The sequence below is a fragment of the Macrosteles quadrilineatus genome, unplaced genomic scaffold (assembly GCF_028750875.1).
Source record: "Macrosteles quadrilineatus isolate MER2022 unplaced genomic scaffold, UCM_ALF_1.0 Scaffold_2__2_contigs__length_208266976, whole genome shotgun sequence".
Classification (NCBI taxonomy): Eukaryota; Metazoa; Arthropoda; class Insecta; order Hemiptera; family Cicadellidae; genus Macrosteles; species Macrosteles quadrilineatus.
This window is the reverse complement of record NW_026542595.1, coordinates 86,036,436-86,108,524: the sequence shown is the minus strand read 5'-3', so window position 1 is coordinate 86,108,524 and position 72,089 is coordinate 86,036,436. Positions and strand designations below refer to the sequence as shown.

General features: G+C 34.8%; 2 protein-coding genes across 5 annotated transcripts; one reads left to right on the top strand and one right to left on the bottom strand.

The window, feature by feature from the left end:
* Positions 1-22,065: 22,065 nt before the first annotated feature.
* On the bottom strand, positions 22,066-42,738 carry LOC128987409 (chitooligosaccharidolytic beta-N-acetylglucosaminidase-like). Of its 2 annotated transcripts, none has more exons than XM_054408239.1 (11): positions 42,593-42,738; positions 37,958-38,034; positions 37,234-37,451; positions 32,925-33,136; positions 31,856-32,024; positions 31,092-31,255; positions 30,190-30,418; positions 27,480-27,701; positions 25,649-25,820; positions 24,918-25,101; positions 22,066-22,300 (listed from the first exon to the last, which is right to left on the bottom strand). In XM_054408239.1, the coding sequence occupies exons 2-11, from the start codon at positions 38,023-38,025 to the stop codon at positions 22,109-22,111; spliced, it is 1,830 nt and encodes a 609-aa protein (XP_054264214.1). In that variant the 5' UTR covers positions 38,026-38,034; positions 42,593-42,738; the 3' UTR covers positions 22,066-22,108. The 2 variants fall into 2 exon arrangements, with proteins under 2 accessions (XP_054264214.1, XP_054264215.1); XM_054408240.1 differs by having other exon boundaries at positions 37,234-37,448.
* Positions 42,739-46,964: 4,226 nt separating this feature from the next.
* Positions 46,965-69,291, top strand: LOC128987426 (ectonucleotide pyrophosphatase/phosphodiesterase family member 5-like). 3 transcript variants are annotated; one of them, XM_054408265.1, is made up of 9 exons: positions 46,965-47,508; positions 50,152-50,460; positions 51,635-51,794; positions 52,926-53,108; positions 54,095-54,297; positions 55,111-55,165; positions 60,147-60,261; positions 62,950-62,998; positions 67,272-67,323. In XM_054408265.1, exons 1-8 carry the CDS (start codon positions 47,149-47,151, stop codon positions 62,993-62,995), a joined length of 1,431 nt encoding a protein of 476 aa, XP_054264240.1. In that variant the 5' UTR covers positions 46,965-47,148; the 3' UTR covers positions 62,996-62,998; positions 67,272-67,323. The 3 variants fall into 3 exon arrangements, with proteins under 3 accessions (XP_054264240.1, XP_054264239.1, XP_054264241.1); XM_054408264.1 differs by lacking the exon at positions 62,950-62,998 and having other exon boundaries at positions 67,272-69,291; XM_054408266.1 differs by lacking the exons at positions 46,965-47,508; positions 62,950-62,998 and adding an exon at positions 49,362-49,473 and having other exon boundaries at positions 67,272-69,291.
* The last annotated feature ends 2,798 nt before the right edge of the window (positions 69,292-72,089 follow it).

The following is a 72,089-nucleotide window of genomic DNA, read 5'->3' as shown; positions in this document are numbered from 1 at the left end:
GATCATTTCGATATCTACCTCTACAACATTGAAAGGAGCTGGTTTTGAACGTGACTCCTTGAAAACTGTTATCCAGTCCTGCGGCACTTCGGTTCTGGTTTTCGTTTGAATCAACCCTACATCCTTATCACATTCCATGTATGAATGGCCAACAACTGGGAATGTTAGTTTAAGTGACTTCAGTCTTTTGAGAAAACACACTAAATAGTGACAATATCTGATCAGGGTGTAGTTCTTGTTTTGAGCTCCGCATGAGTCACAAAAGATTTGTAATTCTTGGACCTTTGGGCTAAGAACTTTGTTAACATAGTGGTCCAAAAAAGAAACCACTTCGTTAGATCCTTTATTTCCAGATGTTTCGGGGTAGGCATAGATGTAAACATCGTTGTCCGAGAGCCTATGAATATTGAAGGAGTACATAGAAAGTTGTCGTTTATAATAAACTATGTTGGTCGTTATGTTTGGTGTAGGCAGGTTTTTTTGAAAATCCATTGTCAAACTCTCAACTCCTTCTTTTTCCCTACTTCTCAACTTAGCTTTTTTCTTTCGGTCATAAAAGGTGTTGGCCTTCATTTTGTGTACTCTGTGCTCGGTTTCTATTTTCTTTATCTGATTAGACACTTCTTCTTTATGTTTTTCGTCAGAAATAGAGGAGTTTTTCAATTCACTGTTTAGAGACTTTAGTTTGGCTATAGCTTCATCACAGTAGCCACATGTGTCACTTCTGGGGAACCCAAACCCAATGTTGAAATTTTTATTGAAAATATCTCGATAAGACTCTAAGGACACCGGATTCATGGGGTACGCCTCCTTATATAAACTGTGCATTTTGCACAAGTTTAGGTCCTCTGAAAGGTAGGTTTTCTTGGATTTTTCAAGACTGTAGTGGCACTGACGCCCTTGAAAAGAGCCTATGTGATTTTTAACGCAAGTTATGGTTTCAGTCGAAAGTTTGTGCGGTCGATTTTCGTGTTTACCACGCATATCATTGGGTGCCATACCGGTATCTGTCAAAGCCTTTTGAATATTTTCTAATCTTTTTTTTGATATACCGTGGACGGAGCGAAAAGCCTTTTGACATACAACAATGTCAAGTGGATTGCCATTACGGTTTAATCTCACTTTATAGCCATACATGGCTTTCCTCAAATTAGCCTCGTTCATAGGCTTTCTGGGTTTCCTATGCAATTAATTGTATACTAATCAGTCCAGCTAAATGGTCTGTTTGCTTTTTCCACTCCCCGAGCTCATTAAATTTAGCGATCAACCCGTTTCTTTCATCTAAAGACAAATTATCAAAACATCGTTTAGAGCAAGAACAGTCCTCTCCTAACTCATGAGATTGAGCCCTAATCTTCTTACTAGCATCACTTACTCGACCGAAACGTTTTCTTTTCTTAGGAAAACTGACACACTCATCAACATTCTGATCACTATCCGACATTTTCTAACCTAACACTGCACTGTTAAACCCACTATATTGCGCAAAATTAGGTCGAAACCACACATTCATACGCCAAAATAGGTTATTCACTGACAAGCGTCTAGTCTCACTGACAAACAAGTGGGTACTGGCTTGGCAGTCAGGCGGTGAGTCACTCGTTCTACAAGCAACAAGTAGAGACTTGCATCTTTCTTCCCCACTACGTACTGGACTTGCCTCCTTCTTCCCCACACCCCCATATCTTCCAATGTAAATTACAGCCGTACTAACCTTCTTCTTCCCCTTTTGAGTTTACCATGTGAAAATTTCAACAACAAAGAACCGTTTTTCATCCTTAACTCAAAAACGCAAAATAGTGGACTTACCCCCTTTTTCCCCTGGGGTCTTCGTTTGATATTGATATTGTAATTATATCTATTATCTAGATGACTTACGAGGTATCACATCTTAGAAAATGTAGACTTACGAGGTGTTACGAGGTTTCACTTTTTACCTGGCTCTACTTACGAGGAACCACAATGTAATTCAAAACATTCTTGTATAGCAATATTAAATATTCTAATGGTACAATTTATAATAATAAAGCACAAGTTGATTTAATAGAAAACTTTATTACCGGGTAATGAAACATGTATTATTCATACAAAGATTATAATATACCTAAAGCTACAATGAACAGAATACAGTACAACGTAATGCACAAAAATAGTCAAAGTAGTAGAAATGTTGAAAATTAGAATATTTTATAGTTAATGTAAAATAAGTAAGTTAATTATAAAATAATACAAGGTATAAAGTACCTAACACATTACCATTCGTACTTAAGTTATTGGATTCTAAAGATTCAATTACTAAATTACACATAATTGTAAGTTTTATGGTTGGACAACATAATGCCAAAAATAGTTATGGTTGTAAAAATGTAGAAAATTAGAATATGTTCTACTTAATATAAAATGAAGTACGTAAACTATAAAATAATAATAGGTATAAAGTAATTCATGGACATTTGTACTAAAGCTATTGGGCACTAAACTTTTAAGTAAAAAATTATACACTAATACAAGAGTCATGGTTGATGGACAACACAAAAATAAACCTTAGCTGGTTTATTTTGTTGGTGATGAAAGGCTTAATACAGTAACCTAATAAATTCAACCACTAAACCAAGAGGAAGAATAGTTGAAATGAGAATTCTTCATCTTTCAAATGTTCCCTCATGGGTCTCATGAGTATTTTGTCCAGAGCATCATTCAACCGTTGACCAATTCATTCGTAAGTGATAGAGTCATAAAACGGATGACAGTCCGAGGGTATCACAGACTTGAGTTGCTGCAGATGGGTCCACTTTGTTTTGGATATTTTCAGAGGTGCTTTATGCATTTGTTTGAATTGAGCCAGTAAAGCAACGTTGTTCCTTCGTTTTCTTTGAGGAATAGCAACGAACTCACTATCAAATGATTTGATTTTGACATTTATTTCACCATCTTTGTATCGGATCACTCTTATATCTGTGACCACAGGATCACCAGGCTTCTTACCTGGTCTTATGCTATCATACATCTGAAGATCTGGCTGAGCGAAGTTCTTAACAAAGTCAGAGGTTAGTTCCTTTTGCTCGATTGGACTAGGGTTGGATCTAGCACTTGCTGCCAGCTTTATGTAATCACTTGGTAGGTGGATTGGCTGGTTGTGAATTTTGTTTTCAATGATTGCATGTATAGAGTCCACCTCCATCTGAGTATGACCTTTTTCCAAATACTTTTGCGTTATTTCAACGTCATACTCCTTGCTAAAGGATAAGAGAGCGTTTGCCATGGTGACATTCCTATTTTGGTTTGTACAACCGTCGCTCCTAATAACAATTGGAGTCTTCTCCTCACTGTTCCACTTATCCTTTAAGAAGTCAACAACACAGCTGGCAAAGGTTGGAGCTGTTAAGTCAGCTTGTGTTTCATTAAACCAATAAGTTCTAGCTCAATGAGATCGCATCTAATAAATTGAAAAATTGTGACAGGCTAATTTGGTTTTGAAGTAAAGAGCCGATGCATTCAGGCTTGGACAAACTTTTACTGCTTGGACGTTTTCTCTAATGACGAATAAAGTTCCATCATCGGCTTTTATCTTGTCATTAGTTTTTTCTTCCCTGGCCCTATCTTTCAAGCTCACATGTTTAACGTAATCTTCTTCACTAACAAGGCCTGCATCTTTTGCAACCGCACCTATCCTTCTTGGGCTGTTGGAATGATAGGTTTTTACTATGTATAACCTTGTAAAACGTGCACGTTGAAAAAGGTTTGATAGGTTCAGCCTCATTTTCGCACTGCCTTTTATATTCGGCGTACACATCCGTCATTCGGTTCCCAAATAATGGGTTCAATATATAGTTAGGAAGTGTCCCTTCTACAATAGTGGGCTGGCAGTTTAGGCATGCTGTCCAAAAATTCATTTAATTTTGCTGCAGCTCTTGGGTTAGTCTCACCTAACCCTCTTCTAGGCCGAGTTAGTTTTGGGGGGGGGGGGGTGATTGCATGACCTTGAGTGGCATTAGTGGAATCTGAAGCCCAATTCTTGACTGTCCACTCCCCTAATCCAAAGGTATTAAAAAAAAGGTTTTGCAAACCTTATGCACTTTTCCATTGGTGGTTTTGACAGTGTATGTCAAAGTAGACTTCGGCCTTGAATTTGCTTCTGGATTCTTAACACTTTTCTTTACCTCACAACTCACCAAAGAGGCAATATAGGTCTTTTTTTGATCCCATGATAAATTTTTCCAGAAGTCTCCGAAGATTGTTTTTCTTTCATCGTTAGAAACTTCATTACATGTTCGTCCAGATCTTTGACATCCCCTACCTTGGCATCTTGGTCCTAATTCTCTTGACTTTCTTTCCTTTCTTCGCTTACTTTTTCCACCTTCTTCTTTTTTCCATCCAGTTTATTGTTTCCCTTGTTCACAAAGCTTTTTATTTTTTGAATCAAACCACTCCTCTCGGTTTGCTTGTCCTTTCTTCTTCCTTTTATTGACGATCCTACCCAAAACGTTGTTTTCAATAGCTTCTTCTTGTTGATTATCAGTACCATGTGCATCAAGAGTGTCATCCATAGAACTATGATCCGATTCAATGTAGTCCGGATCATCAACTGCTTCATCGTCACTACCATCGTCTGGCTGTAAATTGATATCAATTCCTGTTGGTGGAGTGGGAGCAATTTGGTCACAGGCAGTTTCAACTTCGTCTATATTTTTTTTCCACGATGACGTTATTTTCATAAAAAACGATTTGATAAAAGCCAGTTTCAGCCGCCTCCATATTTTCTTCAACGATGATGTTATTTTCACAAGTTAGCAGTTCCTTTTCAAATGCTAACTCTTGATTATTATCAATAGGACTTGGTTCTAGAATAACGTCATTGTCATTTGAAGTTGAAGCCATTTGTACATTTATTTTATGAGGGCTTGAGCTGTAACTGTGTTCCATATTAATAGAGCTCATAGATTCCTCAAAAGTACAGTTTTCTTTATCATAATAGCTGGGATGAGAAGACAATGTTGGAGCTAAAGCTGATTTTGAAGGTCCGGCGACAACAACTTCTATTTGAGCAGAAGGAAAGTAATTTTGCAAATCCTGCATCCATTCATCAATATCCGGGTCTTCACTCAGCTGTTGACTCATTTCAAAAGGATCCATTTTCTGAAAAAAACAACCCTTTGATGAGGTTCACACTACTTTAAGATGTGTAGTGAAACCTCGTAACCAACACTCAAATAACAAGTGAAACCTCGTAAGTCAAATTGAAGTTTAAGGTTTTTTTTTTGTTGTTGAAATAATTATCTTAGGCTAGTAGTACTGTACTTTTGTAACAAAGAGACTAATATGGTGACCATTAATGCTCCACTTATAACACTTACCTGACGAATTGGCTTGCAGTGTGACAAAACCCGGACAGCTACACCAGAACACCAAAACGTGCACCATTAGACTGGATCACTGGTGACTTACGAGGTTACTCTATTCATCAGCGGTGCCTTCTTGATACGTCACATACGAGGTGTTTTTTTAATGCTTTTTTTTAGACCAAAACATTTTTCCGACTTACGAGGTTAATCTAGTTCGATGCAGCCGATTTTTCTACAAATTTACACACCAATATCTCAATATTGACAAAAATTCGACTTACGAGGTTTTACTTCTAAGCCATCGAAATAGCACTTGGATTTTTTTCCAGAGAAACCCAGGAACGTTTGTTAAGGGATGACGCATCATTAGACAATATTATTGAATACTGCAAGAGTATTGAGCTTGCTGAAAATAATCTGAAGATTATAAACAAAGAAAACGACCGGGTTCAGTACTGACCAGATAAAGCCAAAATCATATAACATTGTCGTTTCCGAACACCAATGTAGGAAATGTGGAAGGAATCATGATTATAACCAGACCTGTCCTGCATTAGGCAAATGTTGTAATTGGTGCAAGAAACCAAACCATTTCAGCAACGTATGTTTGAAGAAACATGCTCCAGCAACAAGGCAAAACAAAGACAAACCCATTCAACCTTTATATAATATCAATAAAAAACAACAAGTGGCTGAAGAAAACGAGGCTGAATTGATTGACTCTGTACACTTGGTAAACACCGTCAAACAAAAGGTATGGTTCAAAAACTTACTGATAGACAATACCTTACAAAGTCAATTTTAAACTTGATACAGGTGCTGAGGTAAATGTAATACCTTATGATATCATTAAGAACTCTGGTTTATCATGTAAGGAAGTAAGTAATCCTTAAGAAAAAGTAAGGTACGACTAGAAGCATATGGTGGCTTTAAGATAATACCTTTGGGAGAGATTACTGTTCAAGTAGAAACGAATAAGAAATTAGATGTAATGGATTGTATTGTAGTAAAAGGCAGTTCCACGCACCTATCTTAAGGGCTTGAAGCATGCACTAGATTAGGGTTGATACAAAGAATCGATGACCTAGGTAAAGTAAACTTGAATACAAGTGCTTGTAATGGCAAACCAAAAATATGTGATATTTACAAAAATGTATTTAGTGGTTTGGGCTGTTTTCCTGACCAATGTTCTATTAAGTTGACCAAAAATACGGTACCTCAAGCCAATTCTGCTAGGCGTATCCCATTGAAAATCACCAAAAAATTAAAGTCAATAATAAAGTTAATAATAATCCTGCCAATGTTTTAATGAGGCTTTATAATACATTACCCCAGGGTATTGATTTATTCAACTCGACCCTAGCCTCTTACAGAAATCAGTTGAATGATAATTTATTTTAAGAATAATTTCATAGTACCATGGCTATTGTCTCAATTTAATTTGTTGTGTTTCAATTTAATTTAAGTTGGTTATTTTCTGTTGTTGTTGTGCTGTTGTTTATCTAAAGTGTTATTTATTTAATATTGTGTTGTTGCCTACATGATGAAGAAAAGACATTTTGACACGTGTTCACACAAAGTATGTACTGTATTATGAGTATGTGTACTATGCTGCAATGTAATTGGACGTAAGTCTGTATTGTAGCATTTAAATAAATAAATAAATAAATTAATTAATTTAAGTTAATAACAGCCAATGGGAATCAAATGTAACACATGAAATCCCACCCAGTTTTCAACAAGATGTCTTTCTGAAACCTAAGTTTAGTTTTAAGAGTGTTTGTGAGAAGGATGTGGAAAACGTATTAAAATCGCTAAAGAACAAAAAGTCTAGCGGGCATGATGATGTACCTATTAATTTACTTAAGAAAGTAGGTCATAATATCAGTTAAGTTTTGGCTCACCTGATAAACTCTTCCTTCATTTCTGGGTTGTTTCCAGATAAATTAAAGAAGGCAAAAACTATCCCTCTGCATAAAAAAGATGATGAGACAGATGTAATAAACTACAGACCCATTTCACTTCTTCCAACTGTTTCCAAAATTTATGAAAAAATTGTTTACAATCAGTTGAATGATTATCTTGAAAAGTTTAACTTACTTGATGATTACCAGCATGGTTTTAGAGCTGGCAGGTCTGTAGTCACTGCAGCAGTATCATTTTTAGAGTCAGTTATTGAATCCGTTGATAGAGGTGAAACAACAATTGGCATATTCATGGACCTATCTAAAGCTTTTGATAGTGTAAAACATCCAATATTATTGAATAAATTGAAATTGCTTGGAATAACTAAAAATGCATTGCAATGGTTTAATTCCTATCTGAGTAATAGAACACAATATGTTGAAATTACTCAATTAAAAAATAATAAAATTATTCAAACTGCCTCAGAAATTAAAACAATAAAATATGGAGTGCCTCAAGGGTCTATTCTAGGACCATTGCTATTTTTGTGCTATTTAAAGGACATAAGCAGTGTCCTAGTATGTAGACCTAGATGTGAATTGTGCCTGTATGCTGACGATGCTAATTTAATGGTTTCCTCTCCTACACTGGAACAAACGGAAATTTCTGCTTTCCTAGAACTTGGAAATTTGGGCAGTTATCTGGTGTGCCAAAACCTAAAATTAAATATTTAATATAAATAAATAAAATTAAATAATTAAAATTAATAATTAAAAATTAAAATTAAATAAAATTAAATATAAAATTTAAACACCACAAAATAAAAATTCTAATCACCCAATAATAATGTATGACTCACAACTTATTGAGCAAAAGACCAGCACAAACTTTTTGGGTCCAACAATAGATCAAAATTTGAATTGGAATGATCATACAAAAAGAAATAGTTTCAAAAATCAACTCTGGAATTTTTGCCCTTTTAAAAATGTCTGTATACTGTGATATCAAAACTTTGAAAAACATTTACTTTGCATATATCCATTCACATATATTTCCTTTGGTATCTGTCAATATGGAGCAACAACTCAAATCAATCTAGATAAAATATTAAAACATCAAAAAAGAGCAGCGAGAGTAATGCTCAGACTAAATTCTGATGTCTCGACAAAAGAGCACTTTAAACAGCTAAACATACTAACTGTTTATGGGCAATGTATTTATGATTCAATTTTAATTTTTAAAAATAAAACCTCTTCCGATGTATCCAATCTACCGGTTCACCGATATGAAACGAGAAAAAAAATCTGATTTGCAAAGTAGGCACAAATTAAAGTTTTATGAAAAAAGCCATCATTTGCTGGTAAAAGTTTTTTTTAAACATATCCCCGGAGGAATTAGAAATGAAAAAGATCCAAAAAAGTTTAAAACAAAACAAAAAAATGTCTTAATAAACATGGCAATTTATTCTTAAGAATTTTTCCACCTCCCTCAAGAATACTAGATATTAAGAATGCATCTGTATGGGAAGATGTATTTTTTAATTTAAAATTTACTTTAATCTGTATTTTATATTTTAATAATTGTAATCTTTGACACTATTTAAATGCTGTATTTTGTATACTTCTCAATGAATAAAGAAATTGAAAATTTAAAAGACAAGCTTAATGATCTCATAAATAGAGGTATAATTGAACAAGTCAATGAGCCTGTAGAATGGGTGTCAAATGTAGTGGATAGTTGAAAAACCTGATGGCTCATTGAGAATATGCATTGACCCACAAAATTTGAATAAGTACATGGTTAGAGAGAGATACACAATTCCCACCATCGATGAGATTTTTCCAAAATTGGGTAATAAACAATTTTATAGCATCTTAGATATAAAAGATGGCTTCTATCACATCAAACTAGACGAAAAATCTAGTCAACTGTGTAACTTCAGCACAATATATGGTACTTATCGATTTTTGCGTTGCCCATTTGGTTTAAGTAATTTGCCTGAACTATTTCATAAGTGTGTAGCAAGATGTTTTGAGGATATTCCGGGAGTAACTGTCTACTTTGATGATTTATGCATAGCTTCTAACTCTAAAGAAGAAAATAATGAAATACTCAAGAAAGTCCTAGAGCGGGCCAGAAGTCTGAATATTTAATTCAATATAAACAAGTTCTAATACTGTCTACCTGAAATTAAATATTTAGTTGTTATTTTTAGCAAAAATGGTATGCGTCCCGATCCAGAAGCTCTAAAGAACCCTTCTAATAAAAAAGAACTACAAAGTTTATTGGGTATGGTAAACTTCCTTCGATCTTTCATCCCTAACTTATCGCAAATAACTTCGCCACTTAGGAAGCTCTTAAAGAAGAATGTTCATTGGCAGTGGACTGATCTACACTCAAAAGCTATTGATAATATTACACAACTAATATCTAGTGACCAGATTATTGCTCCCATTGATATGACAGCTCCTATCATCATACAGTGTGATGCGTCTCAAGATGCTCTTGGATGCTGTTTGCTACAAAACAACAAACCTGTTTACATGGCGTCTAGGGCTCTTAACTCAGCTGAGGTCGGTTATGCCCAAGTTGAGAAGGAATTGCTAGTAGTATATTTCTCCTGTTCAAAACTACACGCTTATGTATACGGACATGAAGAAATCACTATTCAATCTGATCATATGCCCCTTGTGTCTTTAATGTAAAAACCTATCAATGAAATACAGAATAATAGATCAAAACGACTTAAGCTAAAGTTATTGCACTACAATTTCAAAATACAGTACCGTACTTGGCTGGAAAGTATCTTTTTTCACCTTAAAACAGATTTTTTTAACGTTACTGTTTCTGAGAACCATAGAAATGTTTTGTAAGAAGTTTCAATAATTTTTATCATACAATATAAGGTGTAGGTTTTAGAAAATATGATAGTCAAACATTCAATTTATTATATTTAATAATAATAAAAAATAATTAACCAATGGCCCCAGTTAACCCCAGAAAAAGGGGTAACTGGACCACCATACCTTAGTTTCCATTTAAGATGTCACAATTGTAATTGGGGCATGTGGGCCTATTCACATACAAAAGAGCTTTATAAAAAAAAATACAAACATTAAATTAAATTTTATTGTATTAATTTTATTGATGATGTAAGTCGACCCCGTTAAAACACTTGGGCCAAATCAGGGTAAAATAAAACTCAGATGTTAAGTATAGTTTACTATTAATTATCCAAATAATGTATAAGTGAATAGGATACAAAAAGTAGTTTTATTAACTTAAATTTTACTTTTTTTAAAGTCTTTTTCTTTGTTTAACTTACGTTCAGCTAACTTGTTGAATGTTCTTAGCTTGAACAAAACTAGTGAAAAAGATTCAAAAAGTAGTAAATAAGTTTACTTGAACTTATATTAACTTAAACTTTACTTCTTTAAGTCTTTTTCTTTGATTACTTAACTGAAGTTAACTTGACTCACGTTAAGCTATTGAATGTTCGTCAAATCACTGAGGTCATTTGGAAAGCTTAGCATACCTTTGTATCTGGTTGATTTGATTGTGGAAGGCTTACTTAACTTCCTTACCACATCTTTCTGTCTAACGTAGGATTCTTCTTCTGTTGATATGAATTTCATTGCTTGTGGATGACTTTAAAAAAAACTTACATCATACCCACCCTTTATAGATATAAAATTAAACTTTTTATAATAATACGTTTTCTCATGGCTGATTCTAGGCTTAAAAAATATAAATGAAATATGTTTGCACATTATTTATTCCATTACAATTTTAAAACATGGATTGCAATATAGTAAAAATATGTAATATTACTATACAAAATAAAAATTCCAATGTTTTAAGTGTTGAATGAAAATATCTAAACAAATATACTGTAGTTATAAAATATTTTGTCAAATGAGCCCTTCAAGATTCTTATATTTTTCTTTATGAATAAAATGTTAATGTTCTCAAAGACACTGAATACTAAAATTACACATGTTTCTCATTGAAACACTCAAGGCAGAAAAATGGTTGGTCTGGACAGTCTTTGCAGAAGGTGTTCACTGTTTTGGTTTTCTTGTCAGCCTCTCTTGAAGAGGATGTTTTCCTAAGTTTCTCATAGCATCCTCTGCAATGACACAATTTCTTCTTTCCCTCACCCTCTAATTTGCTGAGAGAATGAGCTGGCCTCTTTCTCTGTGGTGGCGTGTTGCCACGGGCACACTCCGTGTCCTTGAATGAGCCCTCCATAGCTCTTCTTGGCCCGCGTGAAGAGCATTTCTGGTAGGCTACCAACCAAACGAGACTAAAAGGCAATTAGGCAAACATGAGTGAAGACAGAAAAGAAACATCTAACGACCTTGCAGACTGATTGGTGTGATTGTGATAGTATGTATACATACATACTAATCAACTACAAATTGTGAAATATTCTATAATACGTAGAAGATAATGTAATACCGTATTCAATATTGTGGTATTGTGAAACCGTGGGGGGGGGGATGTAGGAAGCCACCTTGGTCAGGTGCGTGGGGGGTAGGTGGGGTATGGCCGGTATCCAGAGATGGTTCTTATAACTAGGAACCATAATTACTACAAAATTTTGTGATAATTTGTGTGTAATAGAAAAAATCAGTTGGAATTCTGCTTTTGCATATTTTGGTGGATTTTAAAAAATACATTCAAATAAAAATACTATTGCTCAGTAACAAATTATTGTACAAACATGTTTGAAATATAGAATTGTAGGAAATTTAACGCTCATGGTACTAGGATTGCACTTATCACAGACTTTAACACCGCGTTTGACACACCATAAGCATCTTTGCTTTTTGACATTTTTAGCTTTGACACCACACTTAACACTTCATCTTGAGAGACAGGCAACTAATGGTTCAGATGTACTTTGTATTTATTTATTGCCATATGTTCTTATGGAAAGTAAATAAAGAGACGTCTTATAACACTTAAAACATATATTTATGCTTACACTGTTACTCACAAGACAGTAAATGGTAAGTGGTGATAGATTTCAATTGGATAGCCTACTCCAATCATCATCAGACCCAATAGGCGAATGATATTGGGTCTGATGATGATTGGAGTATCCAATCGAAATTGATCACCACTTACCATCTTTTTTGTATATTTACCGTCTTGTGAGTAACAGTATAAGCGTAAATATATGTTTTAAGAGTTATAAGACGTCTCTTTATTTACTTTCCGTAAATTTAATAACACGTAGAATGCTGATCAAGAAGTTATTTCATATGTTTTTGTTATTAATTCCAATTATTGTGATTTTGTTTGAGAACTTTTCATTTTGTTTGAGAGCTTGGAAACCGTCTTCGTCTGGCAAAAAAAGGAATAAGAACCATCCTAGGCATGCCACCAGATGCCAGCTGCGGAGATGCATTCATCCAGCTTGGACTCTTGACTGTCCTTTGCATATTCATCTATGAAGCAGTAGTTTACATAAAATCACAACACATCAAATCAAATCAAATCAAATCATCTTTATTCATTTTTTGTATTTACATGAATACATTGAATAGAGTCAAATCTTACAACTAATAAATGTCCTTAATTAAAATATGATGGTTACAAATAAAACTGTTTTTATGTTGTTGTATGACAATGACACTAATACAATTTATTTATTTTACATTCCTTGAATTAAAAAAATCTTTACTTGAAAAGATAGGATGAGTCAATAGGTATTCTTTAAGGCGGGTTTTGAAACTGTTATATTTTTCTTCACAAAGAATATTCTTAGGCAGATTATAAAGAAATTTAGTACCAATAAAAGTTGTTTTATTTTCAAAAATCTGTAATTTATGTGGTTCTACATATCTTTTATTTCTTAAGTTGTATGTATGTGATTTTTGACTGTATTTTTGTGTGTTAAATTTTTTTACATGTAAAATGGTTTCAAATATATATAGGTCATAAACCATCATGATACCTAATTTTGAAAAATATGGTTTTGTAGATTTTCTATTTTTTATATTAAAGATAATTCTTAATGCTTTCTTTTGCTGTTCAGAATTTTTTTAAGGTTTTTATTGCTAGTCCCGCCATATATAGCAATACCGTAAGCCATATGCGAATTGATCAGGGCAAAATAGTATGATTTGAGAGTATCAATATTGCATACATGAGACATTTGTCTCAAAGCGAAAGCATGTATGCCAGTTGACATTTTATTTACAACATGATCAACATGCTTATCCCAACTCAAATTCTCGTCTAGAATCAATCCAAGGAATTTTGTATGGTTTACTTGAATAATTTTTGATCCATCTAGCTGAACGTTTGGTTGTAATTTTAATCTAGCCTGTTTTGTATTGAATGATAAAAAATTTGATTTATTTGAATTAATTAAAAGATTTTTACTGTTTGAAAATTCACTGACTGATACAAGATTTAAAAATGTTTTAAGCTCTATTTCTTCCTGGGATTCCCCTGTAACTATGATACTGGTATCATCAGCATACAGGCATACAGAACCTCCTGCATTTATAGCTTTTGGCAATCCTCTCATGTAACAAAGGAATAATAGAGGGCCTAGGATGGATCCCTGAGGAACCCCGTGTTTTATTGTTTTAAAATCAGAATAATAGTTTTGAGTATAAGTGTATTTACTATTGGGATAATTGAATTTATGTTGAATTTGGACACATAGTTGCCGATTTTTTAAATAAGAAGAAAACCACTTGTGCTCCTTATTATCAATATTCAAACTAGAAAGAACATCAAGCAGCTTATCATGAGTCACACTGTCAAATGCCTTTGAAAAATCAAGGAAGATCCCAATTACTTTTTCATTTTTGTTGATTGAGTTTATAATCGATTCAATAAAGTTTATTCCCGCAGTAATCGTAGATTTACCAGGGCGAAAACCATGTTGTTTATTGTCAAACAACAGATTACTTTCTAAAAAGTTTAGCAGTTGGTTGTACACCACTTTTTCTAAAATCTTTGAAAAAACCGGTAATAATGATACTGGTCTATAGCTCGAAGGTTCGAATGTATCCCCCTTTTTATAGACTGGCACAATTTTAGCAATTTTTAATTTACAAGGAAAATGGCCGGAAATTAAAGAAGAATTAATAATATGGGTTAATGGTTTTGAGATTAGTGGGAAAGCCTGTTTGACTACAGCAACTGGAATTTCATCTATACCTGTTGAAAATTTATTGGTTAAGGACCTTATTATTTTTTCAACATCCCTTTCATCGACCTGCTTGAATTTGAAGTAGCTTGTGGGTTTAGGTGGATCATCAAAGTTCAATTGTTCAAGTTTATTGTTGTTGATGTTTGGAAGAACTAAGTTATCAATTACATTTATAAAATAATCATTTATTACATTTCCAACCAAAACAGGATCCGACTCAGGTTTACCATTTGATCTGATTTGCATGTTACTGTTTGGTTTTGTTTTGTTGTTAATCTCAGAATTGATTATTTTCCAAGTTGATCTAACTATATTTGTAGCTTCTGAAATCTTTTTATCAACATATTTTTTTTTCTCATTTATTAAATCAAACTTTAACTCTTTTTTTTACTGTTTAATTTTGTGTTTAGTGTCATCATTTTTAAATAATCTGTATTGTTTTTCAAGCTCCACAATGTTCAGTTTTTTTCTCTTAATGTCAAGAGATATCCATGGATTGTTGTTGTTAATCTTTTGAGTTTTAAACGTTTTAGGAAAGCTATTTTCAAAGGTGTGTAGAAAAATTGAATGGAAAGTGTCATACTTTGTTTCTACTGTTGCTTGGTAAACTTCATGCCAGTTAACTTTTGCCAATAGTGTAAGGAATATGTTTATATTAGTATCCGAAAAGCTTCTTGTATAAACTTTGTTTACACAGTTCTTACAACTATTTACATTAACTATTTCAAACAACTGTGCATCATGATCAGAAATGCATGTTATAATACCAGATATTTTTAATTTCTTATCCTTAATATTAGTTATAAAGTTGTCTATGGCAGTTTCTGTTTCTGAGGTAATTCTAGTGGGAAAATCTACTTTGTATTCCATATTATAAGATTTTAGAACATTCACAAAGGATTTGTAGGTTTTATCTTTGTTTAAAACATTAATATTAATATCTCCAGCTATAACAATATTTTTGAATTTTTTACTCAACAGATTACACATTAAATCCAGTTTATCTAAGAAAGTGTGAGTGAAGCAAGTAATTGGGGATCTATACAAACAAACTAATACAAATTTATAGGTATTTACAATAATTTCAGATATGCAACACTCAAACTCCTTTTCAACAATAAGATCTTGTATGGCAGGAATTTTTATACTTTTACTTTTTATGCTATCTTTAACTAAAATTAAAACTCCTCCTCCCAGAAACTGTTTTCTCGTGAAATATGAACATTGTTTATAGTTTTGGATATGTAGGGACAAAATTTCGGATTCAATCATCTTGTGTTCTGATATTGCTACTATATCAGGCTGTATTTCTTCCAAATTAATTTTTATTATATTTAAACGAGAGGACAGATGTTGAACATTCTGATGTAGTATTTTTAAAGTTGTTTGAGTGTTGCACTTTTTAGTATTAACTAAAACGCTTTGTTAACATGCAGAATCTTTTTCTTTGTCATGATTATTTAGTTTAAATCACAACTCAGAATGCTCACTCCACTGACACTATATTGCTCATGATTTTGAACACTTACACTTGACACGGATGTTGGTGGTGAAGGTACAGTTGAAGTCTGAAGCTCGAGAGGGACTATTCCCGTGGGTGTACATGGACTTCCTGGACTGTTGCAGATCTTGGCATCAGCTTTATAGGTTTGGCACTTCGCAGGAATTTGCTGTGGAGTGGACCATCCTCTCCAAGGTGAAGTTTCTGAACTGATAGAAATATTCATTGAAGATGATGCTGGGGTCTGATTATTCGGTTGATTAGCTGAAGGAGTTTGTGGATGCTCTACTCTTGATAGTTGAAGATTGGCTGTGTTAGCTGAACGTAAAAGGTTTTGAAGTTTATTTTTGAACTCCCAATGTGAGAGACCATTTCTCAGTGTCTTATTTTTTGTTGCTTCGTTAAACAGAACAATGTAAACTTCAGCACCTGTGGATCTTTGGAACTGTAAGATATTATTAATAAAATGATTAGGTGTGATCTTATCTCTTGTACAACCCATTGGGGTACATATTAATCTTTTTAGTCCTTTTAGTCTGAAATCCTCTATCAGGTGATTGAAGGACATATCATAGTCTTGTAGAGATGGTTTGGAATTGTAGGTGGGTTTTGTCACAAGGCCATATGTCATAGCCCCCCCCATTCAAGCGCTGACATGCCAGATGATCACTAACTAAATCTGCTTCTGAAGGACTTCCAAGATGAACTTTGAAGACTTTAGCTACGCCAGCAGACATGTGTCGATCACTCTCAAAGTCGCGCGAAATACAATGACCAAAAGCATAAGTTCCTTCAGAATGAAATTGTTGTATTATGTCATTCATATTAGCTTCAATAATTTTTATTGGGATGTTGTCCTCTCTAATTGATGTCTTTTCTTGAAGATTGGAATCATCAGTATCTTTCATGATTGACGGTTTGTTGGAATGTATCCTGATGTTTGGCAGAAGATTTTTAATTATTTTTGATACTATTATATTTTTACCAATATTGTTGAAGTGGATTCCGGATTTCTCAAAGCATTTCCTAGGGAAACCTGTCAGGTCCAGGAAATTTACTCCCTTGAGTGTGTGGCAGATTTCATGAACAAATAAGTTATAGTTCATTATGTTTTCATTTATCTGGTCAGAAAGGAGAAGATCGTGCCTAAAAGGAACACTAGCTACAGTCACCTTACAAGGTTTCAAGGATGTTACGAGTGATTTTAATTTTTTGCATAACGACTCAGTCTGTCCATTATAAATATTATTTGCCCCAGCAATAAGTATGACATGGTTGTTTTGTGTACGCACAACATGTTGAGATTCCTCTATGATGCGATCTATCACTGCACCTGGCCTTATAATACTATTAATTTCAATATTTTGATCATACTTGTCTTTCAAAAGCTGGTCAATCCTTCTTCCATGGCTGTCACTTAGAATAGTAATAATTTGTTTTGTTGTTTTTTGTTTGAGACATGTATTTTCTTTTTGCTTCTTCATTAAAGAATCAGTTTTACCTGATGCAACAACTTTGGAGTTATCAATTCCAATAGGTTCTGACACAATGTCTGTTTGCACCGCAGAGTCAATACAGCTAGGTTGTGGTGTTGAATGAAGGTCTGTCTGGAGAACAAGTGACTGAATAATGCTCTTTGGTGTTGAAAAGTTATTGATCACTATGTAAGCAATAATCACTCTCTTTTGTATACATTCCGTTTCAGACAAGTCAGGGATATTTAGAGTTTTGAAGAAATCTTCGCTTTTGTAGTGCTTGAGAATATGCTCAGCAGCATGTAGCATGAAAACACCACAGTCATATGAATTCCTTTGTACTGGCCCTTGAACAGCTAAGATATTAGATTCTTCCGTATTTCGCAAGTACTTCGAGAGCTTACTACATACTAGCTTTGCAGTGTCTAAACTAGAGCTATTTTTTAATTGAGTTGTAGTAGTAGTAATTGTTTGATTGCTTTTCATATGCAATTAAACTCCAGTGTGAGCCTTCTACAGTTTTGTAACTATCTTTATTTGTAGGATCATACTTAGCGTTGTTAATAGGGATAAGTAGGATGTTTTTTTCTTTTAGGAGTAAAGGATCCAATATAACATTGATGTCTTCCAACCCATTAACTGCCTCCACTAGCACTGAATTCATCAGATAGACATCACCATTATTTCCCACAATATTCATTGTCAAAACTTCAAAGTAAGTAGCAATGGTTTCATCCCATAGCCATGTTTGACCCATAATTTCAAGTTTCTTTTTGTTCTTTTCAACACTTTCTTTTAACAACTGATTCAACCTCACTTCATAAATCACAAATACAACACTAGTAACAAAGGAATTCATGCTCAACAACACAGACTAAATTGTTTGAACAAAAACCCCACTATTCCGGTTTAAAGATTTTCCAGGTCTTGCAAAGGCCACACTAAAAAAAAATAAACCTGCCGACTAAGCGAATTTCCATTTGTCTGAATTGATTCTCAATAAAATTTATTTAAATAACATTTTAGGTTTAATGAAGACCTAGGTTTGCTGCTACAAGGAAACTAATAAAGTGTGTATTTTAGTAAAATATTAATAGCTTAGTATAAAATAAATAAATTTGCCAAGTTTGATCAAAATATATCACCAAAACAAGCAAAATATGACAGTTTACAATATTCTCCATAAGAATAACATGGGAATTTTAAATTTACAATTTTTTGAATTTTCTCCATTACCAATAACCGTACAAAAACACTTTGATATACTAAATTATTTGTTTTTTTAAACTCTTTAAAAAGGTCTAGAGAGAAATTGGGAAATTTTGTGTTTTGAGGGTCAAAAATGAGAAAAACCATTTTTTACCCCATAAAACCTCCCGAAGGGGTGGATGAAGAAGGGAGGGGTTAGGTAGGTAATGAGTTGAAGGGTAGGTAGGGAGAAGGGTAGTAGGGAGGTAAGAAAGGCATACTTGAAACAGGAAAGCAGATATATAAGGGAGTTACATTTAGTACTCCCTTAAATAGTAGTAGTAGTACTAGTAGGTAGTAGTAGTAGTAGGTAGCAGTATTAGGAGGGAGTGGTATTGTGTAGTAGGAGGAGTGGTATGAGTTAGGGATTAGGGTAGTAGTAGCAGGGATAGGTATCTGGGATGTAAGGAAGTTGGAAACAATGAAAAAGTCTTCAAACAAAGTAGGGCTAAAAGCGTAACATTTAACTTGATTTTAAAACATACGTGTCATATTGGCAAAATAATTACGCCTCCACTACTAAATTAGCCCTCCGAGTGTTATGTGTCGAAAAATCGACACAATACACACTTTGTGTAGTGTTTTGTGTCGATTTTTCGACTCACAAACACTGGTTACGGCGAAGGCTCTATGACTGACAAAATCGGATTGAACTGGATCGAGTTAGGTATCGTTTTATTTGGCAGATTCTAAGCTTTCTCCCGAGGTCTGTCTCGAAGCGCTTTTTTTTCTCGAGCTGATCATAATTGTAGCAGATAGCTGACGTGCGTATTTGTAAACAGCTTGGTTAACCTCGCACCGATGACTGATGCGTTTTATTACGTTTATCATTGTTTTAGTGTTAAAAATCAAAAGTAGTGATATACGTGGTGCATTATAAGAAGATTTAAGTGATTTTGAAGGGCTGGTTGATGATCCTGAAGAAGTAGGTAGTGATATTGATGTAAATTATCAGCCAGATTCCTAGCTATGGTTAGGCTATGCATTCTTAGCTAAACGCTATGTACCGAAATCTGTTTTTTGCCCATAACTTATTTATTTGCAAATCACTTCCTTATATTATTATATCTTTTGAATCCTCATAAAATTCTGAACAAAGTGGCAATTTTCAAATATTTATAGGCCTATAATTTATACATTGAGCACAAACTTATTTTTTTTTTTAATTATCCAAAATATTTTTTTTTACCTAAAAAAATTTTTTGAAACAAATGTTCCTTATGTTTTATGTATAATATTGAAGCCCATGATTTTCCAAACAAAATGGTATATAGAACAGTATAATTAACATTGTTTTTAAGCTTCTCAGATCCGTTTTAATAAAACCTTGCAAATGCGCAAAAAATAGGCAAACATTAAGGCCAAAACTAGGGACACTCGGAGGGTTAAAGGTGTCTGGTCAACAATTATTTACAATTTTTTATTTAGTTTTGGGAACTACAGGGGTCTAAAGTACCAAAAACCGAAAACTTTATGTCCTTTTTAGTAAGTTTTACCATTGTTTTACCAGTTGTCAGGAGAAATTGCTTAAGAGTCAGCAGGTACGCCGGCCATCTTGGATTTTCTGCCCATAACTTCATTGTTAATGGTTGAAGAATATTTTGGCATTGTTTATTAAGATAAAAAGTTGTAAAACATCTCATTTTAAAGCTATTGAAACTGTGGATGTGATTTTCTATCTACTTTTTAGTTTTAATTGTTATTATTTTGTCAAACTACAGAAATATATTTACTTAAACTGTGATTTTTTTCAACCTCTAAAACAAAAGTTTTAAAAATCCAAAAAGCAATTCACACAGAAAATATATTTTAGACTCACATAACATTTTTTGCTCGGTAATCAAGCTTACGGTGCATAATTAATATGCTTCAACGTTAACGCATGTTTTTGCTGATCGGCGGCTAGGACAACCATTGTTTAGCCTGGTATCTGACGGTCAACAAAAATGCGAAATTATTGACTCCTGTCGACTCTTAAACTACTCGGCTGATATTTTGGGAATCGGCATACAGCATACTAATTTGATCAATCACAAAGAAAAAAAAATTAAATTTATTCGACCTCATCACGCTAAATTCTTTGTTCTGATAAAGATTTATTAATCTGGCTCCGAAGACTCTGTAGGAATTTTTATATTGTATTCTGATCAGTAAATTACCATAAGTACATTCTTTATTAGAGCTTTTAGTTATAAATAATAAATACTGTAATAAAAGTACTTAAAAGTACTTTTAAAAGTACTAAAAAGATAGAATACTCGTCTGCCCTACAGAGTTGATCTAAATGTTAGCGGAAAGTAAAAAAAGAAACGTCTTATAACACTTAAAACAAATGTTTACGCTTATACTGTTACTCACAAGACGGTAAATATGCAAAAAAGATGGTAAGTGGTGTTCGATTTCGATTGGACACTCCAATCATCATCAGACCCAATAGGCGAATGACAATCTTGAATGGCATCCCTAGTAGTGACCATCTTACCATACCATATTTTTTGTATATTTACCGTCTTGTGAGTAACAGTATAAGCGTAAATATATGTTTTAAGTGTTATAAGACCTTTCTTTTATTACTTTCCGTAAATTTAATAACACGTACAATCAAGGCCACACTAAAAAACAGGCGGTAATGCTCGTCAAGCATGACGTCACGATAGAAGACGACAATGTTGTAGATATTTATTTATTTTTCAAGGAATGATTAAAACAAACAGCTGATCACAATTGGCAAACATTACGTCATTGCCGTCTTCTATCGTGACGTCATGCTTGACGAGCATTACCGCCTGTTTTTTAGTGTGGCCTTGATTGTACGTGTTATTAAATTTACGGAAAGTAAATATCTACGACAATGTTGTAGATATTTATTTATTTTTCAAGGAATGATTAAAACAAACAGCTGATCACAATTGGCAAACATTACGTCATTGTCGTCTTCTATCGTGACGTCATGCTTGACGAGCATGTTGTTTTTTTTAGTGTGGCCTTTGTACAATGCTGATTAAGAAGTTACTAAATGTTAGACAAAATTTCTGAAAACACTTTAATGAAGGTGAGGATGATATAGCATGAACTGAGCATTTGCATAATTTCCTGGGCGATTCTAGAGCTACGAGCCTTCGATTAAACTAAAATAGTTAATCAGCTAAAACCACGAACAGCTTCGTATCGACCCCTGGTTTTTTTCGGCTCCTTCTGAGCACTCCGGTAAGAAATTTTTAGTGAGGTCCTGATTTTGTGAATACGAGTTTATTCCCTCCTCTAGAATTTTGCGTCACAAACCTATTATGACAACCCTACCTTGGAGGAACTAGACAACTCTTTTAACTTGTTGGTATTCTCATGAGTAAAAAACAGCTAAAGTCACTGAACATTTACAGGATTGTTAGATTATAAAACAGGTAAAAAAAACTTACATTTTTATGTTGAAATATATATTTTTTGCTAGCAAATCAATTTTTTATAAGTAGCAGTGTCCCTGGTTCTGCAAGCACCATAGAGGCTCTATAGTGTCGGACCGCACACCTCTAGAAACCATCCGTTCTCTGTGATGAAGGAAGCGATGCTCTGCAGCCTTCCATGTCTCCTCTGGGTCACTCCACAGACGCTCTGCCATAGCAGCTGCTCTAGGCCATAAGCGCTGGTCTATCACCTGCAACAAGGTAAAACACAAACTAATTGATCAGTTGATTAACTAATTTATCAAACTAAACCTAGGATAATTACAATGATTAATGCCATGGCAAAGTCAAGCAGGTTTAGAGCGCCCAGGAGCAGAAATGGCACTAGCCCTTAAAAATATTATCACATTTCTACTGAGAACACACCTCTCATCATGGTAAAATGAGTGTGATACACGCTCTTACAGTGTTCACCGGAATACAATCTAGACAGCTATTACTTGGCACACTCTACGGTCAGTTTAGGAAAAAAATTGTGGCGGTGAGGGAGGGTGTAAAAGGGAAGACAGATACCATTCTCCATACAACACTGTGATGGTTTCCCATCTAGTTTGAGAGCCTCGTGTCTAACTACCTGTGTCATAGTTTAATGTGACCAAAAACTAAAAGATGTCACCTCAATGGTGTTTAGAATTTAAATTGTACCGAGTTTTAAACTCCGATAGCAAGGAAGTAGTTTAACAATAGTTTAACTGCTATTTCCTATGTCCGAGTTTAAAACTATTAAGATTACACAATAACAATAATAAATAATAAAGATATTGATTTGTGTAATAGTATTACGTTACTAGTCCTAAAAATAAGTGGTTACCGGACGAGTGTGGTCGTTCCCGTGCGAGACGAAGTCGAGTACGGGATTACCATACAAGTCCGGTAAACACATTTTGGACGAGTGACGTACGATAGTTTACGCCATACTACTAAATTCGTAAAAACCCATATATATTACCCCCGACTAAAGGACTAACAATCACTAGTCATAACCTCTAAGAGAGGTTATGTTTTTGTTTATAACCACTCATTGCCACCCAAATACAGTATAATCAGCTGATTGGTGTCTGGTAAAACTCATTACAGTACAGTAGTACGCAATGAAACCCCATTTGATTAAGCTGGCGGCAAACAGCTGTATTCTGGACTAAATCCTTGCATGGGAAGTTCGTCAAAATAGTGTAGTATGGCGTAAAGACATTTACACCTCACTACTCCATTTTGATGAACTTCCCACGCAAGAATTTAGGGTATTTTGGTATCATACGGAGTCCACCCTTACACAGTGCGCTGCGGCGGTTATGTTAGGTCGGGTTATCATAAAAAATATGTTTGTAGGACCTCCCTCGTTTCGTTATAAATCAAACGATACCAAATGAGTCATACTTATAGTAGGCCAAGGTCAGGTCGTTGACCGGAGCGCGCAAATCACTTGTCACCGCCTGTATCTGGGGTGGGCGAAAGTATGACTCATATGGTATTTTTCAATTCATAACGAAATGAGGAAAGTCCTACAAATATATTTATGATAACCCAACCTAACATAACCACCGCAGATCGCTATATACCTTTTTGCAGAGTACAGCGGCGGAGGCGCATTCAACTCAATGCTCGCCGACATCGCTGCCTTCTGGGAGGCAGAACTCAAAGGCCGCGAATTGTAATCATGTAAAATTTGGACAGTAAGTCAATTAAAGTATGTTCTTTCCAATTAGGTAGTTATTGTTGTTCCCCGGTAAAAAAATCTTTCTAAAATAAGTGGCCTCTGGATAATATCAAAATACCAGATATAGTCCAGAAAACAGCTGTTTGTCGCCAGCTTAATCAAACGGGGGTTCATTACGTACTACTGTCCTGTAATGAGTTTTTACCGGACACCAAACAGCTGATTATATTGTATTTTGCAATGAGTGATTATAAACAAAACATAACCTCTGAGGTTATGACTAGTGATTGTAAGTCCTTTAGTTGGTGGTAATATATAAAAATTTGTACAGATTTAGTAGTATGGCGTAAAATATCATACGTCACTCGTCCAAAATGTTACCGAACTCGTATGGTAAACCCGTACTCAACTTCGTCTAGCACGGTAACAACCACACTCGTCCGGTAAGCACCTATTTTCAGGACTAGTAACATAATATACTATTATATAGGTAATATACTATTGTATAGGTAAAGTCTTCAGTTTGATGTTGGATTAGATAATATAATGGCCATTTGGCCTGAAACTAGTGATTCATTGACTAGTCATTAGACTTTAAGATAGACAATATAACGTTATTTTTTTTTATTACCTATTCTGGTTTAAAAGTGAGCAATGGCTTGAAATAAAAATTCATGTTTTTGGCCCCTGGACTATTTTGATAAGACAAAAATAGGTTTTACATACCTTTGTCAAATAGTCCAACGCTTTTTGACGAGTTTCAAACTTTAAATATGTTGTCTTCGCAACAAAACATGTAAGCTATAGTTACTGAGCAGTTTAATCGTTGGACGTCATTTTCAAAGCTTGCAACTTGTCAAAAACAAAATTAATAGCTTATTCCCTATATGGGAAATTTGCTAAAAGGAACACAAAAAATAGTGCTTATAATACTGATGAATTAAATATTAGTCCGGTGCAGTGTGGGGTTGGTAACACATTTTTATGTTCAAGCTATGTTTTTGACAAGTTGCATGCCTTAAAAATGTTGTCTTCGCATCGAAACATGGAAGTTACTGAGCAATTTAATCGGACTATTTGACGGAGGTACGGTATGTACAGTAATACCTGTTTTTGCCAAGAGCTCTGTTATATATGACCACAAGACTTACTTGATCATCTGCCTGTTCAGTCCACAGAGTTGCCTCTTGGCCAAGCACCAACCGTCGCATCTCTTCCTTGGTCATATTCACTCCAAGTTTCATCAGCATCTTGAGAGGATTGTTTTCATAGACCTTCTGCCAGCCAATATAAGGTGAGCACCAGTTGTTGCCTTCTCCTACCCAAGCACCAAACCTGTGAGAGGAAATTAATGTCAAAGTATCTTTTCCTGTCAAATATCTGAAGTAAGTGGTAGTTAGTATTAAGTATTAGGCTAGTACTAAATTGTAGACTTTACTACGAGTTTATAATTAGAGTGAATTAATAAATACATTACAAGCAATGATAAATAAGTATATATTTTTATTTAGTCTAACCATTTTAAAATTGGTTAAATAACAAGAAACAAATAGTAAACAACAAAGTGTCCTCTACATGATCTGGAGCCAATAAACACATACCGGTAACGAAATTGATTAACAAACACGTTAGAATCCTGGACTATCTCATTGTAGGCTAGGCTATCTGGACAAATTTTAAGGTGTAATTTCAGGTGAGACAACTATTACGCATTATTCCACTAAACCTTCATATTAAAATCCAATTTTGTCTCTCTATCCGAAATTTTGTCATAAATGTATAAGGAGTATGTTTGGTAGTTAAGCTATAGTACTGCCTAATAGGCTGTAGTAGTAGATAGTATAAGTTATTAAGTAGGGTACATTACATGTAAATCGCTTACCCACAGTCAAAGTAAAGTGCATCGTAGTTAGAAAATATTACTCGGAATCCTTTGTTGACCAGTTCAGCAATGATTGCATCATTACCAGTGGTCCAGATCTGGATGATATATCGTGAGTTGTCAAGGAACTTTTCTACACGACCTTTCTCCGTTAGGGAACTGGTCCACAATACTAAAAAACAAGAAAACATGGTAATTAAATCTCAGGTATCTCATTAAATTGAAGTTATTTCCACTATTATGAACAAAATTAAGCTCCGAATTCAAAAACTATTATCATTTACCACAGAAAAGTCAAGAAACGAGGTAAATCAAGGAAAAATATAAATGTTCTTACTGAAACTCATTCACATTTTATATATTCACATTTTATATATAAAATGTGAAAGGGTTTTTGACCAAATATTCTTAATCAATCACTTGACTGATTTTCATGATTCTTAGTTTAAATAAAAGATAATTGAAGGGGTTATTGGATGAAGATGGTAGACCCCCACTTAATCGACCTCGCATTAACCAATCATCGTATTATCCGCCCTCGCTCATAAAATATTACAATTTATTTTAAGCAACCTTGTTTTGAGAGCAGTTTGGTTTAACCGCTGCTTCCTAGGAATCTCTGCTTTTTTGTACCTTCAACAATACGCTAAACCAACAGGATGCTACTAAGAAAATAAGCTATTTTGTATTTATCCTAAAAAATATTGCTTATTGCCAGTTTATCATCATCGTTCGTAATCAATCTTGATTCCAAGGTCAAGATTATTTTATTGACTCAAGCCTCCAGTGAGAGTCTATAAATAAACATCCTGTGTCGTATGATTTCGTCGTGATCGCAGAAGACGAAGATGACGTCTCTGCGATTATGCATGATGTTCACTATTTTATTGTGAATGTAGAAGATGTTCACGATCCCTCCGGCAACCATGGCAGATGTCCACAATTTTACTGAGAGTGCAGAAGACGCTTACAATTTGGCCGCGATTACATATTTTGTATAAACCAATTGTGGCATATAAATTAAATCTTTTGTTTGAAGTTCATTGTTGGTGATGGTGAGTTAATGTTGTTCAAAGGTTTATTGCGGACATTTTCCATCACGATGGTAAAAAAACAATACACAACGTTTCGGGATCTGGAATCTGATCCTGTCCTCAGGTGAAAAAATCTTAACTACACATTACAACTAACAATACAGAAACGCCCAACCTATGTTGGAATACACTACAAGAGTAGCAGTAAAAAAAAAAAAAAAAAAACTAAGATAAACTAACTAACATACCCAATCTGAACTACGATAGTTAAGATTTTTTCACCTGCAGATCCCGAAATGTTGTGTATTGTTTTTTACCATCGTAATGGAAAATGTCCGCAATAATCCTTTAAACAATATCAATTAATATTTTTAAATTAATTGTTTCTTTAAACTACCATACCGGATTTTGATCCAATGCCCGAATGTCACCATTTTGACTCAACCCTAAAGAAATAAAAAATGTCTCGTCCAACCTAAGACCCCTTAATCTTATTATAAAAAAAAACTAATAGACTTATTTATTAACTAGTCTCCTAGGCTCTTTCGCCAATTGGATTGTTGGAAATAAAGGTTAATTTATTGAGTTCAAGCAATACCACGTGTATTTCTTAACCCTTGAGTTCCAACCTTAAGAGGAATTTCCACCAGAGGTTCCTCTCTAGTGAGGGCTGCCGTGGACCTCAAAGATTCTAAATACAAGCAACTTACAGGATAACCAGTTATCACCAATATTGAATTCTTGCTCTACTGTATTCAATTTCTCAATTTTACAACAACTAGGTATGTTACACATACCTATTGGGTGCTCTTCTTGACTGACTGAATCCAATTGTTGAAGAGCTCTGGTCTGGAATTTGTCCCACAACCTGTGGAAGCCATCTTCATCTGTCTTGAGGTTGTGACTCTTCATCCAATCAGTGATGCTTTCTGTTGAGTTCCAACAGTTCAGGTTCACTTCATCCCCTCCCATGTGGAACAGATCAGAATCGAACAGCTTCTCCATGTCTTTATAGATACCTGGCAGACAATATTACAGCTTCATCACCTTACAAAAATTTAGCTACAAAAAGCACAAGGGTCTAGGTTTTTATGATTTCTTTGTGAAGATAGCAGGCTTATCTGAATCGGAAAGAGTCCAAACTGGCACAAGAGACAACACTTTATACTACATACACAACTAAGCAGAATATTTCACTGTCATTTATAGCATTTTCATCTAAGGAAGAGATAGTTCAAGACGGTGAACTAATGTCTTGTGTACGAGGTGTGGCTAGAAAAAAACCGGACAAGTCCCGGTGCAACAATAAAACGAATGCAATAAGGCTGAAAGTCGCGTGGTCTGTCACGTGACTCTCGCCCCACCTACTGCTCGAGTTTCATCTGCCTTCTTTACTCAGTCTGCCCGTGGCGTCTGTTCTAAGTAGTTGTCGTTTTGTCTGTGCGTCGGAAAAATGTTGAGTGTACAAAAAGAACAGCGTGTTAACATCAAATTTCTTTTCAAACTTGGAAAATCTGCAAGTGAAACGTTTGTAATGTTACAACAAGTGTACGGCGATGATTATGTTTATCGCGAACACAAGTGTTTGAGTGGTTTAGGCGATTTAAAGATGGCCGCGAAGACACAAGTGATGACACTCGTACTGGCAGACCATTGTCAGCAAAAACTGATGCAAACATTGAAAAAATTGGTAAACTTGTTCGACAAGATCGCCGTTTAACAATCAGAGCAATGTCTGATTTGACAGGTATTGACAAGAAAAGTGTTAGGCAGATTCTTCATGAAAGTTTCAACATGAACAAAGTGTGTTCAAAAATGGTTCCAAAGTGTCTCACAATTGAACAGAAAGAACGCCGAAGAATGATTTGTTCTGACATCTTAGAAAACATTGAAAGTGATCCCACCTTCTTACAAAATGTTATTACTTGTGATGAATCGTGGTTTTTTACTTACGATCCCGAAACCAAACGCCAATTGATGCATTGGAAATCTCCTGCTTCCCCACGACAAAAAAAGGCACGAATGTCAAAATCGAAATTCAAGGCAATGATGATTGTTTTTTTTTTTTTTATATCAAAGGGATTGTGCACATTGATTGGGTACCAGAGGGACAAACAGTGAATCAGCATTACTACAATAGTGTTCTGACTACCCTACGTGAGCGAGTACAGAGAAAACGGAACGATTTGTGGAAAACAAAGTCATGGATCCTGCACCAAGACAATGCGCCAGCTCACAATGCGTTGTCAGTGAAGACGCTTTTAGCCAATCACAACATTCCCATCTTAGACCATCCACCCTACTCACCTGATTTGGCCCCCTGTGACTTCTTTCTTTTCCCTAAAGTCAAGTCAGCTTTGAAAGGAACTAGATTTGAGAGTGTTGAAGCAGTAAAAGAAAAAGCGACGGAAGTAATGTATGAACTTACTGAAAATGATCTGCAGCGTTGCTATGAACAGTGGAAAATTCGTATGGAGCGGTGTAGAGACCAAGGAGGAGAGTACATTGAAGGAGATAACATCAAATTGTAAATAATTGTAAATAAATTTTTTTTTTCAGCATCAGTTCGGGTTTTTTCTAGCCACACCTCGTATAGTGTAAAGTTTGATCTTTTACTGATCTAAATATGACACTAAGGATGTAAACATGTGACCCAAAAGGATGAAAATGGTTTACATGAAGATGGAATTGTGTAACTTTTATTCATTATATCCTCGTTGACTACGAAAAAAATATTATGAACACTCGCTAGTCTAGGTTTTCCGTCTAAGACTTCATTGCAAGAGAAGTGAGTCTTACTTGGTATATCCTCAACAGCATTAGGGGCAACCTTGCATTCTGGAAACTAGTGAAAGGCCCTTACACAATTTCTCTAAAGTGTATTTTCAGAATGAAGTCAATGAACTTGTAAACAAAAGAATTGTGATCTATGTCTAAAACACAACGATCAGCAAGCAAAGTAATATAAATATCAACTGACAAGCACCCACTACTGGCTACCAGGACTATGATCAAGACCAGTAATCAAGATAGGGACTAACCCCCTTCCAACAAAAACCTATATGGTGACCTTATGAAGGTGGGTATTTTAAGCCAATATGAATGGAGATGAATGTAGGAAGAGTGGCACGATCTTGTAGTCTTGTTCAGTAACAAGACTAACATGACTAAGGCTGACACGTTCCTTAGACAGGGCTGTTAATTAATAGCCCATACAGCCATTGGCAACTAAAGCATTCATACAGGTGGGAGCATAATTTTTTTTCTCATCATGTTTGAATACTGGCCATACTAATCATCTCATAATGGGGGGAACCGGCTAGTAATGGATGAAGTAAAAAGCCTGACGATGGTGTCAGATTTGAAATTGCTTGATTATCACATGATCAATCGAGACCTTAATTCACGGACAACCCTCATAGCTAATTGTATTGTTATTGTCTTTAAAGTTTAGTATAATTATATAAACTTGATCATCCAACGTAAAGCACAAAGCTACGAACAAACCTTGCAGTACAGTGTAGGCATAATCACTGGTCGGGTTTATCTGGCCACAAGGTGGCTCCACACAGAACTTCTGCCAAGGCTCCTTCTTGAAGCAGACAGTTGCCTGGTGAGGATCAGTCCACTGCCAGCCCTCACCAACATGTGCTGGCGCGTCTAGTTCAGGAATGATCCTGACTCCTCGCACGCGTGCAAACTCCACCAGCTCTCGGATGTCTTGCTCTGTGTACACCTGAGTCATGACATAAAATAATCAGTAATTCTTTGTGTACAATAACAATTTAAGGGTAAAACCTATTAATAATTTAACCTCTTCTGTACTTTTTTAATTTTTTGTTTATTTATTAATGATATCCAACACCGAACTTCAACTTGGAGTCGAGTTAGCGTAGCGAACGAACTAAACCTGAAGGCAAGTGAGCGCAGTGAACGAGCTACAACCTAAAGGTAAGTAACCGTAGCAAACGAACTTCAACCAGGACAAGATTGAGCGAAGCGAATGTGCTCATCTTGAAAATTAGCGAGCATTTGACATAAAACCACATTAGGACAGGACGATGTCGGTCGGGCCAGGTAGTATTTTCTAAATGTTACTTAACTATTTAAATTCATACAAACACAGTAGCTAGATAACAAAATTACCTGTATTAAGTTCAGACAAAACTAAAATTATAAACTTTGATTATATCACTTAAATTGCCATTCTCCATTTAAATATCATGAACATTTTTGTATTGGTTTGAATATTTGTAGCTCCACAATTTTTAAAAAGGTTAGTTGTGTATGTATATTATTTAGAGATTTTCCTTGAAAAAATATTATATCGTGGAAGATAAAAAAAAAACGTTTTCACAGCATTGTGAATGTATAATAACGAAGCAATTGTATATGAATTAGTACAGTACCTTGTCAGGAGAGTAAGCTCCAAACTGAGTCAGTTGAGGGAAAGATTGAGATTGGAATGGGAAGCTGTGAGAGTCTGTGATATGCCAGTGGAAAGTGTTTAGCTTGTTGGCAGCCATAGCATCGATCAGTCGGTACAAACCTTTCACCGACACATAGTTACGAGCTGAAAAAAACAAATTAATACTTTTTTACTGATGCTGGTGGGCTGCACAGACTTCTCTTCAATGTACTATGTAAAGCATTATAGGGGTAATACTCCACTGTACTGCAGCAGAAGCATACAATTAATTTTGCCTCACATAAAATAATACCATAAGCAGCTCATTAAAAATCCAAATTTAACAGCTGATGAATATTCAATACTCTATTTGCAATTCTTTTAGGAATATTGCATTAAGATTTTCATTCAATTGAGTACAATAGGTGTCAGGCATATATGGCTTTCTCAAAAAATTGTGTTCCTTATGAATATTACAGATTTTTTAACTTGGAAGAGATTAAAGATTTGTTTCACAGCTAACTATGTACCTATATAAAAAATAAACTGATCACACACTTTAAAAAAAAAAATCCTTTTTTTCTGTTAAAAGTGACACACACACTTTTAACAAAAAAAAAATCCTTTTTTTCTGTTAACAGTGTGTGAATAGTTTATTGTGTTTATAATGATGATGTTGTTTATAATGATTTAGCCGTTTGGCAATACTATGAAGAAACTATGTACCTATATAGAAAGTTTAACATTTCAGAACTACAAACATACCTGTGTCTAAAAGGATGCCACGGTAGCGGTATAAGGGGAAGTCTCGTACCTCCAATTCACGAGGTACTACTAGACCTGATGATACGTGGTCATATACCACGACCTGTGCGAGAGTCTCTAGTCCATGTCTGCAGCCGAAGTAGGTGTAGCATGATATTGTTGCTATGACCTACAGAAATCAACAAGTTTTGGGAAATTCACTCACTTCACCCTGCACAAACTTAACATCCAAGGAATTAATCATATTGGCTCTTTCAATTCCAGGATTTATTCAATTTTGCCTACTTTTATAAAAGTTTTTTCTCCTATAATGAACACCAACAATTTGAATTTATTCAAACAAGTTTTGGTGGACACACAAACGATAAGGAAAGGATTGTAAAAAGTAACATGTCACAGGTGAACTTACAGGAAGTCTATTCCATAAAATTTCACATGTGCTGTCCAGTTTTGTATTTCTTCTATCTGGCTCCACCACAGACTTATCAAATACTCAACAGACTTGGCAGAAATGGGATTTGAGCCTTTAATTTACAGTTTTATCTGTAGACCTAGTTTTCTACCTGGCTTGGGAGACAATGTCCAGTGATTTCAGACCTAACAGTTTACTTAACTAGCAATAGTGGTTATTTCTGTAAGCAACCCATGTCAAGAGCATTTTAGAGTTTTTTGTTGTTTTTTTACCTCCATATTTATTACTTTAGGAAAAAAATTGTTGTGTTTTAAAATTAGTTTACCCAAAGTATCAGCAGGATTGGAAAAAAATCAAGTGCGATGAGCAATCATATACCTAAATGCATAAATATAGAATTTTCAGAGCTAAGCGTCTTCTTCATAGTAGTAGAGGTTTTGTTATAAGGAAAACCTACAACAATAATAACAACTCTATTACTGAAGAAAGGAATCTTTGAAAACTCTGCATTTTTGTGTTTATTCTTGTCTTTCCATATCAGTAAGGTAAGCCTGCTGTTAATCCTATTCACTAAAATACTCTAAAAACCTATTCTAAATCTATCTTTTAAAAAAATGTTACAATCATAAACATAGTAGGTACAGTGAATTATCATACCTTCCCATCATTGGCTGTGGAAATGGTGAGGTTATAACTCTCATCAGTATCCTGAGTGACTCTGATAACCTCGGGCTCTGTTATCAGCAATGACACTAACAGAGGATTTCTAAAAGCCCTCTCCTTCGACGCTTGCTTGTCTTGCTCCGAGAGGATTGACCGAAACCTGGCATTAGTCTTTTCCAACAACTCCGACGTTCTATCACCAATACCTGTAAACAACTGTCTTGGTTAATTTTGTTAACTTAAGTTAATTCAGAAACATCTTCGATGAATTAATTTCATTATTAACAAAAAAATATGTTCACGAGCATTTGGCAAACACTAGGAATAATTATTGATAAATTATCAATTATTCAAGATGGGGACGCCACTATGTGCGTATTTTAGCCCAAATATGAGTGAAGGATGAGAGTAGGATGAGTGGCACGATCTTGTAGTCTTGTTAGTGACTAAGGCCGACATGTTCCTTAGACACAGCTGTTAATTAATAGTCCATACAGCTAATGGCAACTAAGGGACCTACAGTTTATTGTGGAATCCGAACCACATTTTTTCCTCGTAATTAACGAATTGGTCTAATTATTAGGATAGTACTGCGGATAGTCATATTACTCACTAGCACGGACGTTAATCCACACCAGGGAGCATCGCATCCACAGTGCAACCCTATAAATATCCACAATTCCCAGTCATTTATATTCCACGCCACCCGTCCCAGTCATATATATTCATGCAATTCAATCCCTTATTTTCATGTTTTCAAATCCTGTTTACTTTAGAGCATGTTGGGATTTTGTACTTACCAAATTAAAAATAAACCAAAGTAAAAATAGCATATTGTAGTGATTGGCTTTCCCTCTAGCAATGTGACCTGTCTGAAACTTTGTTTTCATCACACTATTAGGAAAAACAGCTGTTTTTAATTCTCTAAATTGTCGGCAAAATCATCGTTTTCGGGTAACTTAACATCAAACAGGGAACAGAAAAAAACATATCGGTTCACTAACCTCATAGTTGTTTTAGTACATTGTGGAAACAATACAAATTACACAATGTTTTAGGTTATGTTTGTAAACAACAGAAATGTAAACATTGATGATGAATTTGTATAACCATCTTATGTGGTCTAGTTTTGTAAATTAGAAGGTTATTTTAAATTAGACGGTTATTTCAACAGTATAGGTAATGAAAATAGTTTTCATCACTAGGAGTGAAATTATCTTTTTACTACTTAATCGTATTTACAAACACGATTGCGTACCAAAAAGAGTCACTTTCGTTACTAATGATGAAAACTATTATTTTCAAACTACACTTTTTTCATACTGTCAACTCAGTTTTCAACAAAAAAGTTCAAGCAAGCAAACTAACAAACATTATTGTTTTGGATTCAATGCTTTAAGGACTTGTACTACCTACATAAAAGCTTACATTCTCACAGGCTTTTACTTTTTGTGTTAGTTCAGCTAACTGCAATTTATTAATTCATCAAATATTAAAATTTGGATAAATTGAAAGGATAGAAATAGTCTTTTGTTAAATTTTGTGGTAAACACTAACACAGTATAAAAATATTATCTGCAATAAGCTAATGCATTTTAAAACACTCTCTGTTTCAAGCAAATGGTTTAATCGTAACAATTAAATAAACATAAATCCATCCTCTGGAGTGTAGTTTGAAACAAATGTGATGTTTACAGCCAAGTTTGGAGACCGTTTATCAGGCTGCAGTAATGTGAACAGTTAGTTACATATCATTTCTAAAATGGTGGAACTTTAATGGCTAGATTATTGCTAATTAGCTGCCAGAGGTAAACATTCTAAAATTTTCCAAGAATTTGAAGAGATTCAATAATTGTTTACCAGTTATGTAATTTAATGTGAATAATCATTGGCATGGAGATTTTTAGCTATGTTTGGTATGTTTTCAAATTGAATGTGGCATAAAATTTGTTGTTTACAAAACTTTTATGTTAAATAAAGAAACCTTTTTACATGAGATGCAAGACATAAGACATAAGATATTTATTGCCGTTGATCATTTTTACATGAGATGGGCATGGTCAACATAAATAGATACAGTCAATAACATCAAATAATATCAATAATATCGATAATAATCATCAATAATATCTAAATATATTTAAATTAAAACTAAAGTTGCAACTCCAGCCTAGTACCCAAACAACAGCTTCATAAACATTAAATTAATAAAATTGGTATAAACTTCATCCAAACAAACAAAAGTTAATGCTTATCATTAATTTGAAAACTTAAAATATATTATCTATGTTGGTGGCCATAAACTCATTAATAGTAAAGAATGGATTGTCTAGAAGCCATTGATACAACTTGATTTTGAAGCCTTTAAGAGGAGTGGTGTGAGCATTATCGGGAAGCTTATTAAAAAATTTAACACAATTTACCATGTAAGAATTTCCAAACTTTGTTAACCTATGTTGCGGGATTTCAAGTTTGTTTTTATTCCTGGTATTGTGATTGTGTACCTCACGTCTAATAAAAAAAGAATTTAGATTTGTTTTTGTGAATATTAAAACATGATAAATATACAAGTTAATAATTGTGGGAATCTTCAATTGTTTGAAAAGACATCTACTATGATCTCCAGGCCTGGCTTGACAAATGGTTCTAATTAATTTTTTTTGAAGAATCAGGGCATCTGAGACATTTGCAGAGTGTCCCCAAAGTATGAGACCATAAGCAATATGAGACTGAAAGAGTCCGAAATAGGCAGTCCTCAGATAGTCAGTAGAGATTATGGAGCTCAGTTTCCAAAACAAACAATTGACCCTTGAGAGTTTTTTACACAAATTTACAACATGGTCATTCCATGTGAGCTTTGAGTCTATGTGAATTCCCAGCAGTTTTACAGATTGATTTAGATCGATGATTGATTTTGATTGATAGTTTTGATTTTGTGAAAGACTGAGCAAAATATTCTGAGTTTTAGTCTCATTACACAGCAGTTTGTTAGCTGAGAACCATTCTTGTGCTTGGTTTTGAGCTGAGGTTATTCTGGCCTCCAAGAGGTCAAGGTTTTTACTACAAGTAAAAAACGTGGAATCATCTGCATAGATAATAGAATTTACACCTACATTTTTGGGAAGATCATTTATTATTACAATAAAGAGAAATGGTCCGAGAACTGAGCCCTGCGGCACTCCCAAGGAGACATCACACAATGATGAGTGAGCACCCATAATATTTACATATTGCTTACGGTTCATTAAGTATGATTCAATTAATTTCAAGGAGTCGCCAGAAACACCATAAAAGTTAAGTTTAGTAAGGATATTGATAGGCGGTACACAATCAAATGCCTTAGTTAAATCTAATAGGGATAGGAAGGCTGATTCTTTATTTTCAAAGGCATGTAGTGCTTTACTGACAATTTTCATTACTGCAGAAATCGTAGAATGCCCGGGTCTAAAACCAAATTGGGACTCAGAAAATAGTCTGTTTATTTCAAAATAGTTGCTAAGTTGATTGTACATAACAGTTTCAAATAATTTTGAAAAAATTGGAATAACGGATATAGGACGATAATTTTGTGGAAGATTTCTGTCTCCTTTCTTATACTACTTGATTGCATCAAGGTTGTAAAAACTTATTCTTAAAATGTACGAATACTATTTAATATTTATTATGAAGACCACTTATCATACTGAGAGTTTTATTCTAAATTTACCAAACCTACATTGAATTTTATCAAAGGTTCATACACTGAACAATCTTGATTGGAAACAAAATAATTGTATGGTAACATTCACTGAAAAATATTGTTTAACCCTTTTGAGCCCCAATTATTCATTGACATTGAGAAGAATAGAGAGATCGCACTGGGTAAGTATTATACCCTGTTATGTTTTATTGGATTGGATCAATAAAAAACAAGAAGTTTAATTGGAACCCATAACAAACATAAATATATTCTACTCAAATACACTAAAAAACTCAATAGAAAAGCTTACTATTTATACATCAGAACAGGCAATATAAGTTCATGATCCTTGCAGATGCTTCTACCCCAATTAGCACAGCACATGGTAAACCCAGCACTCAGCAGAGCCCAAGCTCTAAGTTCTAAGCTTGGCTCTAAGATTGCAACATATGTCAGGTGAATCTTTCAGTTGTTTTTGATGAGCTATGCTTGCAGAGATAGTTGGAAATGAAGCTTTGGTTACTTGATGGCTGATAAATCGGTTTTACTTAAATTGTGAATTCCTATGATAATGATAAAAATGATGACGATCTATGTATCAGAGACACACTTTGTTTAACTCACTCTTGCCATGGCCTGCATTGCTTGTGATTGTGATGGAGCGAGAGTCAACAGGAACCACAGCCGCAGGAAGTGCCGAAAGATGTTGTGGTCGTGGCCAGATTCCTGCGTAGGCCGAGCATTGCAGCATACACACGTTGAGTGACCTCGACTCATTTGTCTCCGAGGCCAGCTGCTTGATGCATCGACCCTCTTCACATTTCCATGTGTAGGGATAGCTGCTGGCATCAAAAATGAAAAAATAAAAGTCAAGAAAAGCTTTTGTTGTAGAGGTAAAAATGGCAAAAAGCAAATCTTTTAAAAAGAACTTGACATGGACAACCACAATTTCCCAACAATGTTGACTGTGGTGCTGTTGATATCTATTTATCCATCTCAAGAGGAGACTACAAAATACAGAATTATTTGAGGTAACCCATGTCTTGGGAGCACCTATCAGGACTTTCTTTGATGCCCATTGAATCTGAAGTTCCTGATGAATTAGACATTAACTGAATTGTTACACACCTTGAAAAAATAAAAGAAAGATGCCAGAATGAGCATCAGAAGCTGGCAAAATACTTAGGATGAATACAAACTACTAGCTCAAGCAAAAATAAAAGAGTGAAATACCAACTGTAGAATAGATTGATTGTTTCAAAAATCGAAATACTTAATTACGACTTTTTATGAATATAACTTTTAGATGTAAATATAGTTTAACAACACAATAAAAAATAGTACTTACAAATAATTTTGCCCAAAGCTGAGACGAAAGGCAGATGAAACTAAAGCGAGGAGAAATACCCCCCTCATGTCTGCAATCTATGAAAAACAAAAAATATAACTAATCTTAATTATTGAGTTTTAATAGTAAATATTACCTGGAAGTGGAAAGACATATTTACTATTACTTTGTGAATAAACACTCCCTCAACTTTGCTGTCAAGTTTACAAACTGCCTGGGTACAGATGATAGATCAGTGGCTGTCTATCAGAGGCAACTGCTGAACTCTTTGCAGTATATTTGGGTCTATTTCATTATGTCCACTTCCCAATATCAAAAACAAATAAAAATAAACGTTATCAGCAATCTGACACATACTTTCTCCCAGCTTGTCAACAACCTTTATCAAGGGTAAGCGGTGGGAGTAACTATAATATTTTCTGGGGAAAATCACAAAGATTGCAATAACTTTTGAACCATAGCTTTTACAGCAATGGGGTTATAGGTACCGTTTTGTTTAGAATTACAAGGAGCATAACATATTAAATTGTAATCAAAATTGGTCAAGCTGTTTCTTTACAAATATTTTATACTATGGGTTTTATGGTAAAAATATCATTAAAATCAAAATATTAAAAATACCCCCGCTGCAGCAACCCTGCAGACTTTGGTTTTTACAGCAATAGGGTTATAGATACCGTTTTGTTTAGAATTACAAGGACCATAACATATTAAATTGTAATCAAAATTGGTCAAGCTGTTTCTTTACAAATGTTTTATACTATGGTTTTTATGGGGAAAATATCATTGAAATCAAAATATTAAAAATACCCCCGCTGCAGCAAACCTGCAGACTTTGGTTTTTACAGCAATGGAGTTATAGATACCGCAGTGTGGAGTTTGGGAACTGGAAACCGTTTGTATCAGTTAGATTAATGTATCTGCAATGCTGAATTGCTATGAGAAGGGATGGAAGCATGCCCACAAAATAGAAAATGGTGAAAAAAGTAGTAAAGGTTAGCAGTGCGGACCTGTTTCCCTCCCTTTCCATAGCATTTTAGGGTTGCAGATACCTTAATCTAATCGTCATAAACAGTTCCCACACTCCGAAAAACTCGCCTTTACTGATTCCTTCACCACTGCCTACGTCACGGACCTGTTTCCCTCCCTTTCCATAGCATTTTAGGATTGCAGATACCTTAATCTAATCGTCATAAACAGTTCCCACACTCCGAAAAACTCGCCTTTACTGATTCCTTCATCACTTCCTACGTCACGGACCTGTTTACCTCCCTTCCCATAGCATTTTAGGATTGCAAATACCTAAATCTAATGGTCATTAACAGATCCCATACCCCAAACATATCGCGTTTACTACGTCCTTCGCCACTTCGTACATCGCGGACCTGTTTCCTCCCGTTCCATAGCATTTTAGGATTGTAGATACCTTATTCTTATTGTCATAAACAGTTCCCACACTCCGGACAGCTCGCCTTGACTACTTCCTTCACCACTTCCTACGTCGCGGACCTGTTTTCCTCCCTTCCCATAGCATTTTAGGATTGCAAATACCTTAATCTAATGGTCATAAACAGATCCCATACCCCAAACATATCGCGTTTACTACGTCCTTCGCCACTTCGTACATCGCGGACCTGTTTCCTCCCGTTCCATAGCATTTTAGGATTGGAGATACCTTATTCTTATTGTCATAAACAGTTCCCACACTCCGACAGCTCGCCTTGACTACTTCCTTCACCACTTCCTACGTCACGGACCCGTTTTCCTCCCTTTTCATAGAATTTTAGGAATGCAGATACCTACCTAAATCTAATCGTCTTAAACAGTTTCCACACTCCAGACTGCTCACCTTTACTACTTCCTTTACCACTTCCTACGTCACGGACTTAAAGCTAGTGTCGTCATTTGATTATATTTTTGATCCATACCACCGTTTATGTTCTAATATCTGTGGAATAATGCCTTCAGCTATTTATTTATCTACTGCATTCAAAAGTCATCAGCTGATCATATTTCTTTGTTTATGTGTCAAATACTGCTTCCATAAGGATTACATTGAAACTTTGAGACCCAGTGGGGCGGATTCCCGAGAGACTTTTTTAACGCTATATAGATGTTGGCACTCACCGGTATGGTCTTTATCACCATGCAAAAATTTGAAAACGATTGATTCACCCGTCTAGGAGGAGTTTGCGTATTACGAAATGCATAAAAGTCGACGTATAAGAGCTTCGCTCAAAAAATAAATCACCCCTACCCCCTACCCTTTTAAAAAAGGGATTAAAAAATATTGTTGATGTAAAAAATTGCGGAACCAATGTTAACAATCAATTCCACAAACAGAATATTCCAATCTATTTCGGTTTTAAATATACAGATTTTTTCCATATTTGTGAAATTGGTGCTTTTTCACAGGTACAGTAAATCAAATTTTGGAATACCTGCCATTTTGGCTAGATATATTTCAAGACCTAATTTACACACTGTGTATATATCCCCACCGCAGCAAACCAGCAGACTAAGCAAATTTCCATTTGCCCGATTTGATTTTCAATTAAATCTATTCAAATAACATTAGGTTTAATGAGTACCTATAGGTTTGCTGCCTACAGGGAGGGTAATAAAGTGTAACTTATTTAGTAAAATATTAATAGCTTAGTATAAAATACTAACTTTTTTAATACTTAAGTATTTCTTTTTTAAGCTCTTCAAATTGGTCCAGAGAATATTAGAGAAATTTTCTGTTTTGAGGGTCAAAAAGGAGAAAACCCAATTTTTACCCCATAAAACCCCGTTCCCAAGCTCTGATCATGCTGGTTTGTGAACTCATTCCAGTAAACGTAGGTTTACACGTTTGTACCAAATTTCATCAAAATTGGATCTTTTTGCTCAAGTTATCATGCTAACGGACACACACATACAGGGTGAATAAAAAGTCAAGACCCCCCCCCCCATTTTTCCAAGTAAATATACAGAGATATCCTTTTGGTGGTCATGCAATCATAGCAGGAAGTTTCATTTTATGATTTTGAAATTTTTGAGTGTCCCCCCAAAAGGGGGGATTTGGGGGGCAACTCAAATATTTTAAATGTAAACCCCCTTCAAAGTGACACCTCATTTTGAAGTGACACAAAAATTAAAGAATGGTGAAAACTAGAGGTCGCTATCTCTTCTCTATCCAAAATGGTAGCCCGTCAAATGTTGTGGAAAAGCAATGGTAAAATTGGTTCGCAATGGTAATATTGGCTACCATTTTGGATTGAGAAGAGATAGCGAACTCTGGTTTTCACCATTCTTTAAGTTTTTGTAAACACTTCAAAATGAGGTGTCACTGGGGGTTTACGATTGAAAAAAATTTAGTTGCCCCCGAAATCCCCCCTTTTGGGGGGACACTCAAAAATTTCAAAATCATAAAATGAAACTTTCTGCTATGATTGTACAACCACCAAAAGGATATCTCTGTAAATTTACTTGGAAAAAAAATGGGGGGGGGGGTCTTGACTTTTTATTCACCCTGTATGTGTGATATAAATACAATATATCACAATATTTAAATGAATTTGAACGGATAGTGTTTTTGGCCTCTGAGAACCACAAAACGAAAAGTAAATCGGTCCCGGATCCAGGTCTTACCATGAGACCTACGTTAATAGCTTATTCCCTATATGGGAAATTCGCTAAAAACTATTGATTGGTGAAATAAACAAAACAGAATACAGTAGGCCTAAATAATCACACCTGGTTTTAATAAGGTAATAAATTGAAAGAACAAAAACAAATAAGTACAGCTGAGGTATTTTTAACATAAGTTAGGTATATGGAAAGTTCCCACAAAGGAGTTATGACCTTTAAGGGCAATTTATGAAATAATGGATGGTTTTGCAAAAGGTTTCTCGTTATAACGAACATTTTAAGTTTATGGTTTATAGGAGTGCGACTTAGTTTTCTCAAAAGTTCATGTTAACTAAATTTATTTATTTTATTTTATACTAACATTAACTAAAAAATACCTTCCATGTTGCAGCAAATCTAAGTACTTGTAAACTAATTTTATTCAAATAGGGAATAAATTTAAATATGACATTTATAAGGAGTTATTTTAGTTGAAAAAAACATACACTATCAGGAAATTCGCTTAGTCTGCAGGTTTGGTGTTGCGAGGGTATTAATATTTGCAAGGTGCTGTTAAATGCTGAGAAGTTAGGAAAGCTTGTCCAATTTTGTTGAACTTTGTGTTTGAGTATAAAAACCCCGATTTAATGGAGTGGACCCTAACCATAAGATTTGCAAACTTGTGCAATTTAAATGCCGTTGATCTCAAATGGAACTGGAATGGACGTGGGCTGGTTCTATAAACTGAACTGATCAGACGAATATTGTTGAGAAATTCGTTTACAGAAAATAATATCAAGAAATAATCAAACACTGTTTAAAAAGCGCTGATACTTTAAAAATAATGCAAATACCAGCTCAGTTATCAAAAAGATTTATTGTTAAGCTCAATTTGGGCAAAACCTAAACAATATTATCTGATTTTAGAATGTGCATTTTGTGGTTGATTTGGTCTCTTATGGAACAAAGGAGCAAACCAGAACACACTTTGTTTGGACAGCTGTCAATACACTTTCGGCTCACCTATTGTTGTGATCAGCTGATGTGCAACTTTCTCTGTCTTGTCTGGCTTCTCCACTGAAACGTCTGACTGAAACTGACTATACCGACTCTCCTGGCAGGGACGGGCCAGTGACTTCCCCTCCCTAACCTCGTCCGTCCAACCAGGTACTTTCCATAACAAGTTAACTCATTAGAATGGTGATGTTTGCCGTTGTGCTTACCTCCTCCACCTACGACAGTACGATATTCCTAATAATTTTAGTCTAGGACAACATTCTCATCTGTAACCAATTAATATAACTGTAAAATATATACCTAGATATTAAATGTATTATTTGAACAACATTTTGAACTTAACTTTCAACTGTAAACTAAATTGATACATGTGTCTTGAATGTAATCCAGTATTTAACGGACGTCAACTTAAAATAAATAATGAGTGTGATAATCGCCGTCTTGAAGCAATAAAATGAAAAGTAAACATTTGTGTGGTTTGATTGTAACATCACTTATAGTTATCATGGGCGGACAGGATGTGACCTTGAAACGGGACAAACAAGTTTGGAATAGCAACCAGAAAAATGAAATGCCTGCCAGCGATAACTGGTTTATTGGTTGGGTACTGAACAAAAATACAGTAATCAGCACATCTCAATTTTGTATTACTGAACGACGAACGTTATGGACGTTTTAGACGTCATAAAATGGTGTAATACAAAAATGAAATGTGCTGATTACTGTATTTGTCTGATTTGTTTACTTTGTCCTTTTTATTTTTCAACAATGAGACCAATACTTTGCTTATTTGATATAGAACACGGTGGAATGTTGGAAATTTTAGTAAACCAATAAGCAAAAATAAGTAGGCCGAATTATGAAAATAATACTAGTAGTAAAACCCGGCTTTGCCTGGGTACAAAATATACAATGTGTGTGACAATAATGGCTATAGAATTTTTATTTGTGTTTCACACAAATCTTGGTGCCATAAAATCTATAAATATGTTAAATATAATTTTCTACGGCAGAACTATATTTAAACTAATTAATATCACACATTTAGTATTTTATTATACATCTTGATTGCCAATGACCTCACATTTTGTCAAATTAAATTAGCCCTTTGTCAAAAACATAGCCTGTCTAAAGGAAAATTCTCAGAGTTTTATCGAGAAATCACTTTTTAAACTAACTTTGTGTGGTTACCCATTTCTTTATCTATGGTATGCATTTTAAATCCGATCGAAAACGATTTTGCAGCAACTTTGTCTATGTGGAAAGCCTTAAAATGAAACTGGGGGCTTATTTTCACTCTGGTTAGTCTACAAGTAGTAGGCTAACGATCATAGCTTATTATTCTAAAAACTATTACAGTATCAAGCCCGTTCCTCTACAAATAAACATTAGCAAATGCCAACGTGTAGACAACAAATTCTAAACCGTTCTGAATAAAAAACTATCCTAATTATAAATACTTGATTCCCGTGCGTAGAATGGGCCGCAGTTATGTCCATATATTTATGTTACAATATCAAAGATTGACACACGTATAAAAATCGTTAGAAGCTAAAAGATGTATTTTGTAATCATATTGTCATTACCCAAAATTTTTCATTGTTCTTTGAATGTTAAACATGCAAACAATAAACTGTTGCAAAGTACAAGCCATAAGTAAGTTTACAGTTTTAAAACTTTTCTTTGTAGCTATAATATTGTGGTACAGTATACACAGTTGTAACAATTTCCATGTAAAACAGAACTTTGTATTCGGTCAGGAAAATATATTAATTTATTAAGTAATATATTATATTGTATTATTTAGTTTATATTATTATATTATATTATTTAGTATTAATATCTTAGGCTACCATCTTGATGTACACAAATTTGTAAAATTGGTTTAACCGTGTGATATAAATAAATAAATTAATTAATAAATTAATACACTAGAAGAGCCCCGTCCTTCGTACGGAGTTGGCAAGTATAAAATGCTTATTGCAGTTAGGCCCTATACTCAAGCTTTACGTTTGCAATGGGGGAGGACGCAGTTAGATAAAATTTGGTTCATAAATTTATGGTATGATATAGTATAACAAATCTACCATTGTCATGATGTTATAACACTGCACCTAAATAAAAAATCGCACAATATCACAAATTATTCTTAAAAACTCAACCCTAACTGTAAACAATCCTACTTTGACAGTTCTCATTGTGTATCGCAGCTTTTTGTTGCTGCTTAATTAAAATTAGCTGTTGTCGTATATGCAAAAACGAAATAATAATAGTGCTGCACCCTGTTCGGAAACCTTAACCTTATAACTTTTTAATGCTATTGCATATTATAGACCAACTTGTAAACAGGGCCGTATTTCCCTAACGGCGGACACGGCTGTTGCCGGGGGCCTCGGCCTAGAAGGGGGCCTCACTTGGGGCCTCAAATATTATTTTCTTGATATTTCACTAATCATCTTTTTATCTCGATAGCGGGAGCTGTTGATGAAATTTGAGAGACCGCAAAAGATCCTCGCTACTTCCCCGTTAGCGTAGGAGTTGTCTCTATTCACCCGTCATTGCGGAAGAAGTCCAAGATTGTATCCCGACCGCGGGAGACGATGATGGCGTTTACACGGCCACGGGAAATGAACTTGATTTTGCCGCGATCGTGAAATACGATGACGTTTGCACGGCCACGGGAAATGAACTTGATTTTGCCGCTATCACGCAAGACGACGATCACGTTTTCGAAACCGCGGGAGATGTTCATGATTTTGCCGCTACCGTGAAAGACGATGATCACGTTTTTGTGACCGCGGGAGACAATGGTGATGTCCACATGGCCACGGGAAATGAACTTGATTTTGCTGCTATCACGCAAGACGACGATCACGTTTTTGGAACCGCGAGAGACGTTAATGACGTTTACACGGCCGCGGGAGACGTTAATTATTTTGCCCCTATCGTGAAAGACGATGATCACGTTTTTGTGACCACAGGGGACGATGATGATGTCTAGATGGCTGCAGGAGATTTTCATGATTTAGCTGCGATCACAAAAGACGACGATCACGTTTTCGAGAACGCGGGAGACGATGATGACGTTTACACGGCTGCGGGAGATGTTCATGATTTTGCCGCTATCACGCAAGACGACGATCCCGTTTTCGAAATCGCGGGAGACGATGATTGTGTCTACAAGGCTGCGGGAGATGTTCATGATTTTGCCGCTATCGCACAAGATGACGATCACGTTTTCGTGACCGCGGGAGACGATGATGTCTTCACGACCACGAGAGATGTTCATGATTTCTCTGAGACCACATGAGTCGTTCATGAATCCGCCGCGATCAGAGGAGACAGAGATAACGCCTCAGCGCTCACGCAAGATTTTCACCATTTCCCCGCGGCCACATGTCGAGACGTTCATGATTCCTACGTGATCGGAAGGGACTGAGATGACATGTCAGCGTTAATGCAAGAAATCAATGGACCCTTTTATTAGCTAGTCTCCTAGGACTCTTTCAATCAGATTGTTGGAAACAAAAGGTCAATTGATCGACTTGAAGCAATACCATGTGTATTTCTAAACCCTTAAGCTCCAACCTTTGAAGAATCAGAATATAGAGTGGGGCCTCTCTGGTGAGAGCCGCCGGGGGCCTCATAGATTCTAAATACGGCCCTGCTTGTAAAGTCGAAAGTAATGTCAGAAAAGAACGCAACCAGTGAAGTAAGTAACAGGCAGTTTTGCACTCTCAAACTCACTCTGTGTTTAGGCGCGAAACAACTAAGCAATAAGCAAAACCAATTCGCAGGTTCAGTATTGCCAACTGCAAAACTAAATTGATTCGTTAATAACACTATCGTAATGTATACGACTCAGGACATTTAATATTTTAGGGCAGTGTTTAGGGCAGATATATTTTTTCAGTCTGGGGCAGAAATCAAGAACGACGGATATCGTTCATAGCCCAGAAAGTGTTGAAATAAGTACTAAACAAATATAATAAGGATCCTATACTTTGCTTCATGGTACGGTATGTGATTTTCTTATACAGTAGGCTAGGTATTCAATGTGATTCAATACAATAAATATGTGACTCAAATACATAAATTGTTTATTTAACCAAATTTGGTAGTACGGATCATCACGTAACGAGCTATTTTAGGAATACTTACCTCCAGTTAAATCATTGCATTTACTTGGACATTTCTATTCTAGGGACACAATAATTTCTCGTAGTGCAGTGTGCAGTGCAAGTGCACACCGAAGCTGCATATAAAATAATACCGCCTAGAAAACAAGATGGAAAAAACTCCTAGCAGACGACATAAAACTTGGGCGTCTGCGTGTCGACTGTCGGTGTTTGACATCTAGACTAGATTTAACCTCAAACATTTGGAAGGTGTCCAAAGTCTAGTTTACAGTTTGGTTTGGTTTGGTGTAACAAATAGGCTAAGTAGCAATCGACCATTACATAACGTTTTTCATAGCATGTAGACTTTTCAAATCAAATTTGCTTAGTGTGTAGTTTGAAAATTAGCCAAATAATAAGTGCCTTTCTAGTACCAAACGCCTCATGGATCTATCAACAATTTACTTGTTATTGACTCTTTTAATATTTTCTCTTGGTTTGGCTTTGCCATCAAACAACAACACCTTGCTATTACTAGTTTCTTTTGATGGGTTTAGGTACGATTATTTTAATAGGAACCTTACAGAAAATCTACTAAATTTAAAAACGAATAGCTCACACTCTCCTTACATGCTAAGCGTTTTCCCCTCAAAGACATTCCCAAATCACTTTTCCATTGCAACTGGACTCTATACTGAAGTGCACGGGGTTCTGGATAATAAAATTTATGATGTTTCAACCAACAAATCCATAGGTTATGGACCTGAGTTATTTCACTACAATGAAGATGTTGTTCCAATTTGGGTAGGTTAAATAAACACACATGGAATAAGTTATGAAAACATGTAGATTTCATGTGTAATACCTATGTTACATCATCTTTATTTTTATATAATAGGTTTGTAATATTATAAGTTACAAGCAATGTTGGTTTTGATTTATATTTTTGGGTACACTTCCATATCTGTTGGCACAAACAACCGAACGAGTAATTTTGATTATTCGATTGTTTATTTCAATATATCGTTTGGTTAGGTTAACCTTACCATACTAACCAAACGATATATCGATCAATATTTTCATTCGCGGATATGGAAGTGTACCCATATTTTTTTATAGTTAAGCATTTGAAAATATGGCAACATTTTCACTTATTTGAACTACTACTGAACCTCTTCTGACTTCTCCAATCAGTTTTAAGATATTAAGTTAAGACGAAACGTTGGATGGCATTAAATCAGTTTTCGGATCAGCATCTTGGATTGCACTAAAATTAGCATCTGGATCAGGCCACTGACTGGTTTACTCCTTTGAAGATAAAATACCACAACAGTACCTTCTAATGAGGCTTATAAATATTGGTACTCTGACAAACAATAGCATAATATACCCATATTATGCTTATTTATTATTATAAGACTGAGGTCTTGTCACTTAGGTCTAAAGCGTTTCCCTACAGATTAAAAGCTAGTCTTAGTTAAGCTATCTGACAAGTCCTAGGGCCTCATTTACTTTCCATCTCATGGGCATATTGCTTACCTACTGTACTTCAATCAACATCTCTGCATTGAATTATAGCTCTATTTAAAGTTAGATAACTTTTTCTAAGCTATACTTCTTACAGTTGATTGTCCACCATACTAATCTGTCTTATACAAATTTCCCCATTTTCTTTAAAATCAAAAGATCAAGTTAGGCTTTTAACATAATGATTACGGTAACTTATAAATTAATTTTCTTGTTGGATTCTAGCAAAACAAATTGTATCAACTATTAACTTATATAGGTAGGCTACTTGTTTGGGAGTAAAATATTAATTTGCACCTTAGCAACGTTGATGTTTATCTTATCTTATTACCTTACTCTCTTGAAGAAAAATAACCATCTGGACTTGTGTCTCGGGGTCCTGGTCAGAAACCGATGAGAACCTTTTGCAAAGGAGTGGGTGGTGTGACATCACTTTCTTCTCTTGAGGGATCACCATTACCGCAACGATACGGAGTGCAGTCATCGGTGTTCGTGGTGTAGTGGATAGAGTACTCGGCTGATGTCCATGAGGTCACCGGATCGAACCCCAGCGATGACACTAACTTTTTGATGGCTGGGACAGCGGCGACGTCCTGTAATCCAGCTACTTGGAGGTCATGAATTGTGGATATTTATAGGCATGCACTGTGGATGTGATATTCCCTGTTCCCTGGTGTGGATTAACGTTGGCACTAGTGAGTAAAATCCGCAGTACTATACTGATAATTAGACCAATTTGTTAATACCAAGGCAAAATGCGTTTCGGATTCCACCATAATCTGTAGCCCCCCCTATTTAATTAACAGCTGTGACTAAGGAATATGTCGGCCTTAGTCACTAACAAGACTACAAGACCACGCCACTCATCCTACACTCATCTCCATTCTCTTGGCTTAAAATATCTACGTGTATGGTTGCCATTTCAATGAAAAGTATTAAAATATTGTCATTGATTTTGGATAAATTGTGATTACTTCTTAACTAAACATCTTTCGTTAGAATTTGAGAATTTTTTTTAGTAAACCTTCTTTTGATTTTTATCTTATATCTTTTTTATATAATCAGCAAGTTTGGTTGGTAAGGTTAGGTTATTACAATTTAATTTTATAATAAAAAATTTCAAAACTAATTTTATAATTTTTCTTGAATCGACGTGAGGGGCTCTCCCACATTCACCCACTCATTCGGAGAAGAGGTTCTCATCGGTTTTTGACAAGCCCCCTGAGACGCTAGTACCATCTGGTGGGTTTAAAATCAATTCTATTTTTAGGTTAGGTAGGTCTCTAGATTATAAAAACATTGATCCTTACCTGGAGCAATATTTTTGAAATGGTTGAGGGTTGAGTCAAAAACGAGTCGACAAAACTATTGGAAAGTGAGTGACTCAACACTCAACTCAACTGTCAAACATTTCAAAAATGGTGCCCCTGATACAATTTGATAGGATTGATTAGTAACAATCAAATACACAAAGAGTTATGTGTAGGCTGTAGGCCTAAGTTATGACTCATTTCTACCTTTATTTAATTAAATGTTGGTGCTCCAAATTCTTTGTGTCTAGTCATGTGGCAAGCATACTTGTTATTATTAAAAACCTTGGAGGAAAAGCATATTCAGTCTGTTTGATGTAATCCTTATTAATGCAAAAGTAAAAAATAAATATCTCAAACCTTATTCTCAAAGTTTAAAACAAATTTAGTTACACAAATTATATTTTCAGCTTTGTTACTATGAATAATACTAAATTGTGTTTTACAATTTCATCACTTTTTTCCACATTTCTTTTGTTTGAGCAAAGTTAACCAAACCTGAAAGTTTGCTTGTATTGTGATCACTCACTGTAAGTAGCCAGGTTATTTCGTTTGTATTTTAAAATTTGTATCTAGGCTACCTATTCTATGATCATTTTGGTTTCATCAGATTCTGAATGAGCGTGGTGGTGGAGGTCGGCGTAGTGGTTGTGTTATGTGGCCGGGCTGTGATCTACCTTATCAACATACCTTGCCTTCCCACTATTTCACATACAATGTGTCAACCAGCTGGGAGTCACGAGTAGACACTCTCATCAGCTGGTTCACTCATCCAGAGACACCCATCAATCTCGGTGTAATGTACTTTGAGCAGCCAGATCTCACTTGTCACAGCTACGGCCCCGATTCACCCGAGGTTGATCGTCAGATTGCTCGGGTGGACAAAATAGTGCAATATTTACTGGACAAAGCTGTAGAGGTGATTATGAGTTTTATCAGTATTTTAACAGCAATTACGTACAGTGGACTCTTGATAATTCAAAATTGGTTGACCATGCAAATAATTTGAATTATTTAGAGTTCTGATTCAGCAAGAGTTTGATTTATTGATTTGAAAAAAAAACACATTTTAATTAGCCTACAAAGAGTTAATTTTCTAAATACTGTATTATCACCGTATTATGTAAGGCATCAATTAAGCAGCTTATTTTAGTTACTTTCCAACAAACAAAGGCTTATTTTTAATTATTTACAAAATACAACAAATCTGTTATTTTTTGTTTGCTTTTTGCTATTGGATTTTGTGTCATCAATGGCATTCTTAAGACAAACTACTGTGCTAACAGGATGTAGGCTATAGTTTCCTGTTATAACAAGGAGGAATCCCACCCTTCGAATTATAGTGTTTTGCCGATGAACCATAGAATTACTGCATGTTCAAAATTGGCATGCCCTCTGCTTGGACTTTGAAATATTGAGTGTATCATTGTGCATGGCAAAACTTTAAAATATTAAGATATTCTTAAGGACTAAGCCTTAATTTTGAATGATTGAAAGTTTTGATTTATCAAGTGTTTGAATTACCAAGAGTACTTCATGCAAATTTGTAACATATGATAAGTTATATTGACTTTGCAGCAATTAATTAAGTTACTAGTAGATTTGTTTTCTTTTCACAAACTCCATTTGATTTTAAGAATCATCAATTCTTTTAATTCAAGACAATAATTTAATTTGAATATTTTAGATACAACGATTCTCAAGTTTTAGCATAGACAAACAGAAAATATTGACTGTCAAAGGAAGGTTCCGCGATATGCCGCTCGGTGTTCGATTTGCTGCCGTCGTCAGCTCCTTGCCGTATGCTACCAGCAGACGCTGCAGTGGTGTGCGCCGTAACTACACAGCAATCCTAGCGGGACGCCAGAACTTATGCTAACCACAGCACAGTATACGGTCTATATTTGTTTTATTTTTTCTATTATTATAGGCCTACCACTTTTCAGTGTATGAACACTCTTAACTTGAAATTAAAGTGAAACCAAGCTTAAAGGAATTATTATTTGGAAAAAAACCTTAGTTCATAGACGATGTTTAGTAAAAATAACTTTTTGTTGTATTTTCTTTTGTTGGGCATTTAATTTTTGTTTCAGGTGGATTTATTGCATCGGTTAAACATTGTGTTCGTGAGTGATCATGGCGGCCAGGCTGTCCCAGTACCAAGCCACAACATTAACTTGGACACTTACATCAATAGGAACTTATATATCCGTGGTGGCGTGGCCCCAAACCTACAGATCTTTCCAGTGCCAGGTAACCTAAATTATGTAGCTCCTTTTTAATTATGTAACACAGCAAGATTCTGACTATCCAAATTAATTGGGAATTCGGCAGCAGCAAAATCAGTTTGCGTATTGTAGTGGCACATTTCCGAGCAGCAAGGTCCTGCAGGCACTTGACGACGAGAAGTTGAACAGCTCTTTGCTTTCGGGGTGGTGCTCCATCTACTTTCTGGCATTTTCAAAGCACATTAAAGATTTGTATATAAAATTATTAACCGTTCTTAAAAAAGACTTATCATAGCAGCAGATAGCTATTTGTAAAGTCATGTAGGTAATCTGGAGTACCTAACTATAATAGGACACTTCAATAATTCGCTCATCAGGGTTTTTTAGCTCTACAGAAATAGGAAAAAACTGTTATCAGAAACGTTACAATTTAAACTGTTCAATAAAACACCTTTACTGTCTGTCATTTACATAACATAATAGTAACAGCTCAAAAGCTAGTAATCCGAAACATTGGTTGAGCAAAAGGGATCAGAATCTTTTTCATCTTTCTCTCAATAGTCTTGGTAACTATTCTGAACTATGCAAGAAGTGAAGAACAGCAATGTTCTGCTAGCCACAAATAAAATTGTGCGGTCGAGTACCTTCTACCTCTCCTATTAGGAATGTTAAACATACAAAAATTTGTGTACAATACAACCTTGTTTATCCAGATTTTTTACAACTAAACATGTGTTTCTTTATGAACAGGTTCATAGTAGTCCGTCTCGTAGTGTTATCTCTTGTGTTCAAATATTTTGTTCAGTTTGTGTAAAATATTTTTTATGCACAAATTGTGATTTTAAAGAATAAACAGTCCTTAAAAAAATCATTGTTACGTTTAAACAATATATTTATGGTTCTATGATATTTTTACTGTTTGTTCAAATCATTGTGACCTGTTTCCTCAGGCCTAGTGCAACAAGCTGTGACATTGTTTTTACAATTTTCATAATGCTTGATGTTACCTACAATCATCCAAATAAGTTTATATTTCAGGTACGTAACCCTACACTGGACAAATTAGCCCTTTTATCATATTAACTAGTCAAGTCCACTAAAGACGTCATTAAAATACTATATAAAAATAATGCTTAGTCAGACAAATACATTGCAGGAAAAGAAGAGGAAGTATTGTCAACATTGAAGGATGACCAAAGCAGAGGGGCTAACTTCACTGCATACACAAAAGCAGAGATGTTGGATAGATGGAGATACAAGCACTGCAATCGCACACCCCCTATCTTGCTGTGTGCTGATTTAGGCTACCTGTTCCTGGATCCAGACCACCAATACCCCAGTTGGTAGCTAGATCTATTAGTTGTGTAACTGTAAGGCTTCTTTTATACTTAGTGGCTTGTTCAATGCATTTAGTTATATGAGAGCTTTTATACTATGCGGCACAGGTCGCTGACGTGGGCTAGATTTAAAGACGCACGATGGTAAACCTACAACCTGCAGAAATGTTCGGCCTCAAAGTACACAGACAGTGTTCATGGGAAGCTTTTATAATCAGCGTTTCCCTGCAATGGCGCAACTGCGCCATTATGCTCAACTGCCTCCATCAACTTACCATCAACTTAGTCAACTGCTTCCATTATGATAATATCTTTCCTCTGCGGAGAAGTTGATTCCTCAAAGTAATGGAGAATCAATGAATGTTTGCTCTCAAACTGAAGAAAAGTACATCAAACGAAGTAATTGACGTAAGAAAATAGTTTTAGAACTTGTCATTGTTGTCACTCCTAATTTTAAAGAAGTTTCTGAATCATCATCATCATCATTAGATCTTGCTAAATTGATGGGGTGAACAGATCAGTGTCTTTTACTACCACCTTTAGATTCAAACTCATATATGTCACACCTGGATTTAAAGCTCGTGTTATCTCACACTCACTACACAGTTATACACTTCTAATGATGAGAGAATTGCTAAAGTAGGCAGCTCTATACTCATCACTGCCACAGCTACCGCAAAAAACTAGCGTCTGCCATCAGACGCAGCGGGGCGCGGTTTGCTGCAGAGTAAAAAGAGCTTAAGATAGATATGCTACCTCTTCATGGATTTGGTTACGTATTTGGTTGCATAATCACAAGACAGTATTACATTTTAGTCGCACACCCCATATCTTTCTCTGTGCTGACGTAGGTTCACTTTATTTTGGTTTAGACCACTACTATCTTAGTTGGTATTCTCTCGTGTTTTCGTTATTATGTAATTTTGTTTTAAGTAACACTTAAATCGTCCACATTTTCCCTTTGATGTAATAATATGTTAATTTCTAGTAAAATCTCCTGAGATTGGCAATCATGGTTATGACCCGTTGGTTCCTTCAATGAGAGCTTTCTTCATGGCAGTTGGACCTGAATTCAAGAAGAATTTCTCTGTTCAACCATTTGAGAACATCAACATATACCCCCTTGCAGCTCACATCCTGGGAATTCCGTTACCAACACTTAAACCCAATGGAAGCATTTCTTTCTTGAAGGTTAGTTTGAAATAGGCTATACTTTTGTATTGGCTATTACTGTTTTATTTTTTTTTATTTTCTTAAGACAATAATTTGTAATCATGCAATAAATGTTCATGTATAAATGTTTCCTTGCCTGTACTCCGCCAAGTAGGTATAGATCACGCTGCGGCAGTTATGTTAGGTTGGGTTATCATAAATAGGTTTGTAGGACTTTCCTTGTTTTGTGAATCGATCGATACCAGTTTAGTCATTACTAAGGATACGGACCCATATACAGGTGATGCGCGAGCTCCGGTCAACGACCTGACCTTGGTCTACTTGGAGGGGATTTGGCAGGCGAAAGTATGACTCATATGGTATCATTTGATTTGATTTTGGGTTTTTATATTTATTAAAACCCAACCTGACATAACTGCGCTCTATAAGAGTGGCCTCCGGATAATACCAAAGTACCGATTATTTTAACTATTTGCCATCTTGACAGCTTCAGGTTGTAAAGACAATAGGATAAACAATACTACATATTAATATTGTTCAATGAAATGGTGACCATACATAGTAGGTATTTTAAGCCAAGTATGAATGGAGATGAGTGTAGGATAAGTGGAGCGATCTTGTTGTCTTGTTAGTGACTAAGGCCGACATTCCTTAGACACAGCTGTTAATTAATAGCCCATACAGCTTATGGCAACTAAGGGACCTACAGTTTATAGTGGAATCCGAACCACATTTTTCCTTGGTATATACGAATTGGTCTAATTAATGTTTAATTTCTACAATTAGTATTAGTAGCATAATGTTTTTATTTAATTGTTTCTTTATTTTCAGGACGTATTGGTATCCAGTAAACCCGAACAAGACCATAATATCTTCATATACTTAGGTATGGTAAAACAATGTTCTCACGTTTACATCTCTCTCATAACAATAAGGAATTAAGTCCTTCTTAGGGCCGCTTTCCAAAAATCAAGTTTAACTCTGATCGCGGTTTAAACTCTAGTTTAACCTCAGATTCACTTTCCCCAAAATAATTTCTCCGTTTAAACTAGGTTTAAGTTAACCCTAGGGGTGAGGTGGTTTAACTGGCGATCCATGGGTTAAACCAGGAGAGAAGAATAATAGCTTGATTTTGATTGGCTCTTGGGTGACTTGTTACGTTCGGCATCGGCAGAGGGCAATGGCAAATATCCTTGTTTGACGTTTGTTAAACATAACCTAAAATAAATTGAACTGGAAATAAGTTAAGAAATAGCAAACCAGAACCTATGTAGATTAAAGTTAACTGATTAAAGTTAACCGAGATTAAGTTAAACTTGATTTGGGGAAAGCGGCCCAAAATGTTAATTGATTTGTTTTTTGTATTCTATACAAACATATTTATTACTATTTGTTCACTAGTAATTTGGAGTCACGATAAAAATGTATTGTTTTCAAAGATATATATATATATATATATATATATAAATGAAGAAAGGATATTAACTCAGTACCCTGAAATTATTTTTATTTTTAAAACTCTACATGCTTAGGCCATTTACAAGAGAGTAATTTACTCTCTTGTAAATGGCCTAAAGGTCGAAACATGTAGAGTTTTAAAAATAAAAATAATTTCAGGGTACTGAGTTAATATGCTTTCTTCATTATTTATAATAGTAGCCCTTTATCTAAACAATTGTATATATATATATATATATATATACTTAGGGCATTATTTCACCAAATTTGTTTGGAAATTTCAAACTGTTGAAACCAAATTCAACAAATCACATTTTGCTTGATGGGTAATTGACCCTGCTAAACTCGCTTCGAATTGAAAGGGTAAGGACTCACTCAAGGCCTTTAAATAAATAAATAAAAATAAATGAAAATTTCTTTATTAGCCAGCGTTTCTCTAATACGTATCAGTTTTTCAGAACAACTTTTGTCATTAAACTACTTTACTTACAACTAAAAGTTTATATCTTTTAGGAACATTTTTAACTTATTCTTAAAGGTTTTTAGGCTCTCGGGTAGTCCGTTGTACAATGTGGGTCCAAAATAAGAGAAACTTTTCTTTCCCAATAATTGGTTCCAGGTTATTACCTAAGATTAGCCATTGAGGTTATTCTACTTCATACAAAACATTGATTAAACACAATTTTAAGCGTCAAATTCATTTTTTTTTTAGTACGAACAAGTTTGGAATAAATCTTCAATATATGTTTTGAAATAAAAACTACAACTTTAAGGTTATGTGTAGGAGTCTTTAGAGGAATCTATATTATTAAAAGAATTTGTTGGGTTTTTTGTGCAGCAAATCGACTCGTAAATATAAATTTTTAATTGCGTATTGGGTATCAATTTAAAGCTCTTAAAACCTTAAATATGTAATATCACATAAAATGTAAGTAAAAACCCGTTTTCATTGTTAGATAATAATGTTTCAGGGTGCGGTGAAATAATTGTAGTAAAATATAAAACAAAATCTAAAATATTAAGGACTGTAAAACCATAACAACGTTGAAATGATTCCAAGGTGACCCTTGTAAAGTGAAGCCTCCCATCATGACGTGTTCTACGTTGGATGAGCTCATCCCGAACAGAAAGCCTCTCGCAAAGACAGTCAGTCTTTTTGACTGGGACTAATAAAATAGCTTTATTTTGCTATAAAATTGATTTATTTTATTACCAAATAAAAAAATAACATGGAATAATCTAATGTTGTTTAGTACAAAAAATTCAATTTCATTACGCAATTTCATTTTTGTACAACGTGGGTCCGTGGCATTTATACTCCATGTAGTCAGCAGATTAGTTCTTTGGTAAAACCGGGGTGTTCCACGAACAAATATTCTTGATGTCATGTCTCTACACAGATCCATTCCAAGGCTCTTCAAAAATAATCTTGTAGTCATTTTTGGCTGATTTCGGTTTTCCTTCAAAATTAAGTTTGTTCAGAGCTGTTATGTTCAGCAATGCGAAAAACACTGACATTGACCAGCGATTGGTGATTCTAGAAACTGAGTAATTTTGTTTGTAACAATCAACTGTATCTACACCTAGGGGACATGTAGGGGATTTTATAATCTCGTCCACTGTTACATACTCATTTAGAACATAGTTTTATGTTCTTTTCAGCACATTGTTCAAATAAATTTAGTATAGGAGCAATTTTGTCATGCACCTTTATATCATCTTGTGTTCTTATGTTATCGAATCTAAGGGTTCTAAGCAGGAACTGAAACCTTGATTGAGACATACTCGCTAGAAAAAAAACTCAACTCCAAACCAATCATTTGACCACAAGTCACGCAAATTCATTCAAAATTTGTTTTATTACTTGAATGACCTATTCTCATCCACAGAATATTCCTATTTCTACCTAAACTTTGTCTTGTAGGTTGGACATCCCATTGCACACCCAAAGCTTTACTAACATATGCTAATCCATTCCCTGGAAAATAAATTCTTCAGTTCTACTCTTGAGACTTGAACTTTCTAAGTAATCTAAATTTCAATCTAAAAAATACCTGGAATTTCTTCATTTTTTTAATTATTTTTATCTTCACCGGGTAGATTTTCTCTGTTATCTTCATTGGAACGTTCGTCTAAGTCTATAATAACGTAAAATACCTTTTAAGTCTTCAACTTCATCATTGTCATTGTTGTTTTGTCTCCTTCATCATGAAACCGTTGTTTATTTGTTGAAGAGTCCTCAACAAAAAATTCCTAAGGGTCTTCTTACACAATCACTATTCTCTTCACGTTCTATACTTTGAAGTAGTCCGTCAATCCGATTACGTTCAACAAAATCCATTTTAACTCACAATTAGTAGACTATAATTTTTTCTTTGGATTTGCATCAAATTTCATCATTTAACATAAACTAGGAGAACATAATAATTTTAAAATAACAATTATTGTTAGGCCTATTTAATACACAGTATTTACAAAGTACTAATAAACAGAGTTAAAAAATATATTAAACACTAAACCATTTCTTTAAAAACAGCGATTTGACTGCTGCAGTCACTCATTCACGGTCTAACAAAACGGTAACATATTAACTCCGTCATTTAGGCATTGTTGAATTGACCATCCTATACGTGAACGTACGATACACTAAATCTAAGGAGATGGGTGAGTACGGGAAGTGATTAAGGCTGTTAGTAGAAAAAGAGGTGCGTGAGGTACAGTGGCAGTGAAAACTGCTGACTTCAGTTAAAAAAAGTTTTACTAACATTATTACCAACCCAGTCGTTTTGACCTGAAAGTGAGTCCTCCCAGGATTTTTTTACTATCATCATAGGTTGGATATTGTTAACTTTTATCTACAAATTGGTATGCAGTATAGATTGTCTATAACTGAAAGCTGAGTGGTTATAGTGCTTGGCTGATAATCTAAAGGTCGCTGGTTCAAAACTGAACCCTGTTGTACTTCATCATTGGTCTCTCAATGACTCGTTCTGGCTTAAGAAACAGCTGCTCTTAGCCAGTATAAAGTATCTCACTCCATTCTGCACTCATCCTTTACTCAAACACACTACATTGTGTTCCAGTCCCAGTGATAGTGGTATTAACAGTTTTCTTGATCAAATAGTTGGAGCTTAGTTGATGTGTTTAGATATATGAATATGACCTTGGCAAAACGTAGCAAAGCAACTTAATTAAGCAAATAATTGATTACAAAACGTTAAAATTACATTTATCATGGTTAAATATTTGAAACCCTGACTTGTACTTTATCATTATGAGATTCTAGTATTTTAAGGGAATTTGATAAATTCATCCAAGATTTAAAGGAATTCAAGGTATTAAGGTTTGAGTTATTGAGGTCCTGCATTTATTTATTTATTTATTTATTTATTTATTTTCCAATAATCACATAACATCATATTCAGACAGGTGATTCGTCATTGTTACAATATTTTATAGTCTCTATTATACTAAAATTATTACTAAAATAAATTTCATTGCTGAGCCTTAACATCTACATAGCTTCCATATATTCCTCCAATGAGAAGAAGGCCTTCTCCAAAAGAAAGTTTTTTAACTTCTTTTTGAATTTAGGGAATGAATCAGTGTCCCTAATTGAAGAAGGTAATTTGTTATATATTTTTGGGCCCATGTACTGAGGAGATAAATGGAATACTTTAAGTCTGTGTTGAACTGGTTTTATATTGTTTTTAAATCTAGTGTTGTGAGGATGGGCATGTTGATCTTCCATGAATGTGTCAAAATCACTTTTAACCATTAAAGCTAGTTTAAAGATATAAGAACTATACAAAGTAAGAATTTTAAACTGAATGAAAAACTCTTTACTGTGAGTAATCCGAGACACTTTCGCTAAGACTCTAACTGCTCTTTTTTAATTTGTTCGGCATGACTAGAAGAACCCCATACCGTTAAACCGTAATTCATAATGGAAGAAAAATAAGCGTGGTATACTGCTAATTGTGTGTCTAAATTTGTAGTATGTCGAATTACCCGAAGAACAAGTATAGCTGATCTGAGTCTCTTTGATAGATTCTTAATGTTTGTTTGCCAATTAAGTTGCCAATCTATATCAATTCCAAGGTAATTAACTGAGTTTTGAGAATATATTGATGTTTGGTTTGAATTTACAACAATGTCTCTATTCTCATTAGCAACTGAAAAGTGAATTAGTTGTGTCTTTGACACATTCATAGATAGACCATTTACTGTGAACCAGTCCCCGAGGAGTTGAAACTCATGAGTAATTAAGTCTTGCTTAAAATCCAATGTTTTTTGTTCGCATTGTTTGCATTCCACCTGATGTTTGATTATTCTGCTTATGATCTACCTTTTACTCTTGAAATTGTAATTAATCTATTAATCTGTGTAACTTTCTTTTTGTGTTTTAGTTGTTGGAGTTATTGCTGGAGCTTTGGTTGTAATCTTTGCTATTGGAGTGATTCTTTACTGGAGAAAAATGCATTGTAAAGATCAGTCAAGGAGACCTTTAGACGTTGCTTACAGGTAAACAATAACCTTAAAATACATTTTAACTTTAATTTTAACTTTAACTTCCGTCTTGAGATTGATGTTTATTTTGAACATCAAAAGAAGGTCAGTGGTGTAGCTAAACATTTTCCAGTCTGGCCTGGCAGTATCGTCTGAGAATTCATCCAATTTTGTTTTAGTTGCATGTCAAGCTCATTTAAACAATCAGCAACTTCGCTGAAATTTTAGAGGATTTGCTATGGAGCGAATAAAACTTATTCTATTCATTATAATTTGTAAATAGTTGATTGCTACTACTTTTCTTACAATCACTCAATCTTCTAATCGATGGTTTGTGCAGTGCCAGAAAACTAAGGTAGGATATTTTCAAACTTGTTGCTCTATTATGTCACATTGTTTCTCTAACATATCACTAGCATCATCACGGTCTGCTGATTGGTTTAACAGTTCTACCAAGTCTAAAAATAAGGATTACGGTAAAAACTCTTGTTTCCAACCACACTTTAGATAATTAATCTAAGTAGATTTTGTACTCAAATTCGTAGATTCACCAATAATGCCTGAGAAAAACCCTGAATCGTCATGTCTAGGTTACAGTTTTCCTCCACAGCATTGTAAAGTTGTATGCAGGTGTCTTTTAAAGTCTTCTTGTCTTATGCCTGGTGATTCTTAATGTCATACAGAAAACTAAAACCCTAGCTGTGGTTCTACATGAGTTCAAACCTCTCTTTAAGTGAGTTGATTGCTGTAACTAACACCAAAAAGAAAAATTCCTCTTTGAATGTTACCAGAATGTTATCAGCTTGATTCTGTTAGGCTGTGGTTTCCTAGGCTGCGTGTGCGCATCTAATACGCAGCACACTTGTCTTATGGAGTTTTGTGTAAGCGGTTTCCAAGGCTGCGTATCTAATGCGCGCGCATCTAATACGCGCGCACCAATAGCTGCGTATTTGACCGACTGCTTCCAGAGCAGTCGAATCTGAGTTACGCTGCGTTTTAGACGTCTTGTGCAATGGATTCGGAAGTAAATGTTGTCCAGGAGGCAAAATTCTCCGACATCAACGAAAAATTGATTGAACTTGTCTCTTTTAATGGCATATTATGGAAGTACGTTGATCATACAATAAAAATGTTTATAGTATTACATTTGATTTAATTTGCTATGTAGTGTTCGTTTCCCCATAATGTGTAATTTTAATATTTAATTCCCTTATAAAATGTTCCCGACAATTAATTTGTCCTCACATATTTTCTTATTGTTGTACTTTGTAAATAAACCTAATGTTGACAACTATTTTTTACATGTTCTTTAAAATTTTAAATATTTTTTAGCCTATATTAATTACTAGCAGAGTACATGCCCGTTCTTCTTACGGGGTTGGCGTATAAGTATGAAATACTTATTGCAGTTGTACTCGTAAAAGGTATTTTCGTCGATTCGGTAAATCCTGAATAGGTAAATATAATAACAGTAAAAGCAAAGTTGGAGAGGGTAAATTAAGATGTATTGTTTAAATTTTAAATTGACATGTTTGCTTTAATACTACTGTTAAAACATTCGTGAGGGCCACGTACAGTTCTTAAATCATGTACTTTTCACTGCTTACGCTTCTTCGAAGGGTTTAGTACCAAAGTATTTCATTATCTAAATCATCGTATAACATAATAGTAGCCACTAGTAATCTCTCACGTGATCTTATGTTACGCACCAACCGTGTGTATTGTACGCAGTCTAGGAAACCACTCACGGCGGCTGCGTTTTGGGACCTGGATAAAAGCCGCAGCGCATCTAAACCGCTGCGCATCTATTACGCGTCTAGGAAACCACAGCCTAAATCTTCTCTCTCATAGGAGACTATTCCCTCTTGGTTTTCCTTGGACAAACTTTAAATTCAACAGAAACACCAATTTCTTCTGCAAGTTCTGAAGTGTCTATGATAATGCTTTTGAGACCTTCATCAGATCTTATATTTTCCAAAAATGTCTGAACAATTTTCACGAGGTCCATTGAAGTTTGCAAAGTAGATGAGGCTTTTAGCAAGGTCTTACCATAGACAAAAAGAATTAAATATAGACTGTCAGCCGTGCTGCGGTTGCCATGGTTACCATAGGTTCCGGCGCACACCGCTGTAGTTTACGTAGCGTGTACGCCGTAACTACCGTGGTGCTCCAAGCGGCGTGCGCCAGAACCTATGGTAACCGCAGCACAGCTGACGGTCTATATTTCATTCTTTTTGTCTATGGTCTTACTCACCATGTTTATAAAAAAAATATGTTACATAACCAGGCACCACAAAAATATAAAAGTTTTCTTATTCTCCCACTGCCACAGTATATTCACAGTGATCACCATTCCCTAGTGTTTTCACCTTACTACACTTTAAGTCAAGATGCCATAGTCTATTGTGTAGGTGTATTTAGATATGGTAAAGCTCCAAGACTGTTGATTTGAATAGAGGATGATACATTTTGCTGTTGCAATATGTTACAATGCAAATTGTTCCATTTATCTCTTATTGTACAGTATAAGCAACTTTGTGGCTAAATTGAATGTAGGAGGCTAACACTTAAACCTAACCACATTTCTGGATATGTACAAGTTTTACACACGTGTAAACATTACTTAAGCATGCTTGTTAGTAAATCATTTTGTGCTTTAAGTATTCAATTTTAGTGCATTTTCATTCTCTAAACTGCTTTCAGGTTTTCAAACTACTCCGTGTTTACTGATACCACCAATAGAAACTGAGAGGTATACAGATTTTATTTGAGGGTAAATGTATTGGCTTCATGGTTATTCTGGATTCAATATTTTGTTTGTCTTCGTTTCAATTTAACATGGGGCTATTGTTATTAAAAAAAAAAAAAAAAAAAAAACACTGCAGTGAGAAGTTTTTATTTCTTTTTTTTTTAAACGAATGAAATTGTAGTCTTAAATTTTTTTTATAAAGTGGTAGATATTAAAAATATCCTCTCTTTATCCTTCCTCGAATCCTTGGTGAGTAAAAATGTTTGCTTATGGAGGGTCCACGGAACAAACTATTACTGAATTATGTAGCCTATAAGAATAACTGTTCATTGTTGAGCAACACACATTATTAGTTTTTTGAAGTAATTGTCAATTCCTAGTGTGAAATTTTAACATTTGGAGATAAAAAGCTTTTTTGGCTTTTATTCTGGTGATGGCAAAAAGCATAAATAATGCTCACATTGTTTTACAATGAATCACTTTTAGTATTTATTTACAACTTTTTACACCACCAAAGAACTTTTGTAAACATTTTCACAGAATAAGCTAATTAAAGCCAGTAAAATTTCATTAAATCTACAACATTACCTGACATTTAAGGTGTTTACCTAACCCGCCATGTTAAACTTCCCTATCCCAAGCATGATGTATACAACTCCTTTACTTCTCGAGTGATGTAAAGTTGGAAAAAACTCACTCGGTAAGGTAATGAAACCCATTTAAATAACATTGAGTGCTTGACTTAAAAAATAAACCTCTATGGAGCTAACAACGTTCAACGCTAGAAATCAGCTGTGCGCTTGAATTTTATTGTTATGTTTTGAAGAATTTTCCTAACCTAGCTTTTGTTAGTAAATGAACGTTACTGTTAGAAGATGAGTGAAATTGATAGTGAAAAATATTGCACGTAACCCCCTGTACGGTATATTGTCGGGTCAGGTAAAATCTTGTACGTTAAACGTTACGCAAAAGCGTGTTTATATCACTTAGGCGAATTATGCAACTCCCTTCCGCTCGTTGCACAACATTCACCTGCGTGATATAAAAACGTTCTTACTAAACTTGTAAGGTAATTAGCTATTAGGCTACTGCCTTTGATCCTCTAGGATGAAAATTTGTTATGTCAAGAAACCTCCCTGGGTGTAATTGCTGGGTGAACGCAATTGGTTAACATTTCATGGGATGTCACATGTATAAGGCAATGTTGTTTATAGAACAACCAATCATATCATATCACTGTTGTCGCATCGTGTATGCCCTAATTGAAAAATATTGTTCCTAACCTCCTGTATATTGTCGGGTTAGGTAAATTATGCAAACGCTCTTACTACACTTGTAAGGTAAATAGCTATAATAATTCTTGTTTTAATTTGTGATTTGTAAAATTTGTATATACATTTTAATTTGTTTTTTTGGAAATGAGATGAAAATAACACATAGAACATGGGAATAGTTTTTTGTTTTTATTGTTGGGAAGTGTCCAGTTTGTGAGCCTGACTAGACAAATTATTCATTGCCATTTCGGTTTTAAAATGTTTAAATGCCTCAAAGGCATAATTATTATTTCTCATCTACATTCGTAGGTTTGAGTGGCAGGTGTCATCGCTAAATTCTTGGTCTTTTCGGTGAGAGGCATCCAATTGGTATTTGCAAGACCAGACGTTTAATCCGTTCTACAACAAGACGTCCTCAGTGGTAAAGCTGAGACTGAGGATACCACATTGTAAAATAGGTATAACATCTGGTTTTGTAAATAGTGTAAATATTGATTTACACTGCTCTCACCAGAAGACCGATAATGTAGTAAATAATCCTCATTCAAATTCAAAGATTCAAATTAAAATATATTTATTAAAGAAATTACAACGGCTTGGCCTCACCAAGTTTAAAAAACTTGTTGGCGAGGTCCAATTGATGCATAGAGATAACAAACAAAAATGTTTAAATCTTTTTTTAAACAAATATACCTAAATCTACTATTTCTAAGGCAGTTTTTGGCAGGCATTTTAACTTTTAACAAAGTTGTGTTTATTTATTTTAAAAAGTTGATGCTAGTTTATAGTTTGTAAATTGATAAACTTTATATGGAATTGGTTTTTGATAGGAGGAGTAGGCTTACCTAATCAGTAGGTGAGTCTTCTCAGTAGGAAACACAACACACAAGATTGAAATATTTATAGTCACTGACTGTTTTTTCATTCACATAGAAAGGGATATTGTAATGGTGGCGTAGGATTTTGTTGTGCCAACCTCCAGGTTTGCATAAAAAAAGTCTCTGCAAAAAATGTTTTATGTATACAAGATTAAGAGTATAACCAATTCACTGGTTATAGCCCTTAAGCATGCTCAAGGAAGGTGTTGGGAGGGGAATTAACTTAAGGTAAGATTTAAGTGATTCCTGGATTCTGTAAACCACTGATAGGAGGGTTGCCATCATCTGAGGTGGGAGAGATCACAGTTAAGGTGTAGAGCTCTTGAAACTTGAGAGGCAAAATATGGTTAAAACTAAAACTGTTGGTATTGTGGTTGGTTGCATGGTTAGGGACTGGTTTGTCTTTGTAGCCTGATTAAACATATTGTCTGTGTCTTTTCATTTGAGTGCAAAGACCGTTGGTGGGTTATGTCTTTGTATTGGTTGGGTATTGTTAACACTGTGGTTGGTATATGAGATTGGAAGTTTGACAAGTGTTGTGACCTTTGATTTTGTATGATTCTTAAGTGAGCTGGTAAGTATATAGAATCAAGTATGCTACAGAATTTTTAAGCAAATAAATATATAGAATCAAGTATCAGAGTAGACAGGTTACTTGCCTCTAATGTATTTCAAGTTATCTGAGGCAAGTAGCCTGCCTGCCAACTGGCTTCATGTAAATACAGTTTTAGCTTTGTTTTCACGAGGTCAGTAGAGTAGACAGGTTACTTGCCTCTGTATTTCAAGTTACCTGAGGCAAGTAACCTGCCTGCCAACTGGCCTCATGTAAATACAGCTTTAAGCTTTGTTTTCACGAGGTCAGTAGAGTAGACAGGTTACTTGCCTCTGTATTTCAAGTTACCTGAGGCAAGTAACCTGCCTGCCAACTGGCCTCATGTAAATACAGCTTTAAGCTTTGTTTTCACGAGGTCAGTAGAGTAGACAGGTTACTTGCCTCTGTATTTCAAGTTACCTGAGGCAAGTAACCTGCCTGCCAACTGGCCTCATGTAAATACAGCTTTAAGCTTTGTTTTCACGAGGTCAGTAGAGTAGACAGGTTACTTGCCTCTGTATTTCAAGTTACCTGAGGCAAGTAACCTGCCTGCCAACTGGCCTCATGTAAATACAGCTTTAAGCTTTGTTTTCACGAGGTCAGTAGAGTAGACAGGTTACTTGCCTCTGTATTTCAAGTTACCTGAGGCAAGTAACCTGCCTGCCAACTGGCCTCATGTAAATACAGCTTTAAGCTTTGTTTTCACGAGGTCAGTAGAGTAGACAGGTTACTTGCCTCTGTATTTCAAGTTACCTGAGGCAAGTAGCCTGCCCGCCAACTGGCCTCGTACAAACATGGCTTTAAAGCAACGTATAGATAGGGACAGTAGAGACGGCAAGTTGCTGGCTGCAAGTACTGTCCTTTACGTCACTTGCCGTATGTTTTCCTATACACTGGCTAAGTATTGGTGGCCAGTGTCAAGAAAAGAGCTTACAGCCAGTCTGCTTTGAAATCGCGAGTGAATGGAGTCGATAGTTGGATTTAATTGTGTTTAGAATGCCTGATTGTGATGAAGAATTTTGTAAAACGTTTAATGAAGCAATTGCTGAATGTGTTGTTGTTCTGGATCTGATAGATCTCTAAAAACTTGATGATGTCATCACAACTCCACTTGATGTTTTTTTTTTCTTCTCAACAGGGCACTCTGACATTTTAAACAAACGAACTTTGTACTTTTAACAAACAACTTTGTCACTTCTATAAACACGATCAACTGATCCAACTATAATTTCACTTGCCACTCTGCTCTATTGGCGGCAAGTACACGTTTTGACAGGAAAGTCCTGGCCACCAGTGGTCACGTGACCCACTACTGCGGCCAGTCCAGTAAAATCAAACATGTTTGAGTTTTCTTACAGCCAGCAAATACTTGCCGCTGGAAAGGAAAGTACGCCTATACAAAAGGAAAGTATGCAGTAAGTGCAAATGGCAAGTACTTGCAGCCAGCTACTTGCCGTCTCTACTGTCCCTGTCTATAAGCTGCTTAAGGATGATTTCCTACATGACTTTGATATACATATGTATTTTTTCAGAGAGTTGAGTCAAACTGCTGATGGTAAAGAAGAAGAAACACCTTTATCAGACAATCAAGAAGATGACCCAAACTCGTAACAATCTTAGACTAGAATTTTATATTGTTTTCTAGTTATCGGTAACTTGTTTTCATTGAGAGTGTTAAATTTACTGGCGGTTTGTCTCTAAATTAATCACAGTACCTGTAGATGATATTGTTTGAAAAAGTGATTTGAGATTTCAAAAACAATACTCGTATAGCTTGTCAAATAAATTTAACCGCTTAGGTTAAAAAAAGATTGGTTATACAAGTCGAGCCTGAATAGTAATAGCCTAAACTTTATCTAATGGAAAGCTGTGTGTTTATAGCGTGTGATGTAGAAATACTATTTACTTTTTTTTATCAAAAATCATTCTAGCTTTTAATCTCTAGTAATAGGTTTATCAATAAAAATAAAACTAGAGTTTTGACTGTACATTGAATGGGTTTATACAATGTTTAGGGTTTACATGTTTTACACATTAGAGAAGGCAAATGAGTCTTTGTATATTTTAATCTTTTTATTTGTTTGTGTGATTGCACATGTTCACTTATTTATTCATACCATACTCCATGGCTAAAAAAAAACACCATTGCTGAAGAAAATTATTGGTATCTTGATGTCACTAAAATGATTTTACCTAACCCGCCATTACAGTATAACTTCCCTATCCCAAGCGTGATGAATACAACTTCTTTACTTCACGAGTGAAGTGTTTTAAAAACTCACTCGGTGAAGTAATGAAATCCATTTAAATAACATTGAGTGCTCAACTTAAAAAATTATACCTCTTTGGAGTCAACAACGTATAACGCTAGAAATCAGCTGTGTGCTTGCATTTTATTGTTATGCTTTAAAGAATTTTCCTAACCTAGCTTTTGTTTGTAAAAGAACGTTACTGTTAGAAGATGAGTGAAATGGATAGTGAAAAATATTGCACGTAACCCCCTGTATATTGTCGGGTCAGGTAAAATCTTGTACGTTACACGTTTCGCAAAAGCGTGTTTACATCACTTAGGCAAATTATGCAACTCCCTTCTGCTCGTTGCACAACATTCACCTGCGTGATGTAAAAACGTTCTTACTACACTTGTAAGGTAAATAGCTATTAGGCTACTGCCTTTTGTCCTCTAGGAAGACAATTTTTTATGTGAAGAAACCTCCCTGGGTGTAATTGCTGGGTGAACGCAATTGGTTAACATTTCATGGGATGTCACATGTATAAAGCAATGTTGTTTATAATAACCAATCATATCATATCACTGTTGTCGCATCGGGTACGCCCTATTTGTAAGCACCGCTAAGTTCTTCATTGTTTTATACAAATTCTAACTTCGTACACTACTAAAACAACATGTTTCCAAGCAAAACCGTGTACTGCAAAAACAATTATTATTTATATGGAACCCAAACATTTGTTTAGTTTTTATATTTATTGTAATTTTTTATTCAGGTAAATAATACCTCCCTTAGAGTAGGTACTCTACTCTTTGTTCTTGCTTACGTTACAAAGTGCTTTCCTTTCCATTATGAACCAATTATTATGGGTGGGTCCCGCTTTGTTCAGCAGGATTTTTACTAACTGTGCCTCGTTTGAAATGGTAAGTAAAGTGTTTGATGCGTGTAAAGAAAGATGCCAGTTTGTCATGTTTATATCACTGTTATATTTTACTGAGTTTGTTTGGTCTTTTTAGAATAGATATGTCTTAGTTTAGTGTAAATAAGCTAAAATAATTAGTTTTCAATTACAGTAACTTTTATTTGGTTTGTGATAAAATATACGTTGTATGCTGTTAAAAATACTGAAATAGTGCCATATCTTTAAATAATCTTGTGCAAATATTGGAATGACCATGGAGAATATTTATTTTTATTTGTAAATGTTGTGCTCATTGATCCATTTGGATTTTATTCTACTCTATGTCTTTCAAACAATCTGCTGTGATAAAATGCAACTAACTGCGATCTATGCCTTAACAAGTGTTGGGTTTTAATTGAATTATTGTCTTTATTTAAATTCCCCGTTATTTTTATTTTCTAATGCCACTGAGAGTTTAGTTTTCTATAAGGGAATTTTATATTTTTAGAGGCAATATAGTTACAAGTTACATTGGCAGAAGTCAAACAACAAAGTACTTTCTAGGTGTGCGAAGAATTACTTATTAATTAGAAAGTGTGATGCAGTGATTATAGGCTTGATAATGTTGTATTACCTTTACAATATTTCAGCTTAAAATAAAAACTGAGTGATTTACTAGTATTGTAGATACCATTTATATTAGCCAACCTATTATTGCATTTTGTGAGCTCTCTATTGTACTGACTTATAATAACTTGTTTAACTCTTGCAGGGTTATAAATTCAAAATATTAAATACATTTATTTTTTCTAGAAACAAAAAAAAAGCTTTCTGAACTGAGTACCTACTTTTTTTAAGCATAAGGTCTGAAACCACAGATAGCGTAACTAGACTAAGCTCTTGTGCAATATATTATTTTTCTTGTTTAAATATGATTTGAACTAGGAGATTTTTTATTTCCCTTTGAGTCATCAAGCATGAAGAATACCTATTTGTAAATTTTTCATCAGCTCTGGAATAGTTAACTCTCTACAAGAGGAGTTTATTTTATTATTTGGAAGGGGTTTTTTTGCTATTACTCTAGAAATGTTTACTGTCATGAAAACTATCAGTAATAAAATACAGGGTGTTTATAAATGGTTCAGCAGGTTTTAATGTCATGTATCTCACTTATTTCTTATCCCCCGTTGATAATTTTCACATATTATTAAAGAGCATGTTTTCAATTGTTATTATCAGCTGTTCAATACTCATTCTTGCCATTTTCTTGGGTTTACTTACATCTAAATAAAAATTATTACTATACATGAGAAAACCTTTTGTGTATTTTAATTGTACTGTATAAAACTGTAGTTTATCATTGACATTTGCAGCGTGTGTTATGCAGGTGTTTTTTCCCTGGGGCTAAAATAAGAACAAAGTGTATAGCCGCTAATGCTCCAAAATCTTCAAAGCCACGTGAATGCATTCGCATCAACTTAGATTCAACCAGCCTTTCAATACTAGCCTACACCGGCCCAATTTACAACCTCATGCCAATTTACAACATCAATTGGAAACTTGTTCCATGGGTAATGGATGGCACATCAAGCACTTGTAGGGGTATCTAAGAAAAGTTTATGACATTTTCTTTCTATTAATGTAGTTTTTATCAATATTTGTTCAGTACACCGATGTTTAAAACTAACTGGATTGTGCACAGGCCATAAGGCTCATGTAGAGCTTTCCAAGCTAATATAGCAGTGTATCGGAGTTGCCGCTTGGGCGAATTGAAGGCAGCATGTGGGATCTAACGTGAGACCCCACATGCCGCGCTAGTGGTAAAGATGATGTAAGATTAAGTAATAAGAAATGATTCAATATTTGTCAGAATGTCAGCTCTTCTACATGTTTAAAAAATGTTAACTTTGTATTTGATGCAATAAGCATTCAAAAGCAAATCATATACGATCACCATGTCGCTAAGAATTTTGAATATATTATAACTTTGGTAATGAGTTTAATTTGGGGGGGGGGGGGATTCTGAGACTGGCTACTGCATCATTAGTGTTTGAAATTGTAGTAGCATTAAGAGGTAATTTTAAATGTGCTGTTGGTTACTTCTTTATGGACAAGATAAGCTCTGAAGTCTTACCTAAAGTAAACTAGTTAAGACGTGTGTATTAAAGTTGTTTGAAGTTGGCATTTGAGTCCATAATGTTACATTTGATGGAACAAGTTCAAACATAGCAGCAATGATTAATGAAAAAGCTTGGATGCGAATTACCAGCACGTCCTTTTTTAATGTAAACCAAAATAGTATAGAATATATATCATAGGTTATAATAATGTTAGACGCTTGCCTCATGCTAAAACTAGCTAGGAATATTTTAGCAGATAAGGGTACAGTACCATTGAATCTGCGACTTTTATTCTCGATTACAGGGTTCTACAAAGACTCAATTCTCTACAAAATGAGGAGGGTCTTAGTTTAGCCAATAAACTGTCCGACAAACATATATATTATAGAAATAAGAAAATGAATGTAAAACTTGCTGCATAGACTTTAAGTTCAAGCGTGGCGGACGCTCTAGGGTTTTTACTAAAGAATGATGACCCTGATTTCAATGGCTGTGAGGCAACAATAGAGTTTTTGAGAGTTATAGATCAACTAGCTACAGAGCCCGTTGTGGTTAAATACAACGGTCTCTAGTAAAATAATGGCTGTGAAATCCATACATCACTTTACTCACTAATATTAATGGTACAGATTAAGCACATAGCATTAGAATCGCATACTTAACATAAGGAACTCACTTTAAACACAAATGCAAATTGTTAACAACAACATTTAATCAAATAAAAATCAGTTAAATAACAATTTAACAATAAGCTGTTAAATTATTAACACATGTTTCGTATGTTTAGATTATGCATACTGGTAAACAAATTATTGCCATCTATAAAAATTATTGGTTTTCTTTTCTGAGTCGGGTTAAAGGTCTTCTACCCGACCGATTTGCATAATTTTGGCCCTAAACTAAAGGTATGGACGCACCACAGATTTGCCATCAATCATCAGCATTCATTTTGACGTATATTTCGAGTTATGCACAAAATGCGTCCCTGTACATTTCTTATGGGAGTTAAATTTTTTTTTCGAGTTCGTTTGGCTCTTCTACCAGCCTGATTTTCATAATTTTGGTCTTAAAAAATTAAGCAATGCAAGCATATATTTG

Coding starts and splice junctions, on each gene's coding strand:
- LOC128987409 (XM_054408239.1), bottom strand. CDS start 38,025: ATGAGGGGGGTATTTCTCCTCGCTTTAGTTTCATCTGCCTTTCGTCTC. Junction 32,025..32,924: donor CCACAGCCAATGATGGGAAG/GTATGATAATTC, acceptor TGATTTCTGTAG/GTCATAGCAACAATATCATG. Junction 25,821..27,479: donor TCAAGAAGAGCACCCAATAG/GTATGTGTAACA, acceptor CTTGTTTTTTAG/TATTGTGGACCAGTTCCCTA.
- LOC128987426 (XM_054408264.1), top strand. CDS start 47,149: ATGGATCTATCAACAATTTACTTGTTATTGACTCTTTTAATATTTTCT. Junction 47,509..50,151: donor AAGATGTTGTTCCAATTTGG/GTAGGTTAAATA, acceptor TGGTTTCATCAG/ATTCTGAATGAGCGTGGTGG. Junction 54,298..55,110: donor GAAGCATTTCTTTCTTGAAG/GTTAGTTTGAAA, acceptor CTTTATTTTCAG/GACGTATTGGTATCCAGTAA.